Source organism: Coptis chinensis, chromosome 6 (assembly GCF_015680905.1).
Source record: "Coptis chinensis isolate HL-2020 chromosome 6, ASM1568090v1, whole genome shotgun sequence".
Lineage (NCBI taxonomy): Eukaryota > Viridiplantae > Streptophyta > Magnoliopsida > Ranunculales > Ranunculaceae > Coptis > Coptis chinensis.
This window is the reverse complement of record NC_141461.1, coordinates 28,428,837-28,500,925: the sequence shown is the minus strand read 5'-3', so window position 1 is coordinate 28,500,925 and position 72,089 is coordinate 28,428,837. Positions and strand designations below refer to the sequence as shown.

At 37.7% G+C, this 72,089-nt stretch overlaps 3 protein-coding genes and 2 long non-coding RNA genes across 6 annotated transcripts; all 5 read left to right on the top strand.

The window, feature by feature from the left end:
- Positions 1-16,992: 16,992 nt before the first annotated feature.
- On the top strand, positions 16,993-29,554 carry LOC147492440 (ubiquitin carboxyl-terminal hydrolase 17-like). 2 transcript variants are annotated; one of them, XM_086565516.1, is made up of 11 exons: positions 16,993-17,508; positions 18,987-20,247; positions 20,377-20,465; positions 21,587-21,672; positions 21,762-21,924; positions 22,979-23,099; positions 23,203-23,360; positions 27,582-27,666; positions 27,749-27,961; positions 28,485-28,546; positions 28,631-29,554. In XM_086565516.1, exons 1-11 carry the CDS (start codon positions 17,135-17,137, stop codon positions 29,454-29,456), a joined length of 3,438 nt encoding a protein of 1,145 aa, XP_086421642.1. In that variant the 5' UTR covers positions 16,993-17,134; the 3' UTR covers positions 29,457-29,554. The 2 variants fall into 2 exon arrangements, with proteins under 2 accessions (XP_086421642.1, XP_086421643.1); XM_086565517.1 differs by having other exon boundaries at positions 28,618-29,554.
- Positions 29,555-30,477: 923 nt separating this feature from the next.
- LOC147492439 (uncharacterized) lies at positions 30,478-31,301 on the top strand. The gene is made up of 3 exons (XR_015199956.1): positions 30,478-30,806; positions 30,932-31,042; positions 31,163-31,301. It is a non-coding gene; the product is annotated as an uncharacterized LOC147492439 (long non-coding RNA).
- A 1,306-nt stretch (positions 31,302-32,607) lies between these two features.
- On the top strand, positions 32,608-39,257 carry LOC147492438 (uncharacterized). Its single transcript, XR_015198834.1, has 6 exons — positions 32,608-32,998; positions 33,144-33,454; positions 33,915-34,033; positions 34,619-34,693; positions 36,792-36,951; positions 38,677-39,257. It is a non-coding gene; the product is annotated as an uncharacterized LOC147492438 (long non-coding RNA).
- Positions 39,258-41,048: 1,791 nt separating this feature from the next.
- Positions 41,049-43,052, top strand: LOC147492437 (AT-hook motif nuclear-localized protein 17-like). Its single transcript, XM_086565676.1, has one exon. It carries the CDS (start codon positions 41,819-41,821, stop codon positions 42,881-42,883), a length of 1,065 nt encoding a protein of 354 aa, XP_086421802.1. The 5' UTR covers positions 41,049-41,818; the 3' UTR covers positions 42,884-43,052.
- A 23,825-nt stretch (positions 43,053-66,877) lies between these two features.
- Positions 66,878-67,987, top strand: LOC147492436 (F-box protein SKIP23-like). The gene has a single exon (XM_086567504.1). It carries the CDS (start codon positions 66,878-66,880, stop codon positions 67,985-67,987), a length of 1,110 nt encoding a protein of 369 aa, XP_086423630.1.
- The last annotated feature ends 4,102 nt before the right edge of the window (positions 67,988-72,089 follow it).

Sequence of the window (72,089 nt, the reverse complement as noted above, 5' to 3'; positions counted from 1 at the left end):
TCTAACTGCCATGTGAAACCTTCCCCCATACTTTCTATCATTTTAACATCTCATTAATTGTTTGTGGAAATCTGACATGAAAAGACTTACTATGGATACCCATTGTTGTTGTTCATAAAGGTCGGTGTAACAACAACACATGAGTCACTTGTGTTTTCATATATTAATTTTGGATTTAACTAAACTTGGAATCCTCATTGGTACAGACTCATAAATTGCCTATAAATCTATTCTTTTCAGCCATTCTCTTTCAAGCATTCTTCATTATACTTCCATCCGTAATACTTCCAAATGGATCAACCAAGAAAAATAATGCCTGAGAAAGACTACCTGAATTTTTTTGAAGATGGCCGGTTTTCTCCTTATTTTGACACTGAAATTGTACGTCGAGGATGGACGCCTCTTCTATATCATTCAGCAGTTGGTTATTCCTAAGAATTGGTTATGATGTTCTACCAATTTAGCGGAACTGAAAATGAAAAATGCTATTTCAATGCCTATGGACGACGATTGGAATTGACTAGGGAAATTATCTCCGACATACTTCAAATCCTAATGAATACCCAGGAGTTCCTTTTTCCAGAGTCATCATTTGATTCCATCAAAACTTTACTACGAGCTACCGTATCTCATGGCGAAGTCAGAAATAGACATCACGTTGTTCTTCAACGCTCTTTGAAACAGAATCAACGAGTTGTGCTCCACTAGTTAGGACACAATGTGGTAGGTACATCACACCAATCAGAAGTCACAAAGTCTCAACTTCACCTACTTTGGGTTTTGCAGACTCAAAGGGATGATTTTTGTCTAATCCAACACCTCTGGAACGCGATCACCAGGAAAACAAAAAGGTCAGCACCTCTACCTACTTTAGTCACACAGATTATGATGCGTTGGGGTTATCCAATAATTTCTCCAGAGACACCCCTTCAAAGAGCAAATATTAGTGTACTCCAAACAAACTATTTCGTTGGTTTTTGGACTCCTGACACTCTGACAGATGAACAAAACGACCCAAGCTCAAACTCTGAACTTTATTTTGATGAAAATACCATGCTAAACATTTTTAATCCTATGGAAGGTATTCAATTTCTTCATCACGGCATGCAGGAACTATACGCTCGTCAGAATATCATCATTACAACTCTTAAGGATTTCCAAGAACGTCAAGCAATACATGATGTTGAACAGGAGAAAATCTTGGAAAATCATTCTCAGTCCTTGCAAAATCACGCTCTCCTAATGGAGAATCAAATTACACTCTCTGCCAGCCAAGGAGACATTCAAATGCAGCTCAGACAACAAATTGAAGAGCTAAACACTGTGGTGCACGATATGCGTCTCCAGTAGCATCATACTAATCCATGATTTTCTTATTAAATAAAAATTGAATAATAATACTAAGTCAATAAATAAATAATCGTATATATTATTACGTTTTTCATCATATTATGAATTTTGTTGCTATCTTTATGTATTCTTTTGAAATGCTTACTAGAATTGTCATCATTTACGTTGTGACTAAAATAATTTTAACATGTGATTTTCAATGTCATTACAGGAGGGTCTATTTTCTTCCATACTCATTTATCCATCCACTTCACCTTTATCATTGCCCATTTCTTTACTTCATCCACCATGACATCTTCATCAAACATGACACCTCCAAAACTCATTCCTGAGCAATCCTTTCAGTCTATGATGGATTCCAATACTTATGGCCATCTCTTCCATGACTACATCACTAACATTGGGTAGTCTTTCCTAGTTCTTCAACCTGACCAAACTTATTCTCCGAGTATGGCCACATACTTTTTTGCTAATATGGAGGACACACCAGCATTCAATCATGCGCATGGCTTCTACTTAGACGGGTTCACAATCCTAGTTGGTGACACACATCATATTTTTTTTTTTGAACAACGACTTTGCCCTAACTTTGGATCTTCCATATCACGAACCGGCCGCATCATGGCATTACATCTATCATAATTCTTACCATTCCTTTCAGTGGCAAGTTTTTCGCGAAACTTACGGTGATGGTCTTGAGATTAAACAAGAAGGAGATGGCCATGTACCATGGCGCGACATCACCATTCCCTTAGCAAGCATGACCATGAACATGGGGACTGCGATGTTGTTTATACTCCTGAACATCATGGGAGATTGGCATTTTTCTACTGCCAATGAGGCTGCCTGCGTAGTATTCAGTGCACTGGCTCAAGGTTATACATTATTTAACATCTTAGGTTGTGTTATCTCTAACCTGAAACGAGCTCGTACTTTTCAGGATCAGTATATTCTTTTACCTGTAATTGCTTGCCGAATCATGAAGACACATTTCCCACAGTTTGCAACTACTTTTCATGATTGGGTCAAGGTAGATTCTATGTGCCCAGCAAACAAAATCATTCGCTCATTAAGGTTTAGGCAATGGAAATATCTTGCTCGGTACCTGAGGCATGTTCGTTGTTACCCGAAGGATGAAAATATGAAGAAACATTTGAACAAATCTGGAAACAAAGAATGGGCAGAAATTTGGCAGACTATTATCTTTTGGCGCGATGCTAAGGAAATGCATTTCCTTATTGAGGATGCCAGACCTACACATCCTGCTGGATGGTAAATTTGAGTTTGCCATTGTACATATATCTAGCTAAAAATTATGTTTCGTGTGCTATTGTCTTTTATTATTTCGTGTGCTATGTTTCGTGTGCTATTATACATTTCATTGTTCCTTTCTGTATAATATATTATGTTCTCCAACCTTTCTGTTCCAGCAATCTAGCCCTAATTTTGCTCATGGTTCTCAGGTAATTTCTCTCTTTATTTATTGATACTTCGAGGACTAAGCATCATTCTGTTTGGGGGTGTTTTTAACCTGTAGCAAAAATTAGGCAACTTGTAGCCTGTATATAGTTTTTATTTTCTGGTTAATAATTATACTTAGTGACAAAGTCTTGTTTCCTTTTCAATGATGAAAATTGTCTAGAAATCTCACATTAGTATCTGAATTAGGATTCGTTTTTAAGAAACTTAAGATAATACGTATGCTATAGTTTATACATCTTTTCATGAACATTTATGTACTGAGTATCATCGAGTGTACATAGCAGTAAGTTTCTGGAACCAACGGTTAGTTACTTAAACGATCAATCCTGTCAGAATCTAACAAAAAAGCCTCGATATGTGTGATATATGAGTAATGACACGGAGGAGTAGTTTTTCCGATTAGAGAAAATCACGCGTCTACTTACTTGATCACCACCCGAACTCTAGGCGAGAATTTAGGCCTTCTTTAGATCGACATAACTAAAAAATATATATCTTACCTGTTACAAATTTTACCGCTAGTCACTCCACTGAACCTTTCATCAAACCTTTCACTTTCACCAAAAATTCCTTACCCATCTATTAAACCAAATAAAAGAACCTACCTAAGTGATGAGTATGAGAAATATGATGAAATATGGAAAAATAAAGAGAAAGACTTGTCCCAAATAAAAGTCAGTTACTTGCTTCAGGAAAGAAAAATAGAATCATGTTCTTAAGTTTTTTTTTTTTAAAAAAAATAAAAAAATAAAAATCATCGAGATCCGTGAGGCTTAAGAACAAGGTTGGAAAACTCAGTTAGAAGAAAGAAAGAAAACAAGGATTTCTCTAGTATAAATATCTTGAAGACCCTATTCTCTCATACTCGTAAACTTTGATTATCCATTTCCATTTTTTTCTACACCATCACCTAAGCCCCACAATACATAATAAAGACCTCTAGCTCATTTAGGAGTAGGAAGGTGTGATAATAAGTAGTAGACATGATTGATCGACTTCGGCTCCTCTGACTGTCATTGAGATGTAAGGAAATGTGTGCCCACTGCACACTGGAGTTAACGAAACCTGAGTGGAAATTTTTGAGTGAATTTGTGTTTTGACACGCACTGCGTGAGAACCCATTTAGGTGCGCCTCTCTAAAACATCCAGAAACAACCCTGATAGTACATTTCAATGAAAAGTTCACTGCATGCATGATCATATGTAGATGTTTTAATTATTGAATGCATATTAACTTAAGTTTCAAAGAAATCAATCCTCGTTCCTTGCTAAGGAGATGTATGGATATCTGAGATTAATTTAGGAAGCGAGTTTTTGTCACTGAATTGTTGTAGTATAAATGAAGTTTGTGACTATCTTCTCTGGAAAACTCTCACGAGGCTATAACTCGTCCACTAGGGAATTCCTAGTGGTTTAAGGCCTTGTTACATATGATCAATGCAACCGCACTCTGCAAAACGAGAATTAGTTAGGACTACACATTTTGGCCACTTATCTATTTTAATGTTTCTTCTTTGCTTGAAGACAAGCAAATTGTTGTTTGGGGATAGTGTGATAAGCACCCAAAACTGTAATATGAAACCCCATTGAGACATATAAATTTGGTTAATTATGTGTTTAATAATCATGAAATAAATATATTTTCGTACTTTTTGCGTATTCGCAAAGAACATGAAAATATTGGTTAAACCTGCATTAAAGCACGGGGAACAACGTATATATGAATTCTTCCAAATCAGCCATGTAAAGCCCAACAAATCCGCATTGCGAAGCATCAAACTTTGAAGCTCCTACCTCTTGAACCGGGACTCACTCGAATGTGACAAGTGAGATGCTCGGACAATCGTATGATGAACTCTACGATAAAGGAAGTTGTAAAATTGCCAAAAAGACCAAACCAAGATTTGATGAGTCATCAATCATGGAGCATGTCAAGACAAAAATGCCAAATTATTGGTGCAAAGTTCACACATTGCATGTAATTAATTAGATTTGGTGTTAATAGTGAAAAAAAGGCAAGGTGTCACTTTGTTTTAATGTAGTGGATAAAAATGAAGTAAATGTTGTTTGATGAAATGAGATTTCAAATACCAAACAATCCATTTAATAAATATAGTTCCTTAGCCTTAGTTTTTATTTAGTTTTTGGTTTTGAAAAAAAAGCTTGTAATAGTTTTAATGGAGAAAACTTTGTTTTCTTCTAGTGGAAATACAATCTAAATGCAAGTGAGTTTTTATAGTTAGTTTTCTTTTTGTTCTCTCTCCCTCTTTTTACATTCTACATTAGTCATCTTTTAGCCCAAGGACCATGAGCTAAACCTCCCCTTTGTGGGGAGTTAATAATACTTATGTGAGGAAAAATCTTTGTTATTTGGTTTAGTAAGTTGTTTAGGAAGAACAACTAGACCTACATCCTATCCCAAAATGATAGTTAGTGTAGTGTCTAGTTAGGGATCAAAGTGATGAGCTTAGAGATAAGTTATTGCTTTGGTTCTACATGCTAGCATGTATGAGCTTAGAGATGAGTCATATATGTTAGGGATCAAGTTTTCTTTTATTAGGACTTGTCTAAGAGTTCTAGGAAGATTAGATGCACTTACTAAAATCAAATAACAAAAGTTATTTTCACATGAGGAGAATTAACTCTCCACTTTTGTTTTATTAAAATTTTATCTTGTCTTAGTTGCATGTTTACGTAACTTAATGTTTTAAATTTTTGTGTAGTAAAGAAACCAAGTATTTAGTATTTATACAATCATAGCTAAACTTACTCACTAGTTTCCTAAAAAATTAAAACCAAGTTGTAAGTGGTCCTAGAATTTAGGTTGGTTTGAATCCCTACTCTAAACAATATGAACACAAAGATCGTGAGTAAGGAAAAATTTCTTTGAATTTGCACTTTGGCCAAAGAAGAGATTCAAATCTCTAATATAGCAAAAAGGTAAATATCAGTGCTCGACAGTCATCTCTGCGAACCAACCATTTGGCTGTAGCTCAGTGGATTAGTTAGAACGTCATTGGAAAAGAGAAAGTGAGCGACATCGGTTTGATATGTCTGCACGTTATCTGGATATTGCAAGAGAAGAGGTATGAATTATGTATTCTCGAGCTCTTGATAAATATGATTAGAGGAGTTGGAAAGAGTATTGCACCATTCCCTGCTTTAATTATGAAGATAATGTTGTCTTGGGGAGGGAAACCAAGAACTAAGAGGACTATGTTGAAATTACATTCAAACGAAATTATTATATACGGAGTGTATCCAAAAGACTTGGATGTTGCCAGAGGACAGGATGGTTGATTCAGATGAGGAAAGGGAGGACATGACATGTTTGGATAAAGATGCCTTGGAGAAGTGTACATCTGATTCAGAATGCATGTCAGTGTTGCATACTAGCGTGCGTTGCATTTATGCTATTTGTGAATATATACGAGATAGGCAGATTAAAATCCGAACGAAACAAAATATCCTTCAGACGAATTTTGAAATGCTCGACAAGAGCCAGTCGGATCTCCATTATAACATGGAGACGATCCCTACAAATGCGCCGAGGTTATGATTATACGAGATGAAGGGAGAAATGGAAGCACAAATACCGTTCGAGTAGAGATTCTACGATGCATGCCACCCCTGGAGGTTTCTGTTTCAGATGAGTCTGAGAGGCATGAGCGTCGTCGTCAAAAGACGGATGGCTCGAGCCCTTTTTCATCCCAGGCCCAATCGCCATCTCAGGGTCCATCTTCATCACGTAGGCTAGGTTTTCTAAAAATATGTGGTTTCGATGTTATTTAGTTATTTTTATTGTTTTTCTTAGTTTGGATATGAAGTTGTTTAAATTCAATAGTTAAATTTAAATTCGGTAGTTAATTGTATTTGAATTTGAATTTTAATATAATTTGGTTCTTTTCAAATTGTGCATTGTTTTATTGTTAATCCATCTTCCCGAATTGTTTGGGGGTGGTATTAGTTAGTCTAGCATGATTTTTATATGATCCACAAATTTATTATATAATTTTGCGATGATTGTTGGGAATATTGCCCATATGGGTATGGCTATGACACTACGTCAAAACTGGAAATATAGGACATCGGCTATACTGAAAATAAGACGGCTACTAACCATCATTTATTAATTGACGGCCCAAAAACCCTTTCTGACGGCTTAAAGTAGTTTCATCCCTTTTGGACGGCTCAAATCAGTCAATCCAAACTTCTCCCTCAGAACCCTTGTTCCTCACCGCTCTTCTTCTAATATAGTGGGAAACAAAATTTTAATGAAATTGAAATGTTCGCGCCGGCTCTCTCTCTCCCTCTCTCTCACTCTGGCAGTGAAATGTTTCAATCCCTCATTTTTGCTGCCTGGAAAAGAAAATAGTGGGGTTTTACAAATTATTTTCGAAGCCTCTTTTCTCTATTCTCCTTTTTAGTGTCACACAAAATCAAGCTTAAACCTTGACTCTTCATCTCTTCCTGTTCATTGGTTCAATCTCTCTCTCTCATTTTTTTTCCCCATCTCTCTTCTTCTTTTGGGGGTGGCAAACACAAGTTAATAGCAAAGAGTGTGAATTGTTTGTGTACGGTAGTTTTTAACGCTTTAATCTTTGTGTTTTATATATTAGATTTGAGTAGAATGTGTTGTTTAATCACTTTCACTCTTTTTTGCTAATGTGAAATCTAGGATACTACAGTTGGGTGGTTGCAGCTTGTTCGATGAAATTTCTGAACCACTTTTCGACTCAAAGTTTTGTTGTCTGGTGAATTCTTACTTACTCTCTTTCAATTTATCTTCTGCTCTAGAAAGTAGATCATTTAGAAATTGGAAAGTTGCATGTTTAAATGTTTCGTTTTTATTGTTCGCTAATGTTGATACGTTATGGGTGAACTTACCGAAAATTTTGTGAGGAACTCTAATTATGCTTGAATGTATTTGTGTACCTTTTGAAATCTGTGATGAACTCTAAGTTGTGATGAACTCTAATAGTTAAAGTAGTGGGTACTTGAAATCTGTTTCATGCATGTATTGTTCTCTTTTTCAAAAACCTTTTTTTTGCTGGAACTTATTATTGGTTGGATGCAATCACTCAAATGCCTGCATATAGCTGTGTTGTAGAGTTTTCATTCTTAGATAGGTCATGGTTGCCAATATTTCCATATGCTTGACTATGTTCCAAAATTGCTTTTCATATGGTTACAATTTTTCCGATTTTCATTTTCCTTATTTGTGTTTTTTACCCCTTTTATGTTGATGCTCCTTTTATACAGAAGTGATATATATAGATTAAGGGTGTTTGTCATGAAATATAGGATGATATGCTTCTTATTTTGGTCTCCTATGTTGTTTAAGGTTTGAATTGATCTTATATATGTTTCATTTGTTAGTGTTATAAAGATGAGGTGGGGGGTTACATGAGTGTATGTGTTATCTTTCCATTAGAAAACTGATTTTTCAGCTGCTATAATATAAGTGCTTCAATTTTATTTGGATTCCAAGTTTCTTCATATTTGCATGCTTCACCTTGTCCATTGAGTTATTCGGTGTTTGATTAATTGCTCCTATTTGTGACTATTGCTTCTTTTCATATCTACCTTTTCAATGTAATTATTGTGAATTATAGTCTTAGTATCAAGCATTATGAATAATTGGGATATGAGGTAGAGTGTTGGAATATATGTGGTTTTAGTGTTTAATATATGTTTTGAGTATTTATAAGTTCGTTGATCAATGGTCACTTTGGCATAAGAAGTGGCGTATAGAAGATGTTGATATGTTTTCAATTTAAACTTGAACATATTGGTCAATGGTAATGCCCTAAGGATATATATTAGGGATCCAAATGACAGATGAGAATTTCGATGATAATTCAAACATTCTATTTGCTTATAGGACGACACTTATAACAGATGAACTCTATGAGGTAATTCTATTCATCACAATACCTTCTAATTTTTTGAATTCCATCATTGTTCTTGCGGTGCAAGTGATAATTATTTTTATTGCTTTTGCAGCTGACGAAAAGGAGTTGCAAAGGAGAGTATGTAAATGTAGATCCTAGGAACGTAGAATCTGTTAAAAATTTGTGAACTGACTTAGAGGTGGGAGTTTGAGGATTTTTCTATCTGCCTTGGGCTTCTAATTAAGTTTTAAGGAGCCAAACTGCACTTCGGATCCCAATAACTGCACTATAGTGTTACCTAAGCTAAACGGGATACAAGGAGATCGAGGATCTCTTAGAAAGAAACTTCCAGCTTTGCTTTTCCCTGAGTCTGAGTGCAGGGTAAGTTCCATCCCTTTCTCTAAACTTGCATGTAAGTATGTTAGTGGTTTAGTGCTTACTCTTCACATGCTAAGAAGTTAATTTTCAACAATAACTAATTAATCATTAAACTTCACCGTTCACCATGTAGCCTTTTTAAGTATTTGTCCCTGGTCTATTGGGGAAACGACGATACTGTTCGCAATGCTCTCCACATCAAGAAGGTATGACAGGTTTACATGATATATTCGATCTTTTGCTTGCAGGTTTACAAGGACATACTCAGGTTTGTTTCGAAGGTTTCTCCTAGCCTGGTTCCGTTATTCCCCAGTAATTTTGTATGTACAGTAGTTTGAAGGTAGTAGTAATGCAAAATTTCTTTTGTATCTCCTACTTGTGTCTTCTATGGGGGAAAAAAACTGAAGTTATTAGTTCAAAGTAATGACTAATTTACGTTCTATTTCCTTCTGATTGCCTTGCTTTTATTGTTTAAACTTTAAACTTTGGAAAGTGGTGAATTGCCTAGCATCTATTGTACTGATTTTAGAAATTTATTTATGTACCAAGTTAGCATATTTGATTCAACTATTATGAGTTTGGATGGTTCGATCTGCTGTCGAGTGTATGTCGAGTGACGCCTTAAATGTGGTGTTGCCAATCGAGAGCCATTTTTGTCACTGTACTTGTAAGTCATATTTGTCTTCTATGGCATGCTGATAGTTATGCGTGTTCTATAGACTTTGTATTTGTATTTCGTGTAGTTTAGCATTGGTCTTGATGGGACAAACACAGAGAGTAATATTCTTTTTGTGTCAATTGAGAATATGCAGTATCTTGTGAATATGGATGTAAATGGTAAATGAAATAATTATCTGTAGTTTCCCACTTGCTAATTTAATTTTGTTTTGTTCATTTGAGTACCTGTAATATGTGATCAGGTCTTTTCATATTTTGGACAAGGTTAAATATTGCAATGCTCGAGAAAAATGGAGGAAAGTTTGCTATATGGATGATTCCACAATTATTTGCTTACGCTTTGGTGATGGTTTGGATCATTAGTATTCCATGTTTTTTTTATTTGGGTCATTCAAAAACTTGAAATGGGATTGGGTGGAGCTGCTATTACACTTAACTTATCTTGGTGGTTGTTGGTGCTTGGTCTGGAATCTCTTACCTGGTGTTATTGGTCTTTATTGTGCTTCAGCTGCCATGCTATGGTTAGTACTCTTATCATTCTCACTACCACCATTAATTAGATACCAAAATTGTTGTTGAAGTGATTGAATAACACAAACTTGACTCATATCAAATTGAGTTTGCAACCTATATGTTCTCTTAGCTTGGTCTTGTATTGTACGTTCTTTGATTACTTTTAGATTTTCTTGGGTGTTTAAATGATCAAATCAACTCGCATGCAAAAAATCTCTTGACACAATTGTGGGAATTTAATTACCACAAGAGTCTTGGCATTGTTATTGCATTCTTTGGTTGACTTGAACATTATTTTTTTTACGGTAACTTGAACATTTGAATGCTACAAGACACACACTTGAACTTCTTTCTTTTCATAAATGCTGCTACATTTAATAAATATGTTTTGCACTATATCTACATGTGTTGTTCCAAATCTGCATGAATCTTGTGCTGCCGGGTTTCACATCCTTGTCATTTGGTTTGTCTTAACTGAATGTAGGGGGTATTTGATTTTTAATATTTGTAGGTCTGGTGAAGAAGAAGTTGATAGTGTTTTGTAGCTTTTGTACTAATTTTTGTGTAATTGATTATGTAACAAGAGTTTGATTGCAAGACATTGTTTTTAGATGCAAAGACACTATATTTACATGCTCAAAACTTAAATACAATATTGACTATGCATGCATGCATGGAACCAATATGTTTGATTTTTTTATTGTCTTGCATAATCTTCACCATGGCATTGTAACTATACTGTTTGATTAATGGCGTAGTGGATGACAAGTATTTTGCCGTTAAATTTCTAGGAAATAAATGGAATTATGGAGTTGCACTAAGGACTGTATGGTCGATCTATTTTTGATCATTTGTACCAAGTGAAGCCATCACCAATGCCTGGCAACTGGAAATTGAAGGGGATATTTGCACTTAAGGTACTTAGAAATGATGGCAGTGGCCTTCCTCCATCCACAAGTTGTCTAGTGATAAGTTCGTAATGAAAAGGGTGTTTGCACTTGGACAAGTCTGTATTGATATGACACCATCTATGTACAATTTCTTAGAACGGTTGCATTGATGAGATACTTGCATGATTACAATTAACCAGTTTAGGATGGAGATGGACATTAGGGGATGTTGAGTTTGGTAAAGTCATCCCTTAGTCAAAGAGTTATGTATTTTTTCCTTGATGAAGCCCCTTGAACAGTTAAAATCACATTTATCTCTTATTTTGGATGTTAAGCCTTTGTAAACATTAAGTTCTCTATATTTTGGTATTTCAATGGAAGTTTGGTGCAAAATAAACTAAAGTTGTGAATGTGTGATTTGTGTGTTTGTTACAACAGGTAGTATATCTATGTGATTTGTGTGTTTGTTACAACAGGTAGTATATCTATGTGATTTGTGTACTGGAAATTCTTGCAGGAGAAAAAAAAATCAAATCGTTGGCTAAATGGCTAAAAGGACGGCCATGGGATGTAGTTTCATAAATTATGAAGAAAATGAAATAAACAAAGCAACGGTTGAAAACCATCACATATTTTCAATTAACCACAGCTAGAAGCTGTCGTATTATTAAAAATTAACAACGGCCAAAAGATGTCAATTTATTTAAACAAAACAAAAGTTACAAGCCGTCGTTAATGAAAATGACAGCAAATTTAACGACGGCCCTTGCGACAGTCGAGAGACGTTGTTTTGGAGAAATTACGACGGTCATTGACTGTTGCAAATTAAGAATTTTGACATAGTGTGAATAGATATTGTGATAGGATGAAATCTCGATGAATTAGGCAGTTTCTATTCTAAATTCAACCTAAAAGATATTAGGTTTGCTTTGGAATAGAGAATATGGGTTGTTTCCATTTTCGGTTTTGAAAATTTTTTGTTTCCAGCAATTGCCTTAAAACTTTTTGGTAACTTCCGATTCATTTTAGCAACTTAAAACCTATAAAAACTTCATTCATTCTACACTCACAACCCACACTTCACCTCACTTTCATCTCTCACCTATTTACTCCCACGATTCCCATCTTCTTCTCCATTTTAGCACTATCAGCATCTCGGAGCGCGCCTGCGCCCCAGTGGAGCGAGACCTGCGCCCTAGGCACTCTCTGACAAAATTCCATTAGAGCGCGACCCGCACCCTACCAAGCCCTGAGCTGAACGCGACTTGCGCCACATCACTGGAATTCCAGTTTTCATCTTGAGCGCGCCCCGCGCCCAACCCCTGCACAAAGTGAGCGCGCCCTGCACCCAAGTGCCTGGAACTCGAAAATCACCAAGGCACACCCCGCACCCTATCCAGGCTTAAGTGGAGCGCACCCCCCGCCCACCCAGAACCCTGTGGGCAAGAAATATTCCAAATTTCTGTGGGTTGTTCCAGGATCGTTGCAGCTGTTCTAAACAGTAGGTTTGTGATGACTTCTCCTATAGTAATACCGGAGCAGTATTTCGAACACTTGTTGGGGAGCGAGATTTATGGACATTGGTTCCGCGAAAGGATCATGCAGTTCGGATGGAGGCATCTTCTGGTAAGTGAAGACGACTCGTATTCACCTAAGCTTACTGATTTTTTTTTACAATAATGTTAAGTTCTATTGTAACCAAGATGGAGAACAAGAATTCTCTATGACGGTTGATGACACACCACTTGAATTCAATAAGTATGTAGTAGCATTAGTTTCGGGAATACCAATACCTGATCCTATTCACACGTGGGGATATATGACCGACAATGCATACCTCTATGACTATACATATTTCCATGAGTATTATGGGGGAGGGGTATTTCGTATAATGGACCAAGGCGTTACAACAACATAACCCTTGGTAGCCTATCCCTAAATATAGGCACCACTATGTTATTCATCCCGATGAATATTTTAGGGGATTAGCGGTTTAGCTCTGCAAATAGTACCGGTGACGTTTTCCTTGCTTTAGCTGAGGGACGTCGCCGATATGACATTCCCCAAGTATTAGTGGCTAGTCTTAAGAGAGCCCAAAGCATGCGACATAAGTATCTTCTTATGCCTGTTTTGGTTTTGCCGCATCATGCTCAGTTGTCTACCTGAATTCTGTACCCAGTTCACGAATTGGAAAAGGGTTAAAGTCATGAGACCCACCAATTGGGTGGTTCGCTCATTCCGAGTAATGACTTGGCCGGGATGGCAGGTGCAACCTCATTTGCTTGCTCCTTACACCCCATTAGACATAGTAACATTAGACAGGTTAGCACAAGTTGACGACACACGGCAGTGGGCTTGGCAAGTTATCATGGCATGGCAGGATGCGAAGGAACCTACTCTCTTTGGAGAAGGTGAGAAGGAAAATGCTTAAATGGGAGTTAAGGTTAGTTTTTATTTCAGTTAGTGTCTGCTTATGTCCCAAACAATTTATTTTTCATTAACCCCATAACGGGTGGAACTCTTATAGAGTTGCGTCAGTTTTTCTTTTCTATATTAGTATGTTTAACCTTATTTTGTAGATGTTCTAGAATTTCACGCGTTTCAATGGTATTTCTCTATCCTGTTTATTTAAATACTTTGCGGACAAAGCATGCTTCTTGTTTTGGGGGCATAGAAACACGTAATTAAGTCATCTATTAGGATATAGATATGGATAATATGCATTTGTTTTCTAGTTTAAAAAAAATCAAAAAATTTTAAAAATATAAATAAAAAGTATGCTATACACTTAGGAATATTGGTATTGTTTTCTTTCTTTATGCTCTCAATAATCTAGAAGTATCAATAATCTTTTGCATTCTATTGTTTTCTTTTTATGCATTAATCTAGAATAGTTTTTGCATTAGAATAGTTTGTAGAAACTTAGGCTAATATGTAGGTAATAATCATTGCATCTATTTATAAATATGTTACATGAGTCTCTATGATTATTGGCAGTAAGTTTCTGAAATCTAGGCTAGAGTACTTATTCTATGAATCATGTGAGAATATAGCCTAAAGCCTTATATGAATGAACATTTGAGAAATGACACAAGGGAGAAGTAAAATCCGGATAGAGAAATAACATGTTCACTTGCTTGATTACTATACCATATCCTAAGCGAGAATTTAGGCCTTCTTTGAATCGATATAGCTAGAAATTCAACTCTATGAATTATTTTCCGCTAGTTGCCCCTCTGAGCCTTTCTTTAGCCTTTTATAAACCACAAATTCTTTACCCTGTTACAAAACAAAACAAAAAAAAAAAAAAAAAAAAAAAAAAAAAAAAAAAAAATCAACCTACCCAATTCTTTGAATAAGTCTGAGAATAGAGATGAAGAATAGAAAAGAGAAGAACCTTTGAAATCAAGAATTTATTAGTCGCTTCAGAAGAGAAAAGTAAGTTTCCATCCAAATAAAAAAAAATAATAATAAAATAAAAAGAAATAAAGAGTTAGAACTCCAAAAATAGAATCAATGAGTCAAAAGCCAAAGAAAAAGAAAAAAAATATGGCTAAAGATGGAAACAAAGTGTAGAAGCAAAAGTAAAGAATAAGGTTTTCTCTAGTTACATAATATGAAGACTCTATTATCTCAGACTTGTCCTCTTTGAATATCCATTTTCTTCCTTCTTAAACCATTTCCTAATCCCTGCAACACCTAATAAAGACCTCTAACTCAATTAGGAATAGGTTAATGTGATAGTAAGTGGTAGATGCGTTTGATCGACTCCAGCTTCCTTGTGTGTCATTGAAATTGTAAGGTAAAGTGTGCCCACTGCACACCGGAGTAGATTAAACTTGAGCGGAAAAATCGAGTGGTTTTGTCTTGACATTTATGTGAGGACTTACTTAAGGACGCTTATTCGAAGTTTTAGAAACGGACCTGCTAGTTCATCTCATAGTATTACTCATTGTATATATGTTTATTCGTAGATGATTGATTATTATGCATATATTAGCTTAGGTTTCGACTTGATTATTCTCATTCATTCACAATGAGATGTATAGATAATTGAGACATAGATAAGAAAACAATAGTTTTATTTTTGAGTCGTTGTAGTATAGATGAAGTTTGTGAGTACCTTCACTAGAAAACTCTCACGAGGCTATAACTCGTCCACTAGGGAATTCCTAGTGGTTTAAGGCTTTGTTGCATATGGTCATGCAATCGCATTCAGCGAAACGAGATTAGTTAGAACTCCATTTTTGGTCACTTATGCTAATTTATCATATTTGCTTGAGGACAAGCAAAATGTTGTTTGGGGGTGGTTTGATAAGAGCCCAAAACTGTAGTTTTAACCCCTTAACAATAATACTTTTAGACCAATTATACGAGTAATAAATAAGAGTTAATGCTAATTACGTGCTTTTATGTATTTCAGGCATTGAAGTCAATTATGTGCGAAATGTACCACTTTGGCGATATAAAAGGAGCAAAGGGTTGGTTGCTAAGAAGTTAAGGGATTAAAGGCCAAGACGCGGTAAAAAACACACAAAAAGTTAGTAGAACTTTCGAATATCGTATCTTTGGACTCAGGCCTCGGAATTGGACATACCTTATGTCAAAACGACCCGAAAAGAGCTTTCCATTGGTCTAAACCTTGACCCAATCAGATGAGCAAAAGTGGACAAAATGCCTGTTGAAGTCAAAGCCAACTGAAAAGGGGCCTGTTGGATTGAAGAAATTGGGTTTTAGGCTCGATTTTCCAGCCCAAAACATGGATTAATTTAAATTATTGAATGATTGTTATTATTCATTGGATTAAATAAAATAGTTAGTTTTGATAATTTCGATTTTGACTTATTGAATTACTTAGATCTAAATTCAAGGATTCAATAATGGGTTTAAGATTCAAGGATTCAATGCAGCGGATTTCAATGGTTTGGCTCTGATACCATGTAGAACCAAATGATTCAATTCAATTCAGTGTATATTTTTTGATTGAATTCTAAAGAGATTACAATTGTTTATATAGAGCCTACAAAATAGGAAACAAACACAATTCGGTGGCTTGAGAAACACGGGGCATGGGGCGCGGGTCGCGCTCTGTTTAGGCTAGAGAAGAGCGTAGGTCGCGCTCTAGCTACTGGATATCTCGAAAGCATAAGGTGCAGGTCGCGCCCTATATACACTATATTAGAGCGCAGGTCACACCCTATACATGGAAAACAAAATATAGCTTTCTACAGTTTTGATTTGGGAAAATAGTCACCGAGATATTCACTTTTGTATTGGGCAAATGTTTTGAATCATAAAGAGGTAAATAAAGTCATATTCCCACCATATCCACCTTCGTTGGGAATGCTCTTAAAATGAGTGAAAGCGCTCTATCATTTGAGCTACATCCGCGACTTATTATCCTCGTAACTTTTATTAACTAATAAATAAAATATAAATTACATTTATTTATAAAATGAATTTTCTAAGTAATTAGCAATCCCTAACTCATAATTATTGAACCGCCATCCCTCGGGCATCACCTTCCGAACCGAATATTCTGAAATAAAAAACACTAAACAATACCGAACATCAACACGTCAAATCAAGTCCCAACAACAAAATGCTCATTAGTTATTACATACACCAAACTACCTAAAATAAATAAATATATCTTTCCCAACACTCACTTCACTTCACTCCACTCGAAAATCCTCGAATCTCCCTCTCGCCACTCCTCTCTCTCATTATTCCTCCCCACGTTTCTCTCTCTCTCTCTCATTCTCATCAATCATCCAATCATCAACGGTCTATATTACCCGGCCCCACTAAATAAACAAACTGGGCCCCACATCCACCACCACTCCTAACTAATAAAAATCAGACCTCATCCATGTGTGGCGGCGTTAATTGTATCAAAATTAGATGTACCAATAATAATAATAATAATAATAATAATAATAATAATAAATGCTGCTGGTTACCGGAGATCTAGGGTTTACAGGATTAGTATTGATTTTCATTTTGTTTTTTTTCTTGGGTCCAATTTTAAGTTATTTGATACAAAAGAAATGGATAAATGCAGTGGAAAAAAAGGAAGAGATTATGAGATTAGTTGCTTTGGCTTCAGAAGAAGCGGCGAGGGCTGAATTTGAAGCCCATCTTAATATTACTAATAATAGTGTTATTAGTGTTAATAATGTGAGTGGTGTTTATGATGATGATGATGATGGTGATGGGGATGTTGTTGTTTTGAAGAATGCGGGGCCGCGACAGGGGCAGTGTGCACTCTGTTATTGTCCTACTACTACTAGGTGTGCTAGATGCAAGGCTGTTCGATACTGGTTAGTGTTTTTTCAACTCCCCCATTTGGTTGATTTGATAATTTGGGTTGGTTTTAATGTAAAGATTTGTTTTTTTTTTTTGTTATGTGTTAAATTTTGGTTAAATTTGGATGTGGAGAGTGAATGTGAGTGTGTGTGAATGACATTTGAGTAGTGGAATTGAGGAATGGAGAGAAATGTAGTAAACACAAAGTAATAATAGAGAACAAGAATATCCCCTAAAAGCATATTTTTTTAGGGACTGCTATACGAATCTTGTTTTTACGTTTACATTTTATATTATGTTACGTTTGATCGATTGCTTCTTCATTAGAGCTCTTAGCTGTGTGAGTTGATGGATAGCGACTGCAGTGATTTAGAAAAGAATAGTGGTTTGGGTGAAAGTAGGTTTTCATCTTTGTACTAGTAAGGATGACGAGAGTAGAAAACATTGACAAGAGAAAACAGGACCGAAGGAGTATTTGAGGTGGGTAAACAATGGTTAGGAGCCTATGACTCTTTGGGGAGTAAGAGTTTTTGTGCCTTAGCTGTCATTCAACAATAGAGACAACCTGGGCGACAAGAGCACAAAACAAAGTGTTGGAAGGGAGGTGCGTACCATCCAAGTCAGTCTTTTCAACATTGGTTGCTTAGAACCCAATATCATTTCTACGGGAACAAAGTTGGGCGTATGGTCTGTGCGAAGGAATGGTTTATAGCATGTGCACATATGGTCTTAATTACTTACAGTCTGCGCGTAGAAAAGACCGTTAAGTTTGTGCAGGACAATTAAAGACAACTCAAATCATTGGTTGTTTGTGCCCAGAAGCTGAATTATGGCCGACTGAATGTGTTTGGGCTCATACTTATTGTACAAGTATGCTAGAGATAACTTACCACTTGCACTTGAAGGCTGTACTTAGTAACGGATGATATATGACCTATAACCGTCACCCAAAGGTGACTTAGTGGTCTAGTTTGATAGAAATGGAATGCTGAATGTTTGAAGAAGTTTATAAGCTACATAACGGCGAGGTGAGGCCCATGCCTTAAAACGACTGAATGTCGGTGCCAAATAAATTTTAATCCCTTATCTTACCCCCTGTCTGCAATCCCTGTTGTGGGACCCACATAATGGACACGCTAGAATCCAGCCATACACTAAGTTCTCCATGTAATGGTGATCATCTTCACAAAATCTTAATACCATACGAAATTCCTAACCTCTTGAAAATTTTAGTGCTTAATTTGTGGTACTTCTGGTTTGATTTTTGGTAGGGCTATGAGTTCCGATCGAATTATAACTATAACTAGGTAAGGATAACTAATGTTAATATTGGATTGACCAATGTCGTCTATGTGGGGTCCAACAAGAGGGAGTAAGAATAGGGAGTTGTATACGCCAAGACACACACACACACACACACACACACACACACACATATTCTGTAAAGAGCATTTTTTTTTTGATGTTTACTTATAATCTCACCTCATTGCAGCTCCGGTAAGTGTCAGATTATCCATTGGAGACGAGGCCACAAGGAAGACTGTCGTCCTCCAAGCACTACTGTCCACTTTAATGGTTCAGGAAGTGATTCCGATCAACACATTGAAGTGCAAAGAGAACATTGTGAATTTTATGAAAAGGATTTGGAGATGGGGAGCAAATGGAACATTAAACACTTGAAAAGATTTTCCAAAAAATCTGTGTCATCTAAATTAAATCTCCCTCCTGAATTGTCAAGTTGGAGGGAAGATGATAAAGTTGAGGATTTAATAGACGACAAAGGAGCACACGTCATCTATAGATTTCCGGATACCTCGTCTACAAGCTTTTCAGCATCCACCAGTAGTAATGAAACATTGGTTGATGTTTCTCCTGATGACGGTCCTATATGTGACAGTCTAACTAGATCAAAGGCGCGTGTATTTGATCATGTTGTCTCCAGTGTGGTTGAGACCAACGTTAATCATAATGGCCCTAAATCATTTTCCCGGGACTTCTCTGGTTTGATTAGTTCTGTAAATAATATTTCCTTTTCAAGTAAATCAAAACCGCGACCAAGTTGCAGTCCCAGTGCTAATGACTGTGAATCAACCAGATATTCAGGCTCAAGCATCCCTGGCCTTGATGAGTGTGAAGTTCCGGATCCTTACACGTGCCCTTCTGATTACCCAGAGGAAGTTATCGAGATTAGTTTCTGTGGGAATGATATAGGCGATCAGGCTTCTAAGTTCGGTAAAGGTGGTCATGATATTTCACCTAATTCTGAATCTTTTATGTGGTTTCCGTTGAACTTCAAGCCCAAAACCCTTGAACGAGATGATGCAAATAGGAAAAGGTATGTGAAGAAGAGATCTAGTGATGGAGTTACTTCATCAGAGAAGATAGATAGAGATGTATCTACAAATGGGTTTTTGGCAGCTGAGGTCTCTAGGTCGTCCAACATTGTGGATAATGACCAAAGTAATCATTCTCAGATTCTGGAGTGTAAAGAAAGGCTGTCTGCATGCTGTGGTGGTTCTGAATGTCATTCATGCTGTAGCGGCAGAGGGAATTCTATTTCATACGTTAAGTCCCTGAAAGTTGATAATCATACAATGCCCAGTGGTTCATCGGAGATTGCAAGTTCTGTACCAAATGCAAGCAGTGGACTGAAAACATCTGTCCGCAAAGTTGTTCAGCAGTTTAGAGTCCCAAAACCTTCAAAACACAATCCATTTGGCTTAAGTGAGGTTGCTGAAAGAAACAATTACAAGGTTTATTTAAACTTGTTATACATTATTCTTAGTAATGTAGTTTCTCCCGTTTTGATGCATCATTTTTATTCTCTTTGTTGCTCAAAAGAACTAAAAGGTTTTTTCTTTTTTGTTTTGTTTTCCTCGCAGATGCTCTTTCCATATGACTTATTCATCAAACTATATAATTGTGGAAACGTGGAATCGCGCCCATGTGGACTAACGAACTGTGGGAATAGGTAAAGCATATGCTTTCTTCTTACCAAGCAGAAACAAAAAATAAAAGATAGTTTCTTCTTCCTGCTTGTGGCATTTTGTTAGCCTTCTTACTATGTCATTGGGTTTTAGGTTGGTTCTTTATTTAGTTTCCGTTGCCATAGCTTCAGACTGCTGCCTAAGAATGCCCTATTTATCCGCTCCTATATTTGATGCATCTATGCTGACTGGGGATCTAGACTCACGTCAAAACATGTTGTTAAAGGATGCGACATCCAATTATTAGTTCCATGAAAACAAACTAATAGTAATAGCACATTTCATTTAATTCTGGACTAACAGATCAAAATAATGACAATACTAACGGTAATACTATGTTTAATAGTTATCTTAACAATTTAACATCATAAAGTAATGTTAGTAACAATAATACTAAAAGTAATAGTGATAATAATGTAAATTATTAATGTTGACCAGTTTAGAAGTTCTAAAGACCACTGCCTTTCTAAAAATCTATAGCAACAAAAAGGTTTTAACTGCACATTGTTGTGCTCGACCCCCCCTCTTTTACTAAATGTCTTTGATCATGTCCCTTTCTCCTTGACCAATGATTGATTGGAAAATATAATCATGATTAAGAGAAAAAAGATTTCACAATCACTGGCTTCTGTAAAAGTTGCAACCAAAGATAAAGGTCCTATTGGTCAAGACTTTGGAAGTTGTGCAGGTCCTGGGTCTAATTCCCACCTTCACCGGGAAAAGGGAATTTAATGGAGTTGGGGAATAAAGTTCCAACTATCCCAAAAAAAAAAAAAAAACTCAAATAAAAATAAAAGGAAAAACCAAAGATGTGTTCAGAAACATGGCTGATACTCACGGTATTTAAGTTTTAACTCTTTATGGTTGTAGGCTGAGATACCTTATCTTTCAAATGTTCCCAGCTGCTCCGTCCTCTCTTAAGCCTTCCAAACTGTTGCTTAGCAACATGAACTTCCCTGTATAGTTCTTTTGTACTGATTATTCAAGTTCATCATGTTTGTTCCTGATATAATACCAAGTGCATTTGATGTTCCTGGATTCGGATACTTTTCTACTTACAAGCCTCTTTGGTGGTTTTAATAGCTGTACTTGTTTGTTTGTGCAGCTGTTATGCTAATGCCGTGCTTCAGTGCCTGGCGTTTACTCAGCCTCTTACTGCTTATCTTCTCCAGGGACTTCATTCTAAAGCATGCATGTTTCTGCTCATGTTCTTACTTGTGCGATTAGCTTACTAATCTTACATATCTTGGATAACACTTTCATGCATTGTATTATCTCAGGTCCGAGGAAAGACTGGTGCTTTACTTGTGAGTTTGAGTGTCTAATTCAGAAGGCAAGTGAAGGGACTTCTCCACTCTCTCCGAATGGGATACTGTCCCAACTTCCAAGCATTGGGAGTCATCTTGGTAATGGCAAAGAAGAAGACGCCCATGAGTTCTTAAGGCAAGATGGTTCTAACATTATTTTAAGTGTCAATATGTATGTATGTTAACCTTGTGAATACATTATTGTTTAAGCATCTCAACAGTGTTATTTATTAAAGTTTCAGTTGCACCAGTTAAAAAAATTCTATTTTAATACCGTATTATCATTAGTGTTGTTATGATTTTTAGTTCTATATATAGTTTAGGCATGATTATTTGGTTTAAACGTCTTTTACGGAATAAATATCCGGTGCTTGAGATTTATTTGTTCTTTAAACTGAAATTATCTTTTACTTGTGGTATGAGTCATCAATTGCAAGGTTTATCCTTCGAGGATTTCTTGTATGCTTCGAAATAGATTTGTTTTTCTTCGCTATTATGAGGTGTTGGCCACAATGCCACATTACCTCGTCTCTGTAGTTACTTTTCCTTGAAGGAGCTTTGTACGAAAAATTCATTTCCTTCTTTTCCCCAAAAGAAGAAAAATCTAGTAGTTGCCTATGCCAGTCCTTGTCAATTTCATCCACTCATGACTTTGACATGTTTTCCACCTCCAATACCTGTGAACATACTCTTAGCACATGTTGGCAGGCCTACAAACAAGGCTACAGTACGGCTACACCATCCATGTGTCTCATGTATCTTGGACATTATAATATAAATTTTACTTCTACAAACTTGGTATTCATTAACATTCTCACATAAAAGCCTTATAGAAAGTTTTCTACCAAAATCTATTTTATCGAAAACCATCTCGAGGGAAATTTTAACTTTTTGAAAGTTTGGAAGCTAAGAGGTAGAATTTGTCTGCCATGTACATTGTCCTTTTTTCTCTACATACTTTTTTTATTGACACTAGTTTTTGCTTTATGATCATACTGTTTGGTTATCACCTATTAGATCTTCCCCCCCTAGCAGTGAGTCACACGTGCACTTAATATCCCCCCCCCCCCCCCACACACACACACACAAATAAAATAATAAATAAAAACAATAAAAAAATAAGCGTTATCTTTTATGTATGATTATTGTCTGGAATATACAATATTAATTGTGTGTGGTCATTTTAACAGGTATGCCATTGATACAATGCAATCGGTTTGCCTGAAAGAAGCTGGAGTATATGCATTGAACCCCTTGGCAGAAGAAACAACTCTTATAGGTCTGATTTTCGGTGGTTACCTACGATCCAAGGTAGCCTTCGTCATTATTGTGTCTTTTGTTCACATGCTCAAGTATTTCATGAAGAAGGTTCCATGTTTATGAGTGGCCTAATCATCTGAACTGGAAATTGCAGATAAAGTGCATGAAGTGCCATGTGAAGTCTGAGAGACATGAGCGGATGATGGATCTTACTGTTGAGATACAGGGGGACATTAGAACTCTCGAAGAGGCACTTGGGAAATTTACTGCCACGGAAGTCCTAGATGGAGAGAACAAGTACCACTGTATCAGGTTGGTTGTTTTAATGATTTATCTTGCAGCTCCTTACAGCAACATATACCAAATTTTTATTGAGAAAATCTCGTATTTTCTTACAAACCTTAGGGTTGGTAAAGAACAGTAGTAGAAAGGACGTATTCCTTGAGATGTGTAGGCTTATAAACATTATTGGTTAATATATATTTAGAAAGAAAAAACTGCTTGTTCCACTTCAAACAATCCCACCTTCCAAGGGTCACACGTAGTAACAAAACAAAGAATTTGGAAATTACGTGGAACTCACCATCTTTTTTGGCTGTTAATCTCAAGAAAGTATAAAATAAACTATATTTTGTGAAGTACTTGAATCCAAATTAAGTAGCTTTCTCATGGTACTAAATATTTAGAGGTTGTGTGGAAGAATACATTAATAAAATGTGGGTGGTTATCCAGCTTCTGGTTATAAACGGAGCAGCTTTGCTTCCGGTTTGTGACATAATTTCATATCAAAGATATTTGGTATTATGATATTTAATAAGTGTACTCTGTTGTATATTCTTACGGGCTAAAGTTGAGAGAAAGGAAGCTACACAATGAGTGATTCAAATAGAATGTACTATGACTACTTTTAAATCATCTATTTTATCTAGACAATTTTATTCTTACGTAATTCAATATTTGTGTAAAGGAGGCAAATATTCTATATGAAAGCAACAAGTGCAAAAGTAGGTCAAGGTATTGATGGTCACGTATGACCAATATATGACTTTGGAACCTAATTCCAATGCCTGTGTCAATTATAGGGTTCGACACTTTGTTCCTCACAAAGAACACAAACTCTCACACAAGAATTCACACAGGGAAAACCTTTCTCTAAACTCAACACTAACTATGGCCAAAGGCCTACAATTTATTTATAATGTTCAACAACTTTGAATATAGAAACCTATTCCAAAAACAATTCTAATGGAAATGGAAACATGAAATTCGTAATAATAAATACCTTAAAAATAGAAATAGCCAAAAACACTAATTAGACTCAATTCCTAAATATACTAATAATAATAGTAACTAATTTAGGCCTTTTGGGGATGATCAAGGGTTGTAAACCCTAGAATACATAAAGTATCCTACAGGAAAACCAGAAAGAGGGTAGAACAAACTTAAGAATGCAACACAATCATTATGTACAAACTAGTTTCTCAGGATAATGCAAGTCCTTGGAATCTGTGTTGCAAAGGTACAAGTATGAGTATCAGATCCGAACATGGCTGCAAAAGAATTGGATTTGGCAAGTGAAAAATACAGGTTTTCGGGACTAGGCTCGTTTTTATTTGGTTTTATTAGTGTATAGAAGACCAATAGTCTTAGAATCGACATAAGGATAAACCAAGAGGCAATGGCTATGTTTGTGATCATAAATGATAATGAACTTGAGCAGTAATTTTTGTGTTAGAATAGGAATAATAATAAAAACCTATCTGCTTGAAGACTTACAGACAGCTTATCAATTGTAACACTTGCTAGAGAAGGCATATTATTTACTGATGGCCAACTGGTTAACAAGTTTTAGTAAACGCCATTATCGTAGTGAAGGCCCACTCTGTAATAACTAGTGCTAGGAACTAGGAAGAGATAATTATTTAGGTTGGACCCCATCTTCGTAACACACTTTAGGGATGGTCCAATGCTAGAAGGGGGAATTGACATATATGATAATGCACACCGGGACATCATGTATTGTTCATCGCCAGACCTTGGGTTTGAGAGTAATGAAAACCAAAAACTAAAAAACATTTTCTACCTCCAAACCGTAGTGATGCTTATAGCTTCAACTAGTGCCAACAAAACAGACAGCAAGCTGTCCATAAAAGCCGTATTTCTCTCTCCTCTTCAACCAAAGGTCCACATGAAATATGTTTGATGTAAATCTTAGAATTTAAGTGAGGGTATAAATAGAAGTACAGTAGGAGCTATGCTTACTATATTAGGTAAGCGAACCAATTACCTATGTTGCATGGGTACGGGTACGAGTGTCCAATTTGGACACCGGTACGGAGATTTGGACGCGGCATGGTCTAAAAAGCAGATACGTGGACACGGCTAATATTTAATTTAATTTTAATTTTTTTATTAGAAAAACTATTTGGCAATAAGGTTATTGAAAAGATAAGTAAAATTCTGTGGTTATTATAGGATCTCAATTCTAATATTTTATGTTTTTGTGGGTCATATCTTATAAAAGATACATTATCCTACACCTCTTATTATAGAAGTGTAGGTATCGTATTTGGGCCGTGTGTCCGCGTCAGACTCGGCGGCACGAGACACAACAGAAAATATGAAGTACCCATGCAACAGAGCCAATTACTTGTCGAACTTGATAAATGTGCTTGATGCAATCTAGTTGCGGAAACTAATTCACGTTCCCTAGTATAGTTTTATTGAAATTTTCATTTAATTTGTATAGGAGTTTGGTTTTGCATTCTGCGTAACCGTAGTAGCTTCATCGTTGTCTGATTCTTACTTCTTTTTTTCTTTTTTCTTTCTTCTGAAATTTGAGTGGCAAAGGCGCTTGTTTAAATGATGTTTCTGGTAATAAGTAATAACTCATACAAAAATTACAAACTATGGTGACAATTGACTCAATAATGCTGTTTAAACTATGACGTTTGCGTATAGAAAACCTTGAACTACCTGATGTTTCTTTCTAATACACATCGGTTCGGGTTGGGTTTGGGTCTAAACCGACAACCGAACCGACCCTATCGGTTTATATTTTTTTTGAAACCGAACCGAACCGAATCGGCTGTGTTATACTAACCGAGCTGAGCCGATACTCAACCCGAACCGATTGGCTTTTACATATTTTAAAATTAAATCAATTAAATATATATATTTTAATATATATTATACATAGCAGGTCGGGTTTGGGACTAAACTGATGACTGAACCGACCCTATCGGTTTTCAAATATACTTAACCGAACTGAAGCGAACCTACTCATAAACATAACCGACCCGAAACTGACCGGTTTGGTTGGTTTTGTCGGTTCAGCCGGTTTTATGCACACCCCTACACATAGCTATCATTTTCTTTTTTCCTTTGCTTCTAGCAATCTGGCCCATAGTACAAAATATCGCGATATACGCGATATCTATCGAGATTTCACCAAAGGATATGAGAATATCTAGGTTATGAATTTGATATATTCAACTGATGCAAGTGTAATTATCGTCGTTATATCCTAAAATATCCCGATATAATACGAAACATCGATATTTTAAAAATATCGCAAATTTTACAGACCCTTCGTCTTTCTCAACCAAATCAACTCTACCAAACATTGAGAAAAATGGACTTGTCTCGCAAAAGCTATAAAAACATCCGACCAACAACAACTCTACTCAACAGTAGTAATTCACAACAATGATTCAGATTCATGAGAAGAAGGTTATAAAACCACAAAAGAAAACAAAGTCAAACTCGAAAAAGAAGAGAAAGTATAAGAGTGGGTGTTGCCAGATGATGAACTGGACAAGTTCAAACTTTAAGTCAATGAGTAAAGTACGCTCAGTAAGACCTCTTCAAGTTCAATAACTTTTCTTGTTCACATGACGGCTCATTGAAGTTGTAATTTACTCCCTTATCTTTAGAGGTTGACCAATAGATCCAAAGGTACGGTATGACCTTTGTTTGCACCGAGAGGTCTGGAGTTCTACTTTGGGGCGTGGGGGTGGGGGTGTGTTGGCAGATTTATGCAGAAGAAAGAGTTCTTAGACTTGTTAGTCTGATCAAAACATTGATGGAATTCAAGTGTTAACCATTGATCCAAAATAGTGAATGAGTGAAGGAACTTATTCAAGTGATTCTTCATCTTCGGTTGTTTTTAGAACTGAAACGGTCGTTTCTATTGTTAGTAATAATAAGAGGAGAAATAGGAGTGAATGAGTGATAGTGGAGAAGGGATATTTGGTTTTATGTCTATGATATATCATAAACTATCGCCAATATATCGATGATTTTTTTATTTTTATCGATATATCGACGATATTAACAAATGTTTGTATGTAAAATATCCTCAAACAAGGGGATATATCGACGAAATATATCCAGATTTCAGAGGTCGATATATCCCCATATCCTGATATTTTGTACTATGATCTGGCCTACTTTTAGTTTGGAAATCATATGTTTTAAAGTTTTAAAATTTACATCTTTTTGTGTTCCTTTCTTCTCCGCTCTTTGATTCAGATGCAAGTCCTATGAGAAAGCCAAAAAAAAGTTGACAGTGTTGGAGGCCCCAAATGTTCTCACAATTGCTTTTAAACGATTTCAGGTAATTCTGAATTGCAAATGTTGTTGCAAGTTTTTCTATTTGTTTTGGGATATAATGTTTTCTTGTTCTGTGGGCTTTACAGTCTGGCAAATTTGGAAAGCTCAACAAGTCAATTCATTTTCCAGAGATCCTGAATCTGGCTCCGTATATGAGTGGAAAAAATGATAAATCCCCCATATACAGGCTTTATGGAGTTGTTGTTCACTTGGATGTCAAGAATGCTTCATTTTCTGGTCATTATGTTTGCTATGTCAAGAATCTCGAGGGAAAATGGTTCAAGATTGATGACAGCAGGGTATGCTACACTTAAATCCACAGAATTAGATGTTTTGCGTTGAAAGTGGTTAACCTTGATTATGCTGTCAATTTCAACTATATTTTTAATGTTTTATTTGGAATAAAATGTAAGACACTGATCTAATAACATGAACATTGTAGCTTATGTGGCCCTCATGCAACATGGATTCTAGTGGGATCAATACATTAACTTTGGATGGATAGATAATCTTTTCGCAAACAGTTATTGCATAGATACTGAAAAATTTCTCGTGGTTCTACATGGCACTCTTGCAGCATATTTGCTTTGGAAATCTCCTGAGATAAATTATTTCTCTACTGGATTGTTGTTATTTATGAGTGTAGTTCAAGGAAAACAATATTATGAATTGGTTGTTACAATAGTTGAATGTGTTGATTTTCAATATTGAGACCTGATATAGTTTGGTAGTCTAATCTCTCATTTCCTTGGTCAGAAACATAGCTGGTACTAATCAGTGGTGATTTTGCTATTTACTTGTGTTGTGATCATTGATGTATAGGTGAAACCTGTGGAGCTTGAGAGGGTCTTGTCCAAAGGTGCATATATGCTCCTTTACTCAAGGTAACATATCCCACGACCTAATGTTTTGTTCCCACTTTGTCCTTCTTGACTGCTGTCTAATGCTAATCCAGTTGCCTTTTTTAGGTGCTCACCTCAGCCTCCAAGTTTTATTCGCAGTGCAATTACATCTAACAGAATCAAAGTTAAGCGAGATAGATCTTCGGAAGTTACCACAACAAACCACTTAAAAAAGGATACCAGTGCCAGAGCAAAATGCTGCTCGGCAGCTGTAAGAGCTGATACTTCAGGGTCCACGGCAAATAGGAGACCTGATGAGTACCCCTATCAAATGACTTCTGATGCAAGATCTGAAGTCTTTGATCCATTCAACAGAAGAGTTCACCAAGTAAATAGGGTTCCTTTTCTTGATTCGTCAAGTGATAGCTCTTCCCTATTCAGCTGCTCGGACGAAGGTTCCTGCAGTACTGAAAGCACCAGACACTCAACCAGCACCGATGACTTGTCTGATTACATATTTGGTGATTCACGGTTTGGGTGGAGCAGTCCTTGGAGAGGTTCAGATGAATCCGATGTTTCTTGTTCCTCTCCATTCTTAAGAGCTTCACCTTCAACAGGATCTCATCGAAACGCATCAAATTCATATGGAGCAAAAGGGCACCCCTCTTCTAGTCCAGGGAATATTGATACATTTTCTGCAAGGCTACCTCGGGACGGTAGAGAGTGTTTGCAAGGGAAAGAAAACCCTCTATTGTATTCTGACACAACAAAATATTGTAGGTCGGCAGATTGTAGTAGTAGTAGTAGTAGTAGTAGTAGCAGTGGTAGTGGTAGTAGTAGTAATAGTGAGATTGACTTACAGCATTTAGGCTGGGGTAACCCTTTCAATATGAAATCTGGTGTATCAATGAGAAAACCTATATGTGAAAGAACAGCGCAAACGTTATGTTAGAAGACTTGAGTTGGGGAGAAATAAGAGTTAGGTTGTACTTAGATACTCAGATACTCTGCTGGTTCAATGAGAAAAATCAGCCATCATTTTGTGAATCACACCTTGTCCTTTGTGTTTATGCGCGTTCATTCTATTTGAGCTTGGTTCGATTGTTATATACTAGATCATTTTGATTGCAATTTTGTTGAGCATCAAGTTACATTAGACACCTACCCTAACAGTCATAGAGTGGTCTGGACAGTTCAAATCCCATGCCAACGTAATTTGGTGTCTTGTTTATGGAAATATTCAAACTCTAGCAATCTAACGCCCTTAAAAGTAAGATGGCATGAACAAATGCATTTTGTAACTTTTCTACTGAGATGTGAGCTTATGTATTCCCTTCGATGCAACTTAAAAAAACAAGTGTGATCGGCACTAATGAATGTGGCGAACCTTCTAAATGAGTCACTTCAGTGGGAGAAATAGTATTTGGCCGCCTTTTTGGGATATTACAATGGATATCAAGCTCTGGAAGACTGGAACCTCATTCCAAACTACACACGGTGATATGGTTAATATAGCATTCGCGCGGAAAGAAGATTTTGAAAAGCAAGCATGTTAATCCACTGTTTAGATGCGGACGTATAAGCCACCCTGTGGTACAGTACTGGTACTGGGTTGGTGGGCAACTTAACATTTGAAGTTGCAACTTACAGGACGTGAAGTGAAACTGGACCTAGCTCTTTAAGATGTGATCTACATTTGTGGATTCAAATGGAATGTGATTAACACATGTAGGCGCTAGGAGATCTTGCATTGTTTCAGTTCAGTGGCCCTTGCTTTGACGTACAAAGCCTTTTGGGCTCACTTTCTTTTTATCTTGGCTGGAGAGATCCATGGGCTAAGCATAGTACGTGCACATGTGCAGATGCTCCAGTAGACAAAAAGCCCAAAGAGAAGTTCTTTACTGAGTTGAAGGTGGGTTGGAGGCTTGGAGGGATTCTTTTTGGAATTTGGATGATTGAGGGTGGAGAAAGTGTATCTGCCTATATATATATATATATATAGGGGCTCAGCCCCTTGGTTTTAATCCGGATGAGTGTAAACTCCTTCCTATCGGTCCATATCACATAACCTCTCTATTTATCGGCCCATATCACATAAACTCCCTGCTTTCCAATATCAGCGAAATTCCAGTCCGATTTCTATTTCCTATTTTATTTTATTACCCGTTTTACCCTTTTTCCATATTCATCCAAGAAGAACACCGAGATTCATCTGGATAACAAAGGGAAAGGGATATAAGATCAAGTACCATGCAAATGGATACGAGAAAGATCCGATTGAAATTGACTTCACTCCTTTCAGGTGCGTGTCTTTGTTTGAGATAATCTTTTATAAATAATATATTCTAAACTTATGATTCAATGACCAGTATAAAAAAATTCAAGAAGATACCTAACTGTTGATTGAATGATTTGATTTTTTGATAGAGGAGCTTGGCAAATTTCTTGTTTTTTGGAGTGTTATCTTTCATTATGATTGGTGTCAAGGACCAAAATGACAGAAGATATTGATGAAACTGAAATCGGTTTACTTGTTAGGTATCATCTTTTTATAATTGTATTATTGGTGAATTAGATAGATTTCTCCCTTGCTTTGACTGTTGAATATAGTTAATAATGAAGTGTGTCTGATGCTCTGTCTTATTCTGAATTTTGAAGAATAGTGGAAATGGAAGTACATAAACTGGGCAGTTTAGAGCATGATGATGAAACAAGGGCCTTGGCGGGGTTACTTGATATTTTTGCTTCTGCATTTTCTCTAAGGGAGATTGCTTCGGCATTTTGCAAAGCGGGTTGTAATGCTTGAAATCATTGCGAAATTTTTAGGTGAATCAAATGGATGTACTTCTTCTGCTTCTACTAGTCAAACATCCAATGAGGGGTCGACGGAGGCAGTTCCATCAGAGCAAGTGACAGAGATTATTCCATCAGAGAATTCGATTAATGCAGATAGGAATTCCAAATCATTGAAACCTAAAAAGCAATATGCTTCGTTGGTGCGGTGTCGAAGTGTTCTTGGTAAAGCCTACTCTAAACCCTTGCTTTTATGCAAAGTTTGGTGAAGTGGCCTGGCGAGTATTTGTTTGAGAGTATGGTTAAGAGATTTGGTTTGTTGGAGTGCTTTGATGTCTACTTATGCTCAATATGGGTATCTTGATAAAGGCGATAAAAGTGTTTAGGCAAATGGAAGTAAATGGAGTTAAGCCTGATTGTATGACTCTTGTTAGTGCTTTATCGGCTTGTGCTCGGTTAGGGTGTTTACAAATTGGAAATGAAATCGATAAATTTATTGTGGAAGGGGAGTTTAGGAGCAATATGTTTATTAATAATCTTGCGATTGGATTTGTATCGCGAAATCTTGAGGGATATGAATGTGGCTAGAACTATTTTTGATGAGATGTCTAAGAGGAATGTTGTTTCTTGGAGTATTATGATTGGAGGTTATGTTGGTTATGCTGGTGGACAGATCCTTTCTGAAGATGCCCTCTTTCTCGTCGTCCGGCTGGCCTTGGTTGTTGGGCTCGTTCAAGAAGCAATGCATAATATATTTAATTGCTCATTTTGATGTTATATAGACACATTTTGTAAAACTATATTTACAGTCACTGAATTTTTATAGACGTTTTTTTTTACATTTGAGTTCTAACCAGATGACGCGGGTTATGGAAATATGAATTTATATATGCAAATATGAAATTACATATGTGAATACAAATTTACATATGCAAATATGAAATTTCATAGACGTTTTTTCTGACATCTGACAGGTGACACAAGTTATGTAAATATAAATTTACATAGGATGACGTCAGTCCAGTTTGTCCTTAAGTCGAAATTATAAGTAAAAATTGATGACGTCAGCCCGATTTTTCCAGAGATATTTTGGTTTGTTTTGGCTTTAATGTTATCTAAAACCATTATTGCACAGTGGGCGAAAATGCTCATCTGCGATTTTAGGAGGCCACGTCAGCACAATTTTTAAGTAGGTACCTAAAATTAATTAAAAATCAGGACAGTATTTTGATTATTTACAAATCAGTCATTACTAAAATTTATTCCAGACGTTGGATTTGTTCCAGATTCGTTATATGTTTTCGAGATCCATAAAATTATGAGAAAACAATTACACGCAATTTTAAAAAAGGATTCGTGATATATCTACGTATAATAAAAACAGCAAAATTGATTCAAAAAAAAAAAAAACCCTTCGACTTCAAAGAGTTCAAACTAAAACAAAAAATCCCAAAACTCTTCATTCATCAAAACCCTTTCTTCTCCACAAAGAAACTCTCAACTAGAAAATAAAAAAACTTGGACTTCAATTAAGAATCCTAAAAACCCAAAACACCTAAAAGCCAAAAGTAATTGAAATCAAGTTCTCCGTGTCTTTTCAGGTCTTTGATGTCCAATGAAGGATTGCAGTCTCTATTTCCCATGGAAGACATTGCTGTAATGGGGATATGGGAATTGTTGCCTCATCTTAGTAAGTTTAAGGTAAGTAGTGAACTGCACAATGTCCTATTGACTTTCCCTGCTTTTTCATGTTAATCTAAAGCCTTGCTTCTTTACCTTATCTTTTCACCATATCAAATGGAGTTGACTTCAATTGGTTTATTTGATTTAATCTCTGAAATGACAGCCGGCTATGGGCATGGTTAGATTATTTGTTGAGAGAGCCACTGGTGGGTTCAAAGAAGATACTCAAGTCGGGAAGGGAAGCTTTTCCTGTGTTTTCAAGGGGATCTTAAAGGATGGAACAGTGGTTGTTGTTAAAAGGGCAATCATTTCCACCGATGTAAAGAAGAATTCAACGGAGTTCCACACTGAGCTTGATCTTCTCTCAAGACTTAACCATGCCCATTTGCTCATTTAGCAAGCCCATCCTCTTGGATGAAACAATCCCGGCTAGAATTTATCTCTGCCGTATTGCCTGTTTCCTATACCTGAAAGGTTTTTTTTCTCTATCTCGACGCATCGGCTATTTATGATTCCTGCTAATAAAAAAGCTAACTATTGTGTTGTGGTTGATATTTCTATTTGCATCACTTATTAAAATCCCCTACATTCTCTCTCATTGATAGTGGGAACGTCTCAGTTCGATAGGGTATTTATCCACCTGAGAGCAAATGTGAGCCATTACTTACATGTGTTTTCCGTGTATACTACCACATCTCTTAGCATATTGAATATCTTTATTGACACATTGCTACATCAGGTTTGTAGAATTTATAACATTTTCATTTTAATTAGATACTGAATTATGAATTTATGTTTGGGTGTATCTCCATACCATAATTTATGAATTTTTTTAGTTTCTGTAGACTGCATTCTGTAGAGGGTAACAGTAGTAAATAAATATCTTGTGGTGAAACCATGGGCCCATGCTGACAATTTGGCACTTGTATTTCAGGATGTTGGGGACAAATTACGTTGGTGCATTTGTGTTGACCAATCTTCTCTTACCACTACTCAAAGACGGTTTTGTTCGTTCGCGGGTGGTTAACGTTTCCTCTTTCACCCATCGATGTGGTATGTATCTGATCCCTTTCATGCATTGATCTTTTACCAGTGTAACTAAACCTCGGATTTAGGTAATATTTCTCTGTTTGAAAAGACGTAGTGTTTAACTGAGATTCGTCATAATATTTAGAAATTATCCAGTGTTGAAAAAGTTGAAATATCTTCTATTGATTCTTTGGTACCTTGAAATTGTATGCAAAATCTTGCAAACTGTGCTCTATGGCATACTCACTTTTTGGGAATTATTACCTTTTCAATTTCTTTCCATGTGTGTGTGTGTGCAAATATGGGGTTCCCACAATATTTCCGGGCTTGAGTCTTTACTCTTTTTCTCAGTCATCTTTCCATTTGTACCTAGAAAAATAAATTGACAAATATAACTGATGATGTAACGTCATTTGGGAAGTGTTCATCTCTGTCAAAAGCATATCCATGTGCTGAAGTTTATGAACCCACCAAATGTAAGCTGTCTTGAGAAAAGAATAACATTAGAAATGGGAAAATATCAATCAATGATTATACCAGTAAATTTGGTAAGTATGTTAATGGATCCCAAATTAAAATAATAATCACATTTAATTATTTTCTCAACAGTCTGCTTATTGCTATTCTCTTACGAGCTCCATCGGCAACTATGGTTGGTTGAAGGTTCCTCCCAGGTTCTGTCCTGTATGTATTTAAGAACTTCTTTGTCTCCTTTCCCGCTTTTACTTAATAACCAGGTATTAGGAAAGGAACTCTCCTGTGTATATAACAACATCTTTTAGTTGTTTAAATATTGAAAATGGAAAGTATTTACTAATCCTATACCGTGGATACAAACATCTGTTGTAAGTTTGTAACCTGTTTATTTAATCAATACAGTTACCTTGAAGCAAAAAAATAAAATAAAAATAGAAAATGAAAAGAAAAACTAAATGCTCGGCTGTATTAGTATCCAAGAGACTTCATATGGAAGTACTTAGCCATACCTATAAATCATTCCAAATGCTTATGCAGAGCAGCTTAAAGAAATCAGCAGTCCAATCGGTTTCCCCAAATCTTTTGCTTGGCGTGGGAAATGGGTGTTGGAAGAGGTTTTTTCCCCCTTGGTAGTGTTTATTAGGTTTCTTACTTGAACGTGAATCTGAGGCTGTGAAAGAGAAATGCATTAGTCTAGAATATGGAGTTCTAATGGAAAATAGGAATGTATTAATAGACACTAGACAGACCAGTTGCATCTCTGAGAACAAATATGCATTTGTCAATTCTAATTTACGAGAGAATTACCAATAACATTAGTGAAAATCATTTATGGAACTAGGCTTTTATTTTTATTACTCAATTTATTCTTTGCAAAAGCAAACACCAAACGGATCGAGTTTATACTCACTCATATCCTCTTCTGGTGTTACATTCTTCTGGGGTGAAAAACTCAGTAAAGGATGTTTCTCACATTTCATACATGCTATTGCTTATGATGATAATGATGTGATTTTTAGTTCCTTAATTTTTAAGGATGTATACTTTTAGTAGTCGGGGATGAGAAGGATTTGTTTGACACCTTGGGCAAGGGATGGGGTTATATAGAGAGTGGTAGAAGTCTGTCTAAAGTGATGGTCAGTTTCAACTTTCAGGGAATGGGGTGGGTAAAAAGGCACCCTCTAGCTCCACATTCAGTGACTTTCCCTTGGGGTCACAGACCAATGCGGCTGCCCCCAGAATACACTCAATCTGTAGATGACTTTGCATGCCTAGGAACGAATAAGGTCTTGGTCTAGGAATATAAAGGGTTTGAATAGGGTGATCGAGGGAAGTGCTTTGGAGGATTTGGAAGAGAAGTTTAGTTTTTGACTAAGTTTATTTCCAAGTACAGCTTTGAAATGTTTTGACAAGAAGAGCAAGGGTTGTGTCGGGAAGGATGCTCTCAAGTTCTCAGAGAAGTTTGTTGTGAGGCGTATGCCTGCCTTGGATTGCATTGGACTTGCTAATATTTTTTGTCAAGTACTCACCTGAACCTATCCTTGGATGTGGCGTACAACATCTTCGCTCGGATCCAAGAGGTTGCAGGAGACCTGAAGTGCGAAAAACACATTTTAAAGACATTCAACATACTAGCTAAATAGACAAATTTTGAACCAAACAAGACTACATTCCGAAGTCTCACAAATTGAGTTTTACTCATTACCAGTTGCAGTTACTGAATGAGTAATACACTAATACCATATCTCAAGAAACACTGCATACACTGACACACAGAACGCACACTCAAAAAAAGCCCTTATAACTTTTCATTATGAAACTAATATTTTTCAATATTGGTGCAAACACTGTATTACTCACAATACACTGTTTGTGACTTGGACTAGAATATGTATATCTATGAGAATTGGATTTCCATAATGATGATTGAACTGTACATTGTCAAATGACATGACGGTTGATCACAGCTCCATCTTTTTAGCAAAAAAAAAAGGGGCAAAATTAAATCCTTTTATCAGATGAAAAAGGAGAAGATAACAAAGAAAAAAAATGTTCTAACTATATTATATATGCAAATTTCATATGGAATTACACTATGTTCTACAATGCCAAGAGAAAACAGCTACTCGGTGAAGGGCACTGGGCACTCTCTATGAGCATGGTGTGCTTAATTGAAAGGCAGAAATTGTGTTACGCATTGTCATCAGGAGCAAGTAACAATATGATTGATGAATAGCTAAGCATAGGATACAAATTGGCATCGAGAAAGTCACGAAGTCTTGTCTTATGGCAATACTTTTTTCAGGTAGATCGTTCGTAAGAAAATCGAATGGAGTTGGCTTGCTGGTGTCAACAAGTGGTTCCCATCTGTAACCGGGTCTTTCTGGCAAAGAGGCAGTGACCTATGAATAAGGAAAATCAGCACCTAAGAAGATTGATGGATAACCTCACAAGTACTGTAGATGGTATACTTGATTTCTTCAACTATCCTTTTTTTTCATATCAATTTTAACATTTACAGGTAAAAATATTTCCGAGTGCCATGCTATGTGATAGTTTTCAATCCACAAGCAGTAGTATAAAGCAATCAACCGCTGTAGACCCACACATACTTTCATTACTGACAGATGCAAATTTGGCTATCCAAATCTTTCCGCAGTTCCAACAAATAGAGAAAGAGACAACACTAAAGAATAGAATGTAACACATAAGTTCTAAAGCCATAATCTGAACATATCGGATTCCAAAATCTGAAATCCTTCAAAACAACCTCAATAGCATTAACTTCTGTCAACCTGCTTTACATGTGACGATGTCGATGTCGAAGCAGTATAAGTTGCTTCACCAAACAATCAATGTCAGATATAAGAATCTTCTTTGTTGATTACAACAATCTTTCCATTTCTCATTCCAGTATGAAATTTTATGGCGTATATTTGTGCAAAGAGAACCTCATTCCATGTATCAAGAACACCAGGGAGGCACCAGTGCAAGCAATCTTGCACACCTGGTGTAGCTTTGATACTGTATCTTGATCCAGTTTTTCGACCAGATCAGGAACATCTTATGGTTACTCATTTAATTTTACTTTAGCAAAATCATATTCTTATTTAGGATTAATTAAGGGAGATAAGCTAGAGGACTACATCGCATGATTATACGTTATGATTACTGATTAGAGTTACTATGATGCTTTACATGCATGAACTATTGAAAGCCTCAAGAAATTCCAAAACTACATAACAGCCACACAAAAATGCAATATTTCTGTCTCTTCACCTTCCTTGAACATCTTCTATATAAAGCAAAAGCTTCCCCACTCATTTCACTCACATAGTCACACTAGCTCCTCTCCAAGCAAGTGAATTTCTTCTTTGTAGCAGTGTTACTAACATGGACTATTGTAGTGTCCATGACTGTGCAAGCACAACCATTGGCCTCCAGTTCAACTCTAGCTGCTCGACTAGAACTCGAGGAACAAAACCAGTGTTGGAAATCTTTAATGGAGCTTGAGCATTTCTTGGTGAGGTAGTTACGTTCTTTCGAATGGTGAAACATACTTAGGACCAAGTTGTGGTCGAGCCATTACGGTCATTGAGCACAAATCTTTGGGTTCCTGAGACAAGGAAAGCAATCGTACTCGAGACTATTGCGACTCCACATGGATAAACCAAAAAAAAAAAAAAAAAAAAAAATCACCATCAATAACCCACGCCCAAAAGTTCAAGCCACCTAAATTTATTATTTGGATTAACCATAACCAATAAAGAAGCACACTAAAACAATAACTTTACACCGTATAAAACACTCAAAGTAGTAGTATTCTAAATAAACAAAAGAGTTTAACTTATAAATACTAGAGAATCAATCAATAACACATTCAAACAACCTGCAGACTAAACAACCTGCAAACTTCCATCTCCCATCTTCAACACCTAGGTAAACTACTAAACTTTCAAAATTACATATAAATTTATTGTTCTATGAATTCTTGATTATTGCTCTGTTATAAATTAATTGTTATATTTAGTACATATATCACTTATCTGAATTGAACTACACCACTATCACATAGATTGGTATCAATCATTATATGTGAGCATGATTTATCATCTTAACACATTAGCTACATTGAAATTTGTAACTTATTCATAAGATAACATACTAATTTTTTTAAAGTTTATATGCAGCAATATGGATCATAATACAATCTTTTCTATTTCAAGGAAAACAATATTGAATCAAATCCTGATGGAAATCAATATTTATAAACCACCGGTTTACACAACAAAAGTGAAGGGTGACAAATTTGGATCAACCGTAACAATAGATGTTCCTATTCTGAAAGGAATATTTAAAGAAGACTGTGATGAATATGATGAAGATGAAGATTCAACCGTGCAAACAACCTATGGAACTCTTGAAGAAACACGGAATAAAGCCGAGAATGAAGCTGCACAAGATGCTCTCACATCACTACGTCAATGGTACAAATTCGAAGTCAAAGATTTCAACTTCACGGAACTTAAAGAAGCAAAGAGCGAAATCAATCATCTATGTCAGATTCATGAAGAAGCTACAAAGGAAATCAAACATCTTCAAGAAGCAAATGAACAATTTCATGAAATAAATCAAGGCCTACATGTTGATATCATGCACATTGGACAAGAAAATAGAGAATTGTGAACAACACTTGCTAATATTGAAACAGAAAACAGAGAATTGCGAATAATCAACATTAGTGATAATGAATAGAATAGAGTTACATGGAGTTATCAGTTTTTTTAGGAGTTATCATTGGATTATAAATTGTGCCAAGTTTTATTAGGAATGTTCATGCATTTTCATTTGTTTAGAAGTTTTAGAACCTTCGATTAGTAGCTATATGACTACTTATTGCCTTGATTTTGAATAATAACTACAGTTTATTTTACTACCTTTGTCACATTAAAAGAAAATGTTCATTATTACCTTTCTAAGGAAGTGCATCAACAAGTATTACCTCCACTATCCAATTAACCATTTTAATCCGTTGTTGAATCAAAAGTTAACCAAACTCCATAGTAGGAAGTGCATCAACTGTTCGTTCACTTGACCGAATCATACATCACTAAATAGGTGAGAAGAAAAAAAAACAAAGAAAGGTAACCAAAGCTTCTTGACTGAAAATGTAGTAAAAAACGATAATGTGGACGCGTTAGATGATCGGAACACTTGGTAAGAGTCTTTCTACATGAACAAACTATTTTGAACAAACTCTAGGAACAAACTGACGTGGCAAGCAGAGAGACCTTGATTGCAGTACTTTTTAGAGCAATGCACACTGCCTGATGAGTGCCACATCAGTTTGTTCAAAAGAGTTTGTTCATATAGAATTTTTGCACTTGGTAATATAACCAATCCTTTGGACCAAGGCCTAAAACCCAAATTCATAAAGGACCATAACATGGACCTTGACTGTAATATCATCCATTTAACAAGCCCATCCTATTGGATGAAACAAGCCCGGCTACCTTAACTGTAATATCATCCATTTAACAAGCCCATCCTATTGGATGAAACAATCCCGGCTATGGGCCGGGCTAAATGCTAGTATTTTAAATAATAGGGAGGTTTTATGCATGTGTTCGGTTAGAGGGGGTTTTTATGCTGGTTATGTATCAACCAGGGAGATTAAACCCAAAATCTGCTTGATTTTCATTACTTATCAAAACACGAGCAAATGATACTTAGCAGAATGGAGACCCGACGAACCACCTTATGAACCAACATGTAATTAGGGGCAGCTGCTAAGTGAGCCTGTGAGCCAACAGGTATGTAGGGGCCACTTGCTAAAGTTACCATTTATTGTAAATTTCAATAGACCACCCTGCCACCTCCACTGATAGATTGGCCAATAGGGTGGAAACCTACTTAGTAGCAGTTCCAGGCCGGGTAAAGTTTGTTTCTTGCTAGCTGGTCAAACAACATCGATCCCGTGAAGAGAGGAATGGTAATAAGCTAACGCCCACCACAACGCAGTGTAAATCTTTTGAGAGGCAAGCTGGCTCCTTGTTAATTTAAATTATGAAAGCAAGTTATGCTGACAAGGTAACTTCAGAAACACGAGATCTAAAGTCTAAACATTGTCAAAGGATGTGGGCGAACCAGTCGCATGTCCTATTTTCATTAAAGTAAGAAACATGCAAATATTGGTTGAGATCTGAGGTGATAAGACTAGAGAGCTAAAACCGTAACTTCCAAGACATAATCAAGATCACATAATCACTTTACTAGTTTTCAATTTTTCATTACTCTCTCCTCTCAGTTTCAAACTCATCAAAAGAAACACCAACGAGATCGTGATTGATGAAAAGTTTGATTACTAGGAACATGTGCTGCTAAGCAAGAAAATAAGAAATTTCATCATGAGTTTCGTAAGATATCGCTCGTGATAATAAGATGGATTTTCTCTAAACTAGTTTAAAGCACACTTTCTCCTACTAGCATTCTGTTTATATAAAAAAAAGTTTTGGTGGCGCAATTCTTTATATTAGCCAATGTCCAATGCCATCTATAAGATTTTGATTTAATCGTCACTACAAAATCAATAAGAATCATTTCGTCCTCGGCAATTCAATACTATTTCCTTACAAATGACTACCTAACGGATTGGAGAACGGATTTTCTTCTAGTGGGCAAAACCTAAAAGAGTGTGGTGGGCATTTTATCCCCAAAAATAAAACCGGAAAAATGGAAATGCATTGTGTTTGCGTTTTGCTAATTTGATACTATCAAAGTAGACTTGCAACACAAGAAGCTGTTAAAAAGCAAAGCAAGTCTTTTTGTGGTAGCATCAATGCATTTCTTTGGAAGAGTTGCTTAATTATTCCCCTTTCCTATCACATCCTCACCCTAGCTCCATAGGGTTCACCAAACACTAATAATAATTTTCGAAACAATGAGAAAAATTGATGAAAAAGGGAGAAGAAAAAACCAACCCAAATTCTCCATATGCATCCCAATCCAGATGGGCACATAGTTCAGAAACGGTCCCCACAACACCTCATGTCCTCATGCAAGTTGCAATCCAGAGACGGCCTCAATTACTGAAAGTCTGAAACAATACTGATCTCTTTTCGTCTTTACTTGGTTTCCAAGCTCACCCACCTCTCTCACTCAATAGCCCGGTCAAAAGCCTTCTCTTTTCTTTCCCTTATATACCCCCTCTCCTCATTTCTTTATTCATTTCCTCATCTCACACACAATCAAACCAACCAGATTCTCACTCTCCTGTGTTTTTTCTTACTAAAAAAAGAAATCCAAAATATATCATTAGTTTATAGTGAAGAAATGAAAGGTGACCATCTCTTTGAAGAAGTTAAACTTAAACCCAACCCCACCCACCACAACACCATGTTTTCAAAACTCCATCCTCATCCTCACCCTCATTCTCCCTCTCTTCTCCCCCACCACCCCCACACCCAATACCACCTCCAACTCACTCATGAATCTGAAGAAGAAGATAATAGCCAAAACAGCGTGGGCGCAACAGCTGAACAAGTAGAAGTAGCTGGACCATTTGGTGGTGGTGGTGGTGGTGGTTCGAGTATTGGGGTTGGTTCAAATATAAAGAAAATCAAGACAAGCACTGAACAAGTTTATAGTGGTGGAAGCGGCGGCGTTGGTGGTGGTGGAGCTAGTGGTTTTGGGGATGGAGCTAGTATTGAAATATCGAGAAAACCAAGAGGACGTCCACCTGGCTCAAAAAACAAGCCAAAGCCTCCTATAATCATAACACGTGACACGGAGTGCGCAATGAGACCCCACATTCTCGAAATATCGACAGGTCTAGATATTATCGAATCATTATCTCGTTTTGTTCGTCAACGTAACGTTGGTCTTTGTGTTCTAACTGCTTCTGGAACTGTCGTTAATGTTTCACTCCGTCAACCTTCCACTACTCCTGGGGCCACAGTTACATTTCATGGACGGTTTGATATACTTTCAATCTCAGCCACGTATTTACCTCCGACTTCATCAGTTCCTGCATCTAATGGTTGTTCTATATCTTTAGCTGGCCCACAAGGCCAGATTTTTGGTGGGTCAGTTGTGGGTGGGCTTATTGCTGCTTCAAATGTGTTTATTGTTGCTACTTCTTTTACTAATCCTACCTATCATCGTTTACCTAATAATAATGATGATAACGATCAAGATGTTACACATAATACAAGTGATCAGAACCAAGTTGCTACACCAATTTCTGCTGTTGGTAATGCTGGTGGAGGTGCAGAGAGTCATTCTGCACAGACTGATTCGGGTGGTGGTGGCATGTCAATTTATAGCTGTCATCTTCCTTCTGATGTTATTTGGGCACCCACCCCAAGACAACCAGCGCCTTCTTCACCACACTACTGAGTTTTTTTGTTTTTTTACCTACCTTTGTCTCATTTAGTGGATTATGGGAATGTTAACTTAGATAATGACGTTTAAGTGTGCTTTTACCTCTTTTGTTATAGTTAAGACTTCTTGTTGGAGTTTAGCTTGGGAAACTTTTACCTTAAATGGGATGTAAATCTTTTTTTCACTTTCTCTATCTTGGATTCTTGGTACTTCGGTATTGTAGTTCAATATTTTGACAAATGTGATGATGGGGGTTGCGTTGAAAGTTTGAGTCTGACCATATGTGTGGTGCGTGCTTGCCTGCAACTGATGCTGCTAGCTGCAATTGTGCAGAAGAGTGCTGAGAGAAGATAGTGGGGAATCAATATGAAGTCTGCAAAGAGAGTTTCTTTGACAAGTGGAGAAGAAAGAAAAAGATAGATGGGAAGCATGTGATGTTAGTTTGGCAGATTTTTCAGTAACCAGTGACGATTGGTGGAGACTGTAGTACACTGTACAGAGAGAGAGAGAGAGAGACTGAGTAGTAGAGTACACGCTATAGAGATGGGACTAGAGAGAGACAGGATTTATAGATGGTTGTGTTTGAAACTTTGAATTCATGTAAGAGCAGGTATGGCACTTTAACTTTTGCCCTGATCTTTCAAGTTTCGACTTTGGTGCTTTATCAATTGTAATCAAAACAAAACCCACTTTTCTTCACTTTTGTCCTGATCAATTTCTGTGATTTTTACTTTGATTGTTGAAAACTTGAAATAGATTAGTTTAGCACTTTAACTGACCAGCCTGTTCTATCTTTCCAAAATGGTGTGTAGCTTTGATCCATAGTGTAAAACACGACAATTCTTTGAATAGCTGAGCAGACAATATCCTGTACTCAATGTATCTGGAATGTATTAGGTCAGTAGGCCTGAGAGAATGAGCCGAAGGGGTAGCCAGAAAAATCGATATGGACTATGGAGTGTAGCTGTGCCGATCCATAAATTTTGTCTTATATTATGTGTACTGGCAAAACATTGACGGTCGGTGTTCTTGGAATTCTTGATATCCTTCGATGGACGGTTGTGATTAATTTGTACTGGATTTGTGACGGCATAGTCAATTTTGAAAATGAGGTCACTCTTTAATCGTTTATGCCGAGTACTTGGTCATATAACGTGGTCCAGATGGCAAAATTCATGGTTGGTTTGATGTGTCATGTACTCTCCTCTGAAGTTTGAGTGTGAATTGCATATTTTGGATTTTTGACTTTGTTAGGATGTGCCATTTACGATATTTGAGATCAAACTGGTGAATCGAAGTTAGATGCTAACAGGAATTCTGGTTTTTGAAATCGAAATAATAATGTAAGGGATAAAAAATACAAATTCCGAATTTTGCTTCGAATGACTGGAATTCCAAAACCCTAGAACTGAGATTAGAAAGGTGATTAAGAGTAGGGGTGTAAAAAAGGCCCTCAAGCTTTTGGCCGGGCCTATAGGCTGAAAAAGCTCCCAAATTTAAGGTTTCATGCAATTTGAGAGCCGGGCTGGGCCGCCTTAACGTTTTGAGGGGAGGGAGTAAGGGCCTAGACATGAAAGCATGAGGGCGGTCTTTAGTTAGACCCTCACAATTTTTTTATGTAATTTTATTTATATTTTGTTAAAAAATACGTAATTGTATAAATAACAAAATGAAAATTATATTTTACATAAATTAGTATTTTGTGTAGGTTCTTCTAATGTTATATGAAAAATCTAGTTCAAAATAACAAATTGTTCCATTGTCGAGATATGAACCCGTGTCACTTCATCAACTAATTAAACATAAGTTATCAGAGTGATGTGATATGATCATTGGTATATAGTAATGAAGTTTTTAATCAACTTCAACTAATTAAACATAATTTATTCTACAACCTACAACACCACATCATATTTTTTGTTACATATACATTTTTTATTGATTCATGGAATACATCGATACATAAAACTTAAGAACGAAATTTTTGAATTTTATTATCTTACAAATTTTAGCCAAATTATTAATTAAGTACATTAACCAAAGTCAAGATTGAGAAAATCTATTATTTAAACGTGATAATTAATTTATCACGTATCAATTTAGCAAGATTATACTGTAAATAAAGAGTTTAAGAGAGTAATTAAACCCGACCCTCAAACCTGGCCCTCAATTCTCAAATTTTAGCCAAATTATTAATTAAGTACATTGACCAAAGTCAAGATTGAGAAAACCTATTATTTAAACGTGATAATTAATTTATCACGTATCAATTTAGCAAGATTATACTGTAAATAAAGAGTTTAAGAGAATAATCAAACCCGGCCCTCAATTCTCTAAAGGGAGGGCTGAGGTGAGGGTTAGGGCTTCACAATTTTAGCATTGGTCCTCATAAGCCCGCCCCTCACTACATGAGAGGGCCGGGCCGACCCTCAAGTCATACGAGTTTCATGGTTTGAAGGTCGGGCTGGCCCGACCCTGCCCGTTTTACACCCCTAGTTAAGAGTATGGGTGGTTTGGAAGCTCCTGGGCCTGATAGCTTTCATACTATGTTCTATCAAAAGTATTAGAGAGTGGTTGGGGAGGATCTAGTGAGGTTGGTACAATGTTTTTTCAATACTGGCATGTTTTGAATATATTTCAATCAAACTTACATTTATTTGATTTCTAAGATTGATTGCCCATAAAAACTTCTCATTATAGACCTATTAGCCTTTGTAATGTCTCTTACAAGGTTATTTCTAAGATCCTTGCAAATAGGCTGAGAAATTTAATGCCCAAGTTTATATCACCTAATCAGGGGGCTTTTGCTCCTAAAAGATCTGTAGGGGATATAATATAGGAGTGGTTCATGGTTTGAGGGCCGGGCTGGCCCGACCCTGCCCGTTTTACACCCCTAGTTAAGAGTATGGGTGGTTTGAAAGCTCCTGGGCCTGATGGCTTTCATACTATGTTCTATTAAAAGTATTAGAGAGTGGTTGGGGAGGATCTAGTGAGGTTGGTACAATGTATTTTCAATACTGGCATATATGCTTGGAATATATCTCAATCAAACTTACATTTATTTGATTTCTAAGATTGATTGCCCATAAAAACTTCTCATTATAGACCTATTAGCCTTTGTAATGTCTCTTACAAGGTTATTTCTAAGATCCTTGCAAATAGGCTAAGAAGTTTAATGCCCAAGTTTATATCACCTAATAAGGGGCTTTTGCTCCTAAAAGATCTGTAGGGGATATAATATAGGAGTGGTTCATGAGATTGTACATAAGATAGAAAGGGCTAAGGAGAATAAACTAGTTTTGTTTGCTTTTAAAGTTGATATGTCGAAAGCTTATGATCGAGTTGATTGGGGAGCTCTTCTTGCTATCATGGTTATTAAACTGGGCTTCTCGAGCAAGTGGATAAGTCTGGTGGAATTATGCATATCTACAGTAAAGTATAATGTTTTGTTGAATGGGTCCCCCCTTAGGACTATCACACCTTTGAGGGGACTTAGACAAGGGGATCCTTTATCCCCCTATCTCTTCATCATTCTCATCGAGGCCTTGTCAAGACTTCTTCTTCAGGCCCAAGCTGCACAAGATATCTCTGGCATCAAGATCTCGAGGAGGGTACCTAGTGCCTCACACATGGTCTATGCTAACGATCTAATTGTCTTTTTTTTTGCAAAACTTCCCCTTTTGAAGTTCACAAAATCAAGAAGATTATGGACCTTTATTGTAATGTCACTAGTCAGATGGTGAATTTGAATAAGTTCACTATTCTTTTTAGTGGGGGTACTTCTCAAGACATCTAAGAAGTTGTAATGCATACCCTTCAGGTGAGGCCTATGACTATGAGAGATAAATATTTGGGTTCTCCCATTATTTTCTTTACATAAAAAAAGTCAGGACTTTAGCTTTTTTTTGGATAAGGTACGAGGGGCAGTCTCAAATTGGCAAGAAAAATTACTTTCATAGGCAGGTAAGACTACCCTTGTTAAGGCTGTTGCACATGAAAAACCTATTTACTCCATGTCTACCTTTTATCTACCTCTTGATATCACCTCTAAAATGGATAAAGTTTGTTGCAATTTCTGGTGGAATGATGCTGACAGTAATGTTATTCATTTATGCACCTGGGAAAAATTATGTATGCCTAAAGCTGATGGGGGGTTAAGGTTTAGAGATTCTTATCTCTTTAATCTAGCTCTGCTTTGTAAACTCTTGTGGAAAGTTGTCTCTAGGAAATCTTTATGGAGTGATCTTATATATGCTTGCCAAGTATGAGAAAGATCTTACTCTTCATAATGCAGATGTTTACAAAAAGTTAAGAAATTTGTAGAGTTGATGGCTATCTAGAGTATTGGGGGTGGTGTCTCTATGAAATTCTATACTGATTAATGGATTAAGATGATGGATAAACCATGCTCTCTGATTGACATGGTTGTCTTTGGTGGATCTTAATCTTCTTGTTAATGAGTTCTGTTTCAGCAATAAACTGCTTCAACACAACGAGGGCAATGGTGACGAACGCATTAAGAAACAGAGGATTTTGATGTTGGGGGAGATGAAACTGAACCAAATAATGGCTGCCTACGTACCCAAGATCTATTATCTAGGGATCAAGTTTCCAATAGTTCCTTATGAAAAATAGTTTGGTATTTATAGAGGTAGAGTAGAGAGTCCTTGTAGCTCAAGTAATCTTGTTGCTTGAGTAATTGTGATAGAATACAACTGTCAACTGATAATTATCTTTTTGATAAGAAATGAATCTGGACATAAATTAATGTATATTAGTGGCAAGCCATGTGGCTAAGGTTCAGCCTTAGACACATGAGTTAATGGGCCTGTACATTGATCCATGATATTGCGAATTGGGCTTTAGCCCCGTTGATTAAATGAATAAAATAGAGACCCTACTAATGGGCGTTTGCCCGCGTAGGTGCGTCGAAACACCGCCCTCTTTGTCGAGGCGAACAAAGTTCCGCGGGGGCAAAGAAGAGAAGAGAAATCACGGAAAACGTGAATTAATAAAAAGAGCAAAGCGGAGTGTATAACAAAGTGTCGTGTGAACGGAAACGATAAGAAAAATGGACAATCGGGAAAAATTCGTGAATTAGCGGAAATGAAAAAATGTCAAATTAACGTTATCACGAGGCCTTGAATGACGTAGTTAAAGAAAAACGCGGCCCGCATAGATAGAATAAAAGATGCACATAAATAAAATACGGGCGAAAATATTAAAAAGAAATTGAGTGCCGAAAACTATACTGAACGTATTTCGTAACAAGGTGAAAGTGAGGTCGATGACGTATACCACCGGAATAGCAATACGAGGATTAGGCCGTTGAAAACTGTGGAGATAAATCCGCGAATTATCCGACGGAACGGACATAAATCGGCGAATTCGTCGTGGAACGAAATAAGTGGAATTCGATATATCTCGAAATAACGAAAGATGTCAGCGTGAAAATACTACGAAACTAGGACTCCTAAATTAAATCCGGATTGGATAACGCTTATCATCAAGGCTTGTACATGAAGTCGGGTTTGGTTTAGCTAATAGAATCACACATGGACTCAAATACGGGACCAGCTCAAAGAATATATAAACGCAGAGAATAGAAGCGTCCATCTTTGAGGGGCTCATAACGAGGGCTCATACCGGAGAAAAGGTTAGTATAAAACTCGTCTTCTTCCGTATTCTGCGCGGCCTTCGTTCGTCTTCGTTTTGACTAGCGAGTGCGTCTCTCTTGATCTTCATCTTTGTTAACGAGGGCTCATAACGCAAGTGGAGGGGCAAAATTAGGGGTTACCGGTGCGCAAGGTCGAAAAGATGCGCCACACGCCGGCGAATCGACCTTAACACAAAGACCAAACAAAGATACCGCCCTCTTTGCAATCTACCTCTAAACATAGCACCGACACCAAACAAAGATACCTTAACACCGCACCCAACCCCGCAGACATCATACCTTACTTTTGTTCACCTTTGATCTTGAATGAACGTGAAAAAACCTCTGAAATCTACCTATCCTCTTTGCAAGAGACAACAGTGTTTCGACTTTTCGCGGTAACCAGCGCGGTATCTTCTTTTTTTTTTTTTTGATGCGCATGGCTGTTGAACTATGTCCTTAGGACTCTCTCGTTTCGAACATGTGGAGCGAGAAAAAAGTAACCTTTTTGGTGTATGCGCGAACTCTTCATGCTATTGAAAAGATGGTGAAGAATGAAGATGATGAAGGCGCCAGTATCAAAAGTTTCAAAACTGGTTTTATGTTTTGAACTAAAACATGATACGGTGCAGCTCCCACAAAGGAAGGGCACCGTACCTTCTTTGCTTTAACATGGGTTGGGCATCCGGAACTTAAAAGAACACTCGTGATATGGTGCAGCGCCCGTAAAGGAAGGGCACTATACCTGTGTTGAACCGATTTGGCCTGGTGAACCCGATTTTTGAGCTTTCTGACCCGATTTTTTTTTTTCGGTAGAAACTACCGTACTATATCTGGCGAAAAAACACTCGAGAAAAAAACTTCGATGACGATCGCAGACTTGGTGAGGTGGAAAGAAGGTGGCGGATCTGGCGACTATTTGGAACCGCTACCGATGGTGGTAAGGAAATCTGAAAAATACTAGGAGTCGAAAATTTGAGATGGATGAAGTGTCGAATTTGAAACGAAAGTCGAAGAAGATGAAGTAGTAATGGCTTACACACAATTAAATTGCGAAATGCAATCCCGTTGAGCAAAGAAATAAGCGCAATTATCTTGGAGTGGTGGCAAATTGCACCGGACAACCGCCAATATCGTTACGGTTAATCTTTACACGAGCGCACCGTTTACAAAATGAATTTAACAGAAGGTTCGGGGCTCAAGAAATCTTCGCGTTGATACGCCCGAAAGCCATACTGACGAAAGGGTACATAAAATTTGAAGTTGAATTCAAAGATTCAAACAGAAGTTTTAAAGGATTCCCAAAAGTATACACCGGATGGGATAGATTCTGTACCGCTTGCGAGGGAAGTGGAATCCGACAGAGTTTAAAGTGCCGAACAGATTTCTAGGTAAGCCCAAATATAAGTATTGAAAATTGTATTACGAGTAAACTGTTGACTAACACGAGTCATTTTGTGTCTAACAGAAAACGCGAGTACACTACCAGACATTGAATTGGACAAGGAAGTGGAGAACAACCTTCGTTTCTTCTTTCATGAATGCTCTGACGAAAGATTGGTAGATCTGAGCTACTTTGATGACATTGTTGATTTCCGTCACTATGGGGGTATCGAACAACGGGCCGATAGGTCCAAGGAGACACATAGTGAAATGGCGAAGAAGAGTAAGAGTCTCAAAAATGCAATATTTGGTAGTGATAGCGATAGTGAAAAAGAAGATGGAACGGAGTTAACACAGCGAGAACTAGTGCTGAGTTTGCCAAGCAAAAAAAGTGAATTGTACAAAAGAAGATGTGCTACAAGAAAACGGGCGAACGGAGACCAAGAGAGACAACCAATGTTACAATATATGATGCCTCGAGGGACGAGACTACAATGCACAAAACATCCCAGACGAAACATAACACATACGCGGCATCAAGAGGAAAAAGGTAAGTACCGTAGAAGACATAGATATGTAAAAGTGTGGTGAGATGTAATATCTCGCTTTGGTTTGGTATACACAGGAAAAGAATGGCGGGGAAAACGAAACAAAGCGATAATCTTGACAAAAGATAGTCGCAAAATAAGAACACAAAGTCGGTGAAAGAAAACAAACGGCAAAACAAAATGCGAGGAGCAAAGAATCCAACAACCAATCGCGGCAAATCTTGTCGGGGTAAAACTACTCATGGAGGAAAACCCGCGGAATCATTAACGATGAAGTTGACCTTTGATTTTTACTATTGCGTTAGGACGGTAAAAACATTTGTGTCCAACACTAAACCAATGAAAATTGCAGATGAAGCAGAGATGTTCAAGCTTGGAAGACGAAGTGAAGGAATCGCCCGGGATTACGCCAATGGAAGGGCTCGAAAAATATCAAAAATGTGACCCGAATCACGGAGAACATCGGAGAATATGACAGAGCAATGTCAATGATCTTCCTTAGTATAAACCAGGTATGATAATATTATTTCTATCAGTTATTGCAAACTTGTGTTTAAGTCTGAAAAATGATGAAATCAGATATTTTTTGCCGCAGGTTAAAACGGCGGTAGTACGGGCCAAAGAAATTCATGAAAAAGTCGCGAAGAAAAATATCGTTCTGAATGAAGTCAATGCCTTAGAAGAAATAAAGAAAGTGAAGATACTCAACCAAAAATTGGAAGAGGCAAACAAAGCGTTAAGCGGAACCATCAGAGAGTTAGAAGACGAAAACAAAAACTTAACCGAGCGGACAGAAGAAGCAGAGGAGATGGCGTACGAAGAATTTGGGAAAATCTGTGAGATAATGGAGGAACACAAACACTTAAAACAGATGTGATAGAATTGAAGTCACTCGTGGCGACCAAAGATCGAGAACTTAAACGCGTCGCAAAAAGAGGTTGAGAAAAATAACAAGCGAATGACGATTTAAACGAAATGCTCGGCCAAGATCACGCGTGCAAATGGCACAATCGCGTGAATCGTCCGTAAGACAACTGACAGAAACTTTAATAGAAACGGGAGATGAACTAGAATGTGAGAAGATGAATTACAAAGATTTGTACGAGTTGTATATGCGAAAAGTTGGGAAGAAACCATTGGATTTTCCCAAACCAATGATCATGTGATTGCGAGTATGTAATGGCGTAGAGTTAAAAATTTATTTTATGAAAATAAAGCATGTGTTGGCTATAGAATATCATTGTGATGTCAGATAACATACCTGTATAAAACTTAGTGTTGTTGATCAATGTAAAAGAACGAGACGCCCCCATGTAGAGAGACAAATCTCCCAATATAGAACCATTGGAGAAAATTATTGAAAGGCAAAGGGGACATGATCGCCTTTAATGAACCTAGCTATTCAGGTGTTAAAATATTTGTACCGAGCGTGAAGCAAGGCCTTACAACCGTTGGAGTTGTCCGCGGGTTCAAAGTCGTCATCCGTGCAATTGGGACCAAACTAAAACACAACATCATTGCCTTAGTAGTGGAATTAGCACGGATATTGTATTGTGGGAGTATTGCAATAATTGTTCCGAGCAAGAATAACCATCTTTTTTACTCGGATTTCCGTCAAGTAGGCATGAATGCGACTTACTTGGACCGAAAAAGGCATAATATGAATGACCTCCCTAGAATGAACGTTAATGAATGATATTGTTAAAAGTAAAAGTACAGACGAATAGAGAAATGTAAAATGACAACCAAACTAAGAGAATGGAAGTTGAATGTCTTTATTGATGGATAAAATAGAACGAACTACATAGATGGATAGATTTGTTATTGATGGAGTAATGTAAAATTGCAAAAAATTTCCTAACGGTAAAACTTGCGAAGGTGGTAAACATTCCATGGCTTCTCTATTATTCTTCCAGAAATAGTTCGGAGGAAATATGACCCCTTAGATGCTGGGCGATCTATGATGTAGGGTCCTTGCCAATTTTCCCCAAACTTTCCTGATTCTATAAGCTTTGGGTTTCTACAGAGAACCCAGTCTTCAGGAGCAAAAGACTTAGGACGGATCTTATTGTCGTAGTTCCGTTTCATGTCAGCTTGATACTTAATAAGCTTGTTGTAGTCCCTCGAACGAACTTCATCAATAAGAGCTTTTGGTTTCAGCCAAAGTAGTGTCATTGGAACTGTTTCAACCGCGAATCGACCGAGATGTCTTTGAAATCAGTTACGTAGGTAAAGATCGCTTGACACCATATGCAAGGTTAAAAGGTGATAATGCGGTTGAATATTTTGGCGTTGTCCTATAAGCCCACAAGACGGTAGGTAACTCCTTGACCCAATTTCCTTTGGCGCCATCAAACGCCTCTTTAGGTTGGCCAAAATCACCTTATTGGTGGCTTCGGCCCTGCCCATTAACTTCATGGATGATAAGGTCGCGGAGAAGTTATGCCGTATCTTCAAATTAGCAAGCCCGAACCGCCGAATTTCTTCAAAGATCGAATTGTTTACCATTATCCGATACAAGTGCCGCAGGATGCCAAAACGACAAACAATATTTCTCCACAAAAACATTTTGACATTGGAAGCATGGATTTGGACCAAAGGCTTTGCTTCTACCCATTTGGTAAAATGTCGGTTTGCCACAAGAAGGAATCGAATACTACCCGGAGCTTTAGGTAAAGACCAATAATGTCTAAGCCCCATTTGGCAAATGGCCACGGGCTTAGCATGGGATGCAACTTCGATAATGTAATTTACTCATATTATCGTGCTTTTGGCATGGCTCACACCTCTCGGATAGGTGTTTTGCATCCTTTTGCATCTCGGCCACCAATAGCCCTGTCATAGCCTTATGAGCTAAACTTAGCCTCTTGGAGTGGCTTCCGCATAAGCGGAGTGAATCTCTTCCAAAACTTGAAGTCCTTCCTGTTTTGAGAGGCATCGCAACATAGGGTTAAAGTCCGAGCCTTTATATATAAGTGCAAACTTCCGTCGATGCCGATATCACCAAAAACTTCCATGCATCGCGTTTTGATTCTTTCAGCGAGTTTTGGTTACGGCGAAGTGAAGAAACTTGCAAGTAGTGGATATAAGGAAGACGCCAATCTTGTGCATCGAAGATCATCACCGCTCGATATAGTATTATATCGGGAACTTCAGGACTATCATCTGCTTCATGTACCAACTCACTATCTGTTTCGGGAGTGAATTCAGGAGGAACAAATGGATCTACAGATTCTAATGGAAGATCCAAAATATGGTCATGTTGTGAATTTTCCATCTCCCTTTTCCGCTTCCGAGTCATGATTGGTGCGATTATACAGGTCAGATTTTATTTGTTTAGCGTACAAGCAAAACAAGTAATTGCTTTCATGTACATACAAGTCATGCAATTCTTTTTCGGTAAAGTCAATGCTTGGCTCTTTCTGGAACTCCACAGTGATGTATCTTGACTCTTCGCTTCTAACGGCGGCGGAGAGATAAGCCAATGAATCAAAGATGACGTATGTCATTTCGGTCTTTGAGTGATAGAGATGCTATCAAATTGTTGAGCAAGGCTATGTATCAAACCAAGATAAGCCGCCATACGGTCATCTCTTGCTTCAAAAGACCCGCCAAACCGATTGGCTACAAGGCGAAATCCGTGTATAACCGGAGCTTTCGCCCCGGTTTAAAGTCGTTCTCAAGGCACAAACGGCAGCCTCATACTGGCCGTTATTTGAAGCGAAGAAAGCCAAGTCACACAGATTTCTCAATCTTCTCTCCGCACGGGGTTTAACAAAAACGCATCCAATTCCGGACCAGTTTATTATGGGAGCCATATGAATAAACAATCCATAGGTCAATGGATTAGGAATTGCGTTTACAAGTTGGTCTTAAATCGCCCCAGTTATTGGTGGCGGCATGTCTTCCATAGATTCTTCTTGGCGCAAGAAATCGTCAATAGGAGAATCATCAATCGGAAAATCAGCTATCAAAGAAGCTAAAGCATGTCCTTTTTCAGCCAGCATTTACTTTCAAAGACAATGCTATATGCACTAAGATAACTTTCCCATTCGCTAATCCGCTTGATTCTTGTGCATTACGAAAGATCTTGCGTAAAGGATACTCGGATAAACTCGACCAACCTTCCCCGAAGTATGGTTTTAACCGACGAAATGCGGCATGAACCAATGCAAGTGCCATTTTTCCATCTTTGAATAACGAGACTTCAGCTCGGTTAACGCCTTCTTCGATAAAAAAGACGGGTCTACCATCATCGACGAAAAGAACAACACTAACGGCGAGTTGTAGGCGCTAGGTACATGCCAATCGGTTGACCCGCTGAAGGACTTGTCAATATAGGAGGACCGACCAAGTATTTCTTCAAATTTGTTGTAATGCCATCTCACAATCAATGTTCCAAGTTGCCGCCCCTTTAAAGTCCGGAAGAAGGGATGACAACGATCGAATATTTAGAAATAAATCTATAAAGATGCCCACCGACCAATGAAAGTCGTTGAATTTCCTTCTTATTTTTGATGATGGCATATCAATAACGGCACATATCCGATCGATTAGCCTCGATACCTCTACGAGTCATGAGGTATCCCAAAATTTTCCGTAAGAAGAGACCAAAAGAACATTTGGCGGGATTGAGTCTCATGTTATACTTGTTAAGCCTATCAAAACAAGTTGAAGATCGAAAAGATGATCACCGGTAAGCTTTGATTTCCGCGACTATATCATCGATATAAGCCTCCATTATTATTCCCAATGATCGGAAAAAAAAATTGTATTGATAAGCTTTTGGTAGGTTGCACCGCATTTTTCAAACCAAAATGCATAACGATTAATAGCAGAAAATGCCTTGGTCGGTAATGAAAGCGGTGAACTCTTGGTCATCAACATTCAAAGAGATCCGGTAGTACCACGAAGAAGCATCCATGAAAGATAAAGCGTTGGAATCCCGGTGGCATCCACTAGTTCGAAATTCGCGGGCAATGGATACGGATGAATCGGACAAGCTGCGTTAAGGTTTGTAAAGTCAATACAAATTCTGATTTGTCCGTTCTTTTTGGCACTTCGCGGCGACATTAGCAAGCCATTTTGGGTAAGTAACTTCGCCGGATAAAGTTAACCGCAAGTAGCTTATCAATCTCCTCTTTAACTTTGAGCTTCGATCGGTGCCATTCTCCTAGGTTTTTGGCTAAACTTGCCGAAACTTGGATCAATGTCAAGTTCATGACAGTAAATGAAGGGTCGATTCCGGCATTTCCTCAATTTTCCAAGCAAAGATACGCTTTATTTTGTCGTAAAAAGGAAACCAACTCTTGTTGTTCTATGCTCGAAAGTTCAAATGAAATAAAAGTGGTTTCTTCAATAAATCTCCTACTTGTACTTCCAAAAGTCGATCCATCATTGTCGGCCCTTGCACATGAGCCTCAATATTATAGATGGAGGGCACGCCGCTTGGTAATCAGAATTAGGCGGCACTTGCAAGGATCAGATTACCTCGAACTTCAGATTTTTATAGTCATCCATTGCTTTGTCATGACAGAATGGGCGATACCGGTCACTACTTAACCTTGCAAATATGCCCGAGAATGGAAACTTGACACACACCGATGAAATGTGGAGACTCTGCCCCATGGAATGTATCCAATCTCGCCCAAAAATTGCGTTATAGTGGGATCGATGATCCATCAATAAGAAATCGAGCTCAACTTCTTTGTTCATTAATTTGATTGGTAAGGTAATTCTTCCAACCGCTGAAGATGTTGTCCCATCAAAACCGATGATAGGATTGTCTTGGATGATCATACCCTGGTTGCATCCGAGAATAACATCCACCTGAAAATGATCTTTGGAAGTGGCCCCTCGTGGTCGATCATTACCCGTTGAACACGAGAAGCACCTATAGACCGTAAAATTATAAGCTGCGTCATAGTGAGGGTGATATACACCACGGAGATCATCATCGATGAATTGGAGGGGCTCTTCTTCCCGAAGTCTCGGTCCGGATTCCTTTGACAAAATCGACTTTGTTGATACGGTTAAATTCACCAACATAACTAACTTTCAAACGCTTTTGATTCTTACTCGACTTTTGGAAAGAGACTCAACATGAGAATGGGAGACATTAATGACATGCTCATAAGTTGCGAATCGCTGTTGAGAGTTTTTCGTAAGATATTCGTTTAAAAGTCCTTTCTCCACTAATTTCTGAATCCGACCCGGAGAGCGACAAAGTTCCGTCTCATGGCCATAGTCATTATGAAATTTACACCACAAGGCTTTGTCCCTTTGTCGCTTTGGTATCTTCCGAAAGTGGATACTGGCGGGGAAAGAAGATTCCCACTTTTCAACTTCTCATATATATAGCGAGTACTTGACATTGAGCGGGGTCAGTTTTAGCTCAGGTAGAGTTTTTCCATCACGATTGAAATTGACTTGCTTCTAATTGTCATTCTTTCCATCGTTATGTTCTTGATCTGACTGTCCTTGCTTCGGCTTAAAATTTTTGCTTTCAGAAAAATCTTTACTCCGAATATCTTTGTCCCTTGCTGCTTTCGCCGATAGGTTCTCCTCAATACGGATGTGTTGTTCAGCCCTAACATACAGATCGTATTGAGTTTTAGGGACATCTTTAATTAGAGAGTGGTAAAGATCCCTTACAATGAAGTTCGAACTTCTGTCTCTTTCATAATATAATGCTTCTTTAAAGGCGAAAAGAAGCATCCCATCAGAAACTTCTGGAACATCTGCTGCTGCCTTTCGGAACCTAGTAACAAAAGTACGTAACTTCTCGTCACGTTGTTGCTTGATGTTCAGAAGTGAGTCGACATCCTTTGGCGTCTTGGCAATTGTGGCGAAACGATTAACAAACTGATTTTCTAGTTCATTGAATTGGTGAATTGATCTTGAAGGCAACTCACTAAACCAGCGTAATGCTTCTCCCTTTAGAGTCGATGGAAAAAGCTTACATATGAGCGGATCATCTCCACCCCATAACACCAACTTATTTTTGAACGATAGAACATGCAAGCCAGGATCTCCTTCCGACTCATCATAAAGTTCAAAATCGGGTTGTTTGAAGTCGGGATGGTGGTAAGCTTCTTGAATGTCGACCGAAAACTTATCAAGTACGCCATCATTGACTGTCAAGTTTTTCATTCTTACATCCCTTGACTCTCTATCGTTAAGTTCTTTTGCAATCAACTCTTTCAGCTGTTGTTCTGTTAGAGTTAAAGTATTGGCTCGAACAACTGGACGCCCCCGGTCGTGCCCATGTGGAGAAGGATACCTTCCATTATCTCTTATTGGAGTTAGAGATCTTTGGCGGTACGCACGATCAGCTCCGACCGGTGATTGTCTTTGTCTATCCCTGTAACCAGCCTGTATAGGCCGGTAGTCACCCTTGGCCGGGTGGTCGGAATAATTATACCACTTCTCCATGTTTTGTAGCTCTTGTCTGGGATGCCCGCCTTCCCAGTCATGTCGGACATATCTCGGAGGACGGCGGTCTTCCCTGAAATTGCTTCTCAGAGGTAAATCTTCCCTTTGAGATCGGACATGTCTAGGATAGTAGTTATCCCTGCCAATCCGATTCTCCCCATAAGTATGGGTAATAGGGTCATTACTCCTAGAGCGCAACCGGTTGATTGTGCTTGAGAAATAGCACGTTCTTTCGAGGACGACGAAGTGGATTGTCAAGACGGTCCCATACACCGGAATGGCTGCGTCCCCTTCGCGGTCGCCTTTGATGTTGTTGAATTTGCAACATCGTCCACCGCCTTTGCCTCTTTGCCGGCTTCCTTCTCAAATTCCTATTTAAATTTTTGACTTATCGTAACTTCGCTTCAACCGTATTATGGGTGAATTGGTACATTACTATCACCTTTTCCGCTAGTTGGCATGAGAGTAATGTCCACGCCCATATCCATGTCAACCAAGAATCGACATGGACGACGGCGGACCGCATGGAGGATTACTTGACTTGTCGATTTTCTTGTTGCAAAGGCTATTAAGGGTGGCGGCACTTGTACTTTTTTCATGGAGGCGAGGCGGGCGCGGTTCTTATTTCTTCTGATCGGATGTTGAGAATTGATCCTACTACTAGGAGCAACTTGATTGTTCAACGGTTCATGCATCGGCCGATTTGAATTTCGAGGGTTCGCGATTCTTGTTAGTAGGAGGAATATGTTGACTATTTGGTCTACTTCTCGCGTTTTTACCATCTTGATTGTTTCACGTGATAATGAATTCTTTTTCCCCACGGACGAAGCCAATTATGTTTCGCAATAAACCGCTTCAACACAACGAGAGCAATGGTGACGAACGATTAAGAAACAGAGGATTTTGATGTTGGGGAGATGAAACCGAACCAAATAATGGCTGCCTACGCACCCAAGATCTATTCTCTAGGGATCAAGTTTCCAATGTAGTTCCTTATGAAAAATAGTTTGGTATTTATAGAGGTAGAGTAGAGAGTCCTTGTAGCTCAAGTAATCTTGTTGCTTGAGTAATTGTGATAGAATACAACCGTTGTCAACCGATAATTATCTTTTGATAAGAAATGAATCGACATAAATTAATGTATATTAGTGGCAAGCCATGTGGCTAAGGTTCACCTTTTAGACACATGAGTTAATGGCCATACATTGATCCATGATATTGCTAATTGGGCTTTAGCCCGTTGATTAAATGAATAAAATAGAGACCCCTACTAATGGACGTTTGCCACGTAGGTGGGGGTCGAAACAAGTTCATTAATCCTGATGGTTCTTAGATTGTGTGAGACTCAGTGCTTTGGTTCCTAGTCTAGTTCTAAACTCCATTGTGAGTATCAGTGTTAGGTCATCTTCTTCAGATAAGTTGATATGGAACCCTGCGGTTAATGGAAGATTTTCTGTGAAATCTGCGTTCAATTTTATTAGAGCGTTGGAAAATAATCTTGGCCAGTGTTCTTCTGCTCAACAATCATATAATTTTATGATTATTTGGAAGTTGGAGATTCCTACAAGAGTGAAGCTTTTTTCTATGGAAAATTGCAAACAATTTCTTATCTACTGGAGCTACTCTTGAGCCGCACCATATTCCTGTGGATAACTGCTGTGTTTTATGTAATAATCATATTGATGACTTCCAACATCTCTTCTTTACTTGTCCTTGGACTAGCAAGCTTTGGTTCTCCTCTTGGCTGGGTTTATGGGTGGATTGTGATACTTTTGTAACACAAAACTAGTTTAATTACTTTAGGAGTAGAGATAACAGTTTTGAACATTTATCTCTATATGCTTTCTCTCTTATGTATAATATATGGTGGCATCGGAATAAGTGTAGGTTTAGTTTTATGAAACCTAACTTTATCTTTGTTTTAAAGAAAATTTTCTCTGCTTGGCAAGAGTGGACGACTGTAGATAGTGACCTATCTCACATCTCTCTTGATGTTATTTTTACTTTGCAGAGAGGAGAGTTGGGTTATTCCTCCATTTGGAAAGTTTAAAGTTAATTACACTGGTCTATTTATGTGTGCCAATCAAGAAAACAACTATCTATTGTGATTATTAGGGACTTGAATGGAGGAGATGTATTGCTGCTGCTAAGCAACATAGTAGAGTTTTATCAAATAACAAAACACATTTGTTAGCAGCTGAGTTTGCAGTGAACTTGGCAAGGCAGAAACATCTATTGGAAGCTACTTTTGAAGGCACCAGCAAAGAAGTTACAAGGATTTTGATGGAGCCTGAAAAAAATTCAAATTGGACCTGGAACGCTATTTTGGAAAACACTAATGCCTCTTTAAGTTCTTTTTCGTTTTTTTGGCTTAGAACCACTTCTGTAACTGGAAACTCTTAGCCAATGAGTCTGGCTGACTGGGCTAGATCATATGGACCAAAGAGCGATTATATGTATTTTTTGGATGCTATTATGTATGTTTTAATATAAATATATCTATGAAGATTTTATCCAAAAAAAAAAACACGAATCACAAATATCCTCTCTACTTTCTGCCATATATTTATAGTTAGTGATTTTGAAAGGATTCTCAGAATTTCACTGAATGTTCCGGTTTTTAAAGAAATCAGAATAATAAGGTTTGAAAACATGCAAATTAGAAATTTTGCTCGGAAGAATTTGGAATTCCAATTTTAGAGTTGTCAGAATTTCGAGATCATGAAATATGGCGCACGTTTGACCTCCTTATATCACCACTTGAACACAGATCGATATTAAATCCAATAGATGTTTTAGGCCTTTAAGGAAACGATAATAACTAATAAGTAGCTATGTTTTGTCATTGAAAGATACGTATGACAATGTGAAGCTGGTATAGGTGGCATGGTTAGAGAGGAAAGGGGTGAAACTCTTTTAGCATATGGTCGATTCAACTCTGATACTTCAATACTCTTTTAGGAATTGTTGGCTATGGTAGAAGTGTAGTCTGAATCATTAAGAGCTATACATGCCATTAACAAGGTAGAAAAGTCCCTTGGTAATGGCCAACGTAGAGCTTATGCCTATGAGCATTGAACTTAAACATGTTTACAAAGTAACAAGGTTGCTGATTATTTAGCATCTTGTATATGAATAAATTTCGTATTTGGCACAGTTTGTATTGTTGTTTGATCCTCCTCTTTATGCAAAAAGTAGTAGTATAGTATTGTAATAGCATCTCTAGGTGATAGTATCACCTCTCAAATTCTTCAAATTTGCTTCAAAAACTCGGAATTTCGCGGAAATCCAATTTTAAGTGGAAGCAAATTGGGTTGCCGCATCACCTGTCTAGCCGCATTCTTGTTCGCAAATTTGGGATTTTAGATGCGGATGCGAAGCGATAGTGGTAATGTCACGCGCCATTGCAAATGTCGCCCCAAATTTTTTTTTTTTTTTTTGACTAAAGACAATCGCGCCGATTAATGCTTGTCGGCGCGCCCATTGCTAATGTCGCGTGAGTTATTATTATTATTTTTTTCAATTTGGTGCGACAGTGAGAATGTCGCGTGAGTTTTTTTTTTCAACTTGGGGTAACAGTGGTAATATCGTGCGACAGTATCAATGTCGCACAAGATAGTCCTATTCTAAATTTGCAAATGATATTTGCGACTACTTAGAATTGGTCAAAATTTGCGTCTAATTTCTCTAAATTCTACTTTTAAATTTGAAGAAAATACTACCACCACTTAGAAATAATATAAGGCACCACTTAGAAATAATATAAGAAGGGATGATATATAATCAAGAAACTTAAGAAACTTTTTTTTTTGGTTGATTAATGAAAAGCTGTGGATGCTTTGATCCCAAAACTTTATATCAATCATTGAATCAACTTGCCATAAGAATGCCTACGTTAATATGATGTTGCAACGTTATGTTCCCTTTGTTCCTCACACAATTGAGATGATGCGATGCTAAAATCATTACGTCTCGATGGTGCAAAATATTGCATAAAACACATCTACTGTATTTTTGGCCACATTGCTTTTAGAAACGCCACTATAACCGGATATCAACGAAAATACAGTTGCTTCTCTAGTGTTAAAGTAAGTACGGATGTATTTGAAATTTAGGTAAGAAAAAAATCTGATATTATTTTTCTGAGTTTGACCAAACTTAGACACTTTGGATCCCCTTACCGGCATGGAATCTGGTTGGGTTGACCTGAAATCCGACCCGACCAAATCCTATTCAGATTGAGTATAAGTCATGAACTGATTCTATTATTCGGGTCGGGTCGGATTCAGGTTGTGAAAAAATAACAAACTATTTAATTAAATCTGATTAAGTATGAAGATAAATATTAACCCTCAATTGATTCCAAGATTTTTAGGCCATTTTATTAAACAAGATCTAAAATTTGCTGTAAGCCACATGCACCGTCCAATACCATAACCAATACCATAACGGCAATAGTTTGGGATTTTTTTTGCGATTTCAGAATTATCGGCATTTCGATAAATCCAAAAACTAAAATTCATAATATTTCGACTCATGTTATATTTGAAATTTCAACTAATTTGGAATTATTAATATTTCAATTCTATACCGTTTTTTCCGTTTTTTTGAAAAACCAAAATATTGGGTGGAATTTTGATATGCCGTTCGGAATAATGAACACTGATAACGGCTAGTAACGTATGACTTAACTATCACCAGCAAGATCGAAATTTCAGTTGCGCCTTTTATTAAACATCTACGACTCTCAATCATGACTCATTAAATGATTCCAAGACCAAGACCTGACCTGATATGAAAGAAGAGGAAGGATCTGCAGTTTGCCTATATAAAGAGAAGAGAAACTATATCTGATTTGATTCAGATTTACCCAAGAACTTAATACATAGGTAGCTCGTACAGAACGCGAGCTCAATGAATTCAATACTAAACCTCCACTTTCCCCTCACTCTCACTTACTCAATCCATTTACCTAGAATTGTAAGGTCGTAACCAAAATAGACCTTTACACTTGCAATACCATCCGTTCAATTACTATGAATTTTTTAAGATTTCTATTCGGATATAGCTATATCTTTCCTGAACCCAATCCGTTCCTGAACCCAATCGGATATAGCTATCTACTTATATATCTACTCTTGTGTAGTTATTTTCAATGCATTTTGTGCCAGGGTGCAATGGGAAAACTGCAATTTAATGAAATCTACGAAAACTGAAATTTTATAGATTTCAATACATTGGTTTCTTGGACGCAAATTGCGAACGAGGAAATGGGAAAAAGTAATTACGCCAGGGTGGCACCAGTGCATGTCCTAAAATTGCAGTGAATGCTTCCCAAAAACGCATATAAAAGTAAAACCTGGATATGGGGTCATGGGTGTAGAAGGCGGCGGTAGTGTGAGATGTTCGTTCAAAAGGGTTAGTCTTTAGGCCATTAAAAACACTCGAAAGCATGATATATGATCATGATAGCGAGAATGTGTGAAGCCGACCAAGATAATGACAAAAGTTGCTTAAAGCCAACGGCCATAATTTTCTTAGCCGAAAAGGAAAATTTTCGGTGGCAAAAAATGACAAAATCACAGATGGCCGCGGGATCTTTGTTGCTTTTTTCATGAATCATGTTGGTGCCTGAAGGAACACTTCGATAGAAGATAGTAAAGCCATCGGGTCCCGTAATGTTTTCCTCACTATTTACAGGGAAATTAAGGGCATCTACTGACTCCAATACAAGTAGGTAGATAGGTATACAACTTGAGTGTTTTCCAAATAACCATATGGGCGGGCCGAAGGGGGTGGGGCCGTGGGGGAGTGAAGGCCCAAAATAAAAATAACAGAACCATATTGAACTTCTGCCGAATAGCGTATCAACTCTGCTTCTTCAATTTCACACTCAGGAGAGCGAGTCAAGTCGAGCATGTGTGTCTCTCAAGTCGAGCTCAAATTCTTTCGAGCCGAACTCGAGTTGGCTCATCAAATATCCAAATAGTTCTTAAGTCTGGATCTTGACGGTTTAGAGCTATATGTTCAAACTCCATCACAAATTTTCAATATTGATTTGATTTGTTTTGTGCATAAATTGAATTTGAACACATTCTAGATACAAATGAGCAAAAATAGATATATAAAACGCACTTAATATCAAAATAATATGCAGAGACAATCTCACGATATATGAGAGTGTGATTACAATTCATTGACATAATCAAGAACTTCTATCTAACAAGTATTATAAAGTAAACACATTATTGTTGCAATCAATATGTGATAAGCTATTATAATTCAACACACTATTATAACAATTATTCTGTGTTTTAACAAAATTATCTAAAATACGAGTAGTTTCGAGTAGCTCGCGAGCCATTTGATTTCGAGCTCGAGCTTTAAAACCTGCTCATATTTGACTCATATTTTTAAATGAGCAAGCTCGAGCTAAGCCCAAAACGAATCGAGCACCGAGTTGCTCACGAGCATCGAGCCCGATGACCAGCCCTACTCAGGAGTCGAAAGTCAGGTTGTCTCTTTTTCAACCCAAGATATATTTCGGTGGATACATATCGAAATATATCATTTTGGAGTTCTCAAATAGACAAATATGCATATATATACTTAATATCATCTCTACACTATATGATAGTCAGGTCTTTCGAAGTCTTCTCAACTCTCGAGTAGGCAAATTTAAATCTTCTTATTTACTTAAATTAGAAACACCTCCCTCACTAAATTTAGAATAAGCTCCACTTTTATTAATATAATTTAAATAAGGTATTTTTTTATTAATAATTTAGAAACACCTCTCATGGTTATTTAAATTAAATAATTGCCTACATTTTTCACATTGAAATTAAAATAAATTCTATTTTATTATTGATAATTTAAACAAATTTCTTTAATATCACTTAAATAACATAATTATCTCTCATTTTGTTTAAAAAAAAAAAATAGATGAGTCTCTTCTATATAATTACAAATACAATTTACAATTATAATCCAAAAAAACCATACTAACTATCGATATCCAGAGACGGGTTTTAATACTTAAAAAAAAAATGTGCGGAGTTAGGTTTGCATCCTTGTATCGAAATAGTTCGTGACCAAAAAAGCTGGCTTCTTTTACTTGCTAGAGCTACTGGAGGAGAAGAACCAATACATAGGCCAATTGCCTACTAATTGACCCCACATCTGCGCTAAGATTAAAGGTTGGAGTTGAGCTGTTTAAATGCGGCAAATTCAACGTATGTGTAAATTATAGTGCGGGTACACGTGAATGGAACAAAATGGGATATAGGCTAAATTGTCAAATGAATGACTTTAGCGTGTAGGGCAAAGATGTGGATGGGGTTCCATGCATATAAATCTTGATCCTCTTCTTATCCCCTTCAATGTTCCATCCACCGAAAACGACTCAACTATAAGTCTGTGACTGTCGAAAACAAAAGAAGTAATACGAAAGTTTTTACATATTCCGTTTTAGTACGTCCAACCAGACTTGGGACAAGTGTATCTCTTTTTTGGTCAAGAGACAAGTGTATCTGACTGACTGACCATGGCTCTTCATGCAATAATTCGGGGATAATATTGACCAATCCATCTGGCCTCTGTGCGAGGTTGCCTCATTTTAATGTCTAACCTCATAATTCTGTTACAATATCTAAAACACTTTTAATGGAGAGCATCCAATTATCTAGTTACAGTGTTGGGCCTAGGGTGGGCAATGGGCCGGGTCAGGCTAGCCCGGTCTTAAATATTTAAAAACCCTTTAGATATTAAGACTGGGTCTGCCCAGCCCTAAAGTCAGCATAGAGTCGGGTCAGGTCGGGTCACAAGTCTAAATATCAAGTCCTGACCCTATCTTAAGCCTTTTTTAAAGGTTTTAGGGTCGGGCCTATATATTTTCTTCGTTTTACAAATGCCATTTTTCAAACAAAGATTATTTTTTTTTGTTTCTGTGTTACAAATTTCTGCTATGTATTTCGCTTTAATGGTGTAGACGGAAACCTTTAGTTCTAGACTTGGCTTGGATATGAATAAAAATATAATTTATAAGAAGTAAATGGAAAAATAAATTGAGAATAATAAATTCTAGACTTTGATTTGATGATCAAAAGAATAAAGTCTTTTTTTTTTATTAAATTAGTGCTCATTGATCTTCATAGGTATATTTAAAATAGGTTGACAAATTTTTTTGTTATATAAAGACAAGTTATTGAAAGTCTTTTAAATGTAAGTGATAAATTACTGAAAGACAACGTTATTTTAATTTAAAATATTTAACAAAAAGTTGAACAATTATGACGATGCGTATATTTAAAATGTGAAAATGTAACTGGGTTTGGTTAGGGTTTGAATTAGGGTTAGGCACATGTTTGAGAACCTTAGTCCTAAATTTCTCTAGAAAGCCTTAGGGTCGGGTCCCTGCTAAAAACTCTGTGAGAACTTTTAGTTGTAAAGAACTTTATAGACTTTGTTCGGGTTCGGTCGGGGGCCAAATTCCCACCCCTAGTTGGGCCCTCTGTCTCCACATAAATACAAGCCAACTATGTAGTTAGCGTCTTAGCGAACTGTTGTTTGATTAATTACTAATTGATGGGCTTACTGTGGGCCGGTGTCGGTTGCTACACTACCACCAGGCCCAGCAAAGTTATGGATTAAGCACTGTGTGACCCGCAAAACAGTTGTCCAGAAACCGGCAAACCGAGTTTCTAAAACAGAGACAACAGAGTGAATCCGATACAGTAATTCAAACGGAGAAAACGCGGCCTTCTAAATTTGACACAAGTTTCTAAATTTGGATGTGTGACACAATTAGCAAGTACTACTACTATAGATAAACGAATTCTTCTTCCTCAAAATTTACATATCAATTTTCTTCACGATCACATCCACTTCTCAAAACTAGTTCATTAATCTATAACTCAACTCCTAGTAACTGAGATGGAACTTATTAACATGTTATTAGAACAAAAACTCGTTCTAAGTTGCGATAACATGAAAAATACCGAGGTTAACTGGTTACTGCTTCCAGAAGATATACTATCTGGAATTGCAAATAAGTTGATTCTACTCGAGGATTACACTCGATTTGGTGCTGTTTGTCGTGCGTGGAGATCCGTTTATATTAAGGATCGTGATTATAAACTTCGTGAACCTGTATATCTTATGGTTCCTACTAAATCCAACCACGATGAACACACACGGAGTCTTTACAGTCTCTCGGAAAAACGAGTACTGTATGATTTCCAGGTACGAGTTCCGTGTAATAGGGTATGCTTCAGTTCTAGCGATGGATGGTTGGTTACCGTTAGTGATTATTCTAATGATCGCGGGATTTTTGAGGTAAGTTTATTGAATCCATTCTTGTCTCTCAATAATGAAATCCAACTCCCTCCTTTACTATGCAACGAAGAAGGTGATGATACTTTTTCTGATTGTGAAGTGTTGAAGGCGGTTTTGTCGGGAAATCCATTAACAAACCCCAATTATGTGGTTATGGCAATCTTTGGTCGATTTAAGTTAGCTTTTTTCAAGCCTGGGAACAAAACTTGGACATTCATTCTCCTCGGTGAGGAAACAATTCATGATGTTATCTGGTACGAAGATCTATTTTGTGCTGTAGATGATTCTGGAGCAGTATTTCGGTTAGATGTGCAAAACTCTATCCCAAGGGTAGAAACATTAAAACCAGATGAATACTACTCATTTGGGAAAAAGTATCTTGTGGAATCAGCCGGGGTACTGATGCTGATTATTAGGACAATGGAGGCTAAGGGTGAACCCATGCTCTACCACACTACTGGATTTATTGTATACAAATATGATCAGACAACAGTTATAAAATGGAGTAAAGTGAGTGACCTATATGGACAATTGTTGTTTCTAGGGGATAACCATTCTGTTTCTGTGTCGGCTTCAGACTTGGCTGGATGCAAACCCAACTGTATTTACTTCACAGACGAGATGTATACCATTCACAAAGATATAATTGGACCCTGCAATATCGGTGTCTTCAGCTTGGAAGATGGGAGCATTGAACCACATTACACAATCGAGACCGGAGTGACTCATCTATCCCCCATTTGGATCCAGCCGATGCTGTAGCTTGTTTTAAAAACCGATGTTAAATGTCCTCGTATGTTTTATGTAAGCGTGAGAACAACCTTCAGCAGCTATTAATTTTAGATAGTTCAAGCTGCTTAGTTCTTTGTGTGGATGTGTGTATCAGTGTATGTGTTTCTTGTGATATCAGGAGATGTTTAATTGTGTTCAATTGTTCATTTAACCTAGTATTTGGATTCGATACAGAATTTTGTCACACGTCCTATACTAAATTTTTTGACTTCGGAAATCGGACAAGTAGGCTTGCTAAAGCGCTGTAAAGCCCCCTTCAAAACCTTGGCAGAACATGGGCTAACAGTCACATATAAAATGTCGTTACTGGAGGATCAATGTAAAATCACATTTCTCGTTCGCTTCTTGCAAGTTGCAATTAGCAAAAATATTATTACTAATATACCGATTTAATGAGTGGTTAATCAGAACTAACCGATCATAATATAGTTGAGTTTGAACGTACCTAATGGAGAATAAGTATTGCACCTGCTGATGATGTTTCTGTTGAATATAACAAAGATACAATTGCTTTTAGTTAGAATATTTCTCAAATGATAATCTTGTCCTCACTATAGGGGAGTAATATCCTCATTAAGGAATATTGTACAAAGCCGAAGCATAAGCGAACTCAGGACATTGACCTCCAAGACCGATCTGTAAGCAGCTCCCTTCATGTAGGTGGTACGCTTAAGCTCGTTCAAGGATATCTCAAGACGAATAAAAGACCGGAGACAGAACGCCTCAGATAAAAACACTCACCACCAGATGTAATCATTACCAAAATCTTACTTTTACATCCCATCACCGGAAAATATGGACTACCGCACCAACTCCCAATCAGCACACAATTCCTATTAAAACCAACCCAACACATATTCATAATCTCCACCCTACATATATACAAGAGGGTACACGTGTCTTAAGGATCAACACTCTCTTAGGCCTATAAATACCACCTACTTGAACCACGTGAGACCTGATTCTTCTCTCCCCTTAAAATCAAGAGAAAATACGTAGGCAGCTCACTCATTAGCGAACTCGGTCTCTCCAAAACCCAAACCCATCCTCCTCTCTTCCATTGCATGTAAAGAAAAACCAAAACACACATTTACATTGGTGTCGTCTGTGGTCTCGATTACTTGAGAAACCACTCTCACACAACTCAAAAACCAACGATTCTCAAGCCCACGAAGCATGGCAAGCCTCGAAGCTCAAGTTCAAAACCTCGCAAACCAGCTGGGATTAACAAACGAGAGTATTTCCTTACTCGAGGCGAGAAAATGCTTTAATACGAGCACAAGTAGATGCTTACCAACAACAACCCGACTACCGGTAACGTCGCCGAGAACGGCATCAACGGTTAATCAACGGATTAACAAATTATCGCAAAGGATCGCGAAAGTCGCGAAAGAAAGGATCGACCATTGTTCAAAAAATGCTCAAGACATACATCTGCCTTAAGCGTCTTCGCTCTCCGAGGTCCTCAATAAACTCTCTCCTCAAGATTTTGTCCTCGTTTCCCAATAAACCACGCGTGGCTCGCTACATTCAAAGTTTTGTTTGATCACCTTCAATCGGCCGATTATTTCCGGCCGTCTCATGTCGCGACGATTGGTTCTTCTCACTTGAGTTTGATTCTATCAAAACCTTTGAATAAGCTTAACCGTTTGCCGGTCCAATACGCGCACAATAGGCTCGCTTGACTCACATTATTCAAAGATGAAAACATTCGCCAATTCTTAGGGCGGTTCAAGGCCGAATTATGTATGGAAAGCGGCCCGAAGAGTCTTTTGCCACAATCGACATTTTCTAACGGCCGAGTCGAGCGTATCGACCTCCTCTCGGATCATTAATGAAAGAACGCCCAGAAACGCTGTCCGAATTGTACGCTCGGGTAGACAAGTATATTAAATTGCAAGAAAGTTTGAAGCTCCATGGCTTAGCTGAGGACCAGGAGGTGGCAACAATCTCTGATCACACCCCGCGTGCCAAGAAGCGATCCAGGTCACTTGCACCAAAGGCAGGTACCCAACCGGACAACAGCAGAGAGTTCACTGTCTTGACACGCTCCCCAATTACATAATGGACAAGATCCAGCGAGCCTCATATTTCCGACTAGATGTGAGGCAACCAATAGATCGACCTGACAAGCCCTATTGCGCATTCCACAAAGCAAAATGCAATAAAACCAATGCGTGCTGGGGGCTTAAACACTATCTCCAGGACCTCGTGGAAGGTGGTCATATAAAACAGTACACCAACATTCCTGACGGAGACTTGCGCCATAAACTTATGGCTTGCCGTGTACGCAGTCGATCTCCGCCTCGCCATAACCACCAAGAGGTTCAAGTTCACCCTCAAAGCAGAGGACGTCCCAGAGACCGTTCTCGCCACGAGAGAAGACAACACTCGTCAGATCGCGACAATACTAGAACCATTCATATGATTACTTTCCCAGATGATTCTGTAACCTCCTCCAGAGAGAAAAGACGTCGTGTCGGCGCTCTTTAGGAAGTGTATCATTTCACTTCACAGGCAGCACATACCCCGCGAAGCTCAGGTCGCAACATAGGAGATATCATTTTCACAGAGGCCGACCTCAACAAGGTCTGCCTCCCTCACAACGACGCCCTTGTCGTCCATGTTAAGATTAGCGACTGGACCGTCAAGCGCGTCCTGATCGACCCTGGGAGTTCGTGCGACATTTTGTTCTACCACACCATTCAAGAGATGAGCTTACCCAAATCAGTCCTAATAGATCTGATAGCCCCCTTTTACGGGTTCAATGGCTCCAGGGCCGACCCCGTCGGTGACATCATACTCCCAGTATCGGTAGGGTCTAGAGAAGACAAAGTCAGCTGCAATACACGCTTCAGCGTTCTAGATATCAAGTCGTCCTACAATGCCATACTAGGACGGTGTTGGATCCATCAAATGCAAGCTGTACCGTCAACATTGCATCAAATTCTCCGTTTTCCAGGCCCTAGAGGAATGATGGAACTTCGCAGCAATCAACTCAAAGCGTATCATTGTATTCAAATCCTATCAGCAAGTAAGACCGCCACTGTACCAATCCACACAAAGCACGAGCCCATCAGTTATACAATGGCAAACGACTTAGTTGTCGGAGTCAAAGTCCAAACTGCACCACAGAACGCTGGGGGCTCCAGCAAGAAGACCTTCTCTCCTGTTCAGACGCCCGCAATCGCTCCACTAGTCGTTACTTCACTAGCCAAGACCTCAGACGTCAATCCAGTATGCGTCGTTCCATCGATCAAAGCCCCAGAGGTCGCATCAGATGTTGTCGTGCCACCATTTATGACCCCGAAAGTCGCACCATCAAGTATCATGCACCCAGCCCCGGTTCCAGAGATCAAGCCTACCCCTGTTGTCGTCGCCACAGAGGTCGCTCCAACCTCAGCTATCAATCACACTGTTTCTCAGAGCGATAAAGCATTCCCAGAGATCAAATCGCCATAAGACACATCGCCATCAGACGCAGCACCCCCAGCTGCAGAAAAAGAGCGTTTGAATTTAGGAACAGAAGATGACCCCAAGTTCGTCTATGTAGGGGCACATTTTGACCCCACAGTCAAGGCCCAGCTTGTAAACTTTTTATCCATGAATAAAGATGTTTTTGCTTGGTCGTATATAGATGTGTCCGGAATAGATCCTAATGTAGCATGTCATAGATTAAATGTAAATCCCAATGCTAGACCAGTTCGCCAACGGCCTCGCCGACTATCCCTGCGATTTCAGAAAGCCATCAACGACGAGATTGACAAACTCAAGCAAGTCGGTTTCATCAGAAAGGTAGACTATCTAGACTGGATCGCTAACATCGACGCGGTTCCCAAAAAGAATGGAACAGTTCGCCTATGCATCGATTTCACGAATGTAAATCAAGAAACACCGAAAGATAGTTTTCCCCTACCTCGCATTGACCGACTTATCGACCAAACCTGTGGTCATGAACTTCTCTCCTTCATTGGCGTACACAGTGGATACAACCAAATCCCACTCGCTGAGGAGGATCAAGAGAAGACCTCGTTCATTACAGAGGAAGGAATTTATTGCTACAAAGTCCTCC

Bases quoted from the DNA above. Each gene is read 5' to 3' on its own strand.
- LOC147492440 (XM_086565516.1), top strand. From the start codon at position 17,135: ATGCTGCTGGTTACCGGAGATCTAGGGTTTACAGGATTAGTATTGATT. The intron at 17,509-18,986 runs GTTAGTGTTTTT...ACCTCATTGCAG, and splicing joins TGCAAGGCTGTTCGATACTG to CTCCGGTAAGTGTCAGATTA. The intron at 27,962-28,484 runs GTATGCTACACT...ATTGATGTATAG, and splicing joins TCAAGATTGATGACAGCAGG to GTGAAACCTGTGGAGCTTGA.
- LOC147492437 (XM_086565676.1), top strand. From the start codon at position 41,819: ATGAAAGGTGACCATCTCTTTGAAGAAGTTAAACTTAAACCCAACCCC.
- LOC147492436 (XM_086567504.1), top strand. From the start codon at position 66,878: ATGAAAAATACCGAGGTTAACTGGTTACTGCTTCCAGAAGATATACTA.